At 36.2% G+C, this 72,089-nt stretch overlaps 1 protein-coding gene across 9 annotated transcripts; it reads right to left on the reverse strand.

Moving 5' to 3' along the window:
• Window positions 1-1,005: 1,005 nt before the first annotated feature.
• On the reverse strand, window positions 1,006-52,075 carry TSC22D2 (TSC22 domain family member 2). Of its 9 annotated transcripts, XR_006193217.1 has the most exons (5): window positions 50,007-52,075; window positions 38,348-38,419; window positions 26,443-26,601; window positions 7,213-7,264; window positions 6,194-6,228 (listed from the first exon to the last, which is right to left on the reverse strand). XR_006193217.1 is itself a non-coding variant. In XM_042903802.1 (4 exons), the coding sequence occupies exons 1-4, from the start codon at window positions 51,986-51,988 to the stop codon at window positions 5,968-5,970; spliced, it is 2,367 nt and encodes a 788-aa protein (XP_042759736.1). In that variant the 5' UTR covers window positions 51,989-52,075; the 3' UTR covers window positions 1,006-5,967. The 9 variants fall into 9 exon arrangements, 6 of the variants coding, with proteins under 6 accessions (XP_042759736.1, XP_042759737.1, XP_042759739.1 ...); XM_042903802.1 differs by lacking the exon at window positions 26,443-26,601 and having other exon boundaries at window positions 1,006-6,228; XR_006193219.1 differs by lacking the exon at window positions 38,348-38,419.
• Between the last annotated feature and the right edge of the window lie 20,014 nt (window positions 52,076-72,089).

Here is a 72,089-nt window from a genome sequence, read left to right on the forward strand (position 1 = left end):
ATTATAGAGATAGGAGGCTTTTCACCAAGTCCCCTCTTTCTAAAAGTACTGTTTGATGTTAAAGCTTTTTGGTGATGTAAAGTTGCTTCCTGGCAATGTCATGTGGCAGGGCAATATTATGGTTGATTTACATGAACCTTTCATTCAACAGATTATATGACGTTCACAAACTATGACATACACTTTGAATAAACAATGGCACTTTAGTTTTTACTTCTACATGAACCATAGCTCCTGAAGTGCACAAATCATGTCCCATTTATCTATCTCCAAACATCTATTACAGGGTGCAGCACCTGAATTGAAATAGAACTAAAGTGCATTCCAATGGTGTTTCTATAAAACAAAAAATAAAACCCAAACTTCTCAAAAACAAAACCTTTAGGGGATTGACAAAGTTACACATAGTCCTTTTTTCTGATTAAATTATATGTTATCTATTTTGGTAGAAATACTGGAATAAGACACTGACCTGGTAAATTATTTCACGCCAAGTGTGGGGAAAATATTCCCTTGTTGTCCATGGACTTCCTCAGGTGTGACCTATCTCTAGATGTGTTGCTTGCCTGTGAAATGAGGATAAGAACTGTGATCTGGAAAACAGTTGGATTGCAGTAGGCAAGACTACTTTACAGTTGTTATATAGAAAAATGAAAAGGTAAAAACTTTTTATATGGGCAAGTAGAAGTGTGGCATTTGCCTTGTTTTAAAATTCAGTTATTTTTATGATCTAAGTTACCACACCTCTTTCTTCCTTCTTTCAAAGGGATAACTTTGGCTTCTGTGGGCAATGTCTTAGTCCATAAAGTTAGATGCTGTTTTATAGCTCAATCTATGACAACACATCATGGAAGAATTCTCAAAACTGCCTAATCTATCAGTTTTCCTGGTAAGGAGAAGAAAAAAAAAAAATAAAGCTAACTCATTATGTTGAACAAATTTTATGACCAAGTAGACTGTATCAGTGCAAAATACCAACTTTACTTTTTACTTTTTACTTTTACAACTTTTTACCATTACCAATCCCGAAAGGCTGTCTTACTTTTATTTATGATGATTGTTAAAAAAAAAAAAAAAAAGTCTATGACCTGTAGCTTGCTTTGTGTATGTGCCTCACTTACCATTTTTCATCTGTGAACATAGCATGCCATACCAACTGTAGCCCACTAAGCAAATCATCAAATAGCACTTGTACAGTGATATTCTCCACTGACAAAGGAATACATACATTCAAAGAACAGATCTCGCTATAGAAATTCTGTGACTTGGCATAGAAGTACATGTAACAGAGTTGCATCCTAGAATGTTGAAAGGGTGCAAATATATGTCACTAAATAATAAGCCATTAGGTTAGTATTGCTAGAAAATAGAAACATGGGTTACTAGGCTTGAGGCAGGAAGGGGTGGGAGAAGAGATTATTTTGCTTAGGCAGGGGACTTACAGGGAAGAAAGAAGCCTTCTGAATTGAACTGTGTCAAAGAATAAAAAGGTGAAGCCAACAAAACCTATTTTGACTTGGGTTTCAGTATCTGCAATGGGGCCAAAACTCACATTATCCTTCTTGGGGAAGGATAGCCTTGAGGGACAGGATTTGGACTCATGCTCTGGGACACTCTAATTCTAGTCACCATAAAGGAACTAAATTTGGTTTACCTAGAGGGCTGAATTTACAGAGGCATAAATATGAAGCCAAGGGTCTTCCATTCCCCCTACCCTTTTGCTAAATTCTTGAAATTCCTTTAAACAAAGACTTTCATTTCATTGAAGTATTATGGCTGTTGGAAGGAAGAGTTTGACTAAAACATTCTAAGACATAAGGTTCTCTGATCTTTGTTTGGAAGCAGAAAGAACAGACACCGGATGTTGGGAATGGAATGTTCATTGTAGAGGGGATAATGGTATAGAAAGACCCAAGACAAACTTCCTCATGAGCATCACTAATCTGCCTATCATTTTGTAATTTTGCCTATTCATTTCTGGATTATTGTACCTCCTAAATTACTTCCCCACTTCCAGTTTCAGCCCACCAATTCACCTCCCATTGGTAACTAGAATGATTAATTTTTCTAAACTGCTTATCTGGTCACAATCCCACTGCCTAAAATCATTCGGGAAGTTATTTTTGTTCTAGCTGCCAACCTACTATGGTGAGTCAGACTTTGCCTGAGTCTGTCTCCTGGGAAACAATTCTGTGGCAATTCAAGGAGTTTTGTTTGTGCTCTCCTTTAAACTTTGGAGCACTGTTTCCTTATCAGGTGTCATCTCTGTGAGGGAACCTCCCCTGACAAATCCATCTTTGTATGTTTTCACTATTGCATTGTACATGTTGGTTTGTCTAAGTCCTCAAACTGTGAATCTTTAGACCTGGGCTTTGTCCTTTTAAAAGTATTGAAGAGAATTGAGTCAAGTCACAAGGTGCCTGCACTGAGACTCCTTTAAAAAAATTAGACTTCAGATCATCTGAAAAATTTCCCCCCCCAAATTAGCTGTTATTTTATTTCTAGTTCTACAGAGGTGAATTTCCATCTAAGAACAGGTATTTTAGTTACTCTAATCTTAAGGACTTGCCCCAGCTCTTTTTTAAAAGGTCTAGGAGTGACCAGTTTGAATTTCGAGAAACATCATCATCTCTGACCTGTGATAATTCTTTGTGGATAAAGACAGTTGTGATTACCTATTTCTGGGGACTTGATGGCAAAGCATTCCACCTTAATACTTCTACTTAGCTCAGAACATTTATAATAGAATTGAAATATCCAGCTATTTTGAACATACAACTATGAGTTAAAGTAACCGCATGTTTAACGCCTCATAAGCCTTTTTTTGGGAGGGGGTGTAGCAAGCTGTAAAATCACACTGTTAACTACCTAAAATAAGTTCTCTTTGGGGAAAGTTCGGTTTGTATTGCAGACATATTGCCATTATCAGAAACGAATTCTTCACCTAGGATTTTCTGGTTGGTTAAAGTAAACCAACAGAAAACTTGTGTGGCACTTTGGTCTACAAGAGAAAATTACAGATGGCATTCCTGTAAGACTGTGCCCCCCAAATTGGCATCCCAATAAATATTCCAATTATGTGGACTAAGGGACCTTAAATCTGAGGTCAAACTGAAATTTCCTTAAGATCTAAACAAACCGAACACTTGGGGTAATGTCTCGATGTTGTTCTCAAATACAGTGTATTTTATTCTAAAAAACAGTTAAGCTTTCCCACCTTTAAGTCTGTCCCTGACTTCGGGGTGAGGGCGTGCCTCAAGAGAGTAGGTTTGGATGTAAAGGTTTCCTTTCACAGCTGTTTTGGGGGTTATGTAAGGGGAAGGGGGACCCAATGGGAAGGAGAAGGATGGGAGAGCAAAGGACGAGCACTATTGTAATTTTGCATCTTTTGAACACCGCACCATGAGTTATCTTATGTCATTAAACTGAAAAGTTTATTAATATTTAAGGCTCTTGATACATATTGTCAAATTACTTTCTAGAAGTACACAGGAAAGTTTGCCTTTCTACATTAGGTCCTGCTATTTAAAAGACAAATAACAATTCATTAAATATTAATTTGCATTTCTTAGGTTACTAGAGGCTGAAACTTTAGAAACTGCCATTTATTTCTTCTGTGAACTACCCATATTTTCTACTGTGGTGGTGTTTTTTTTTTTTAATGCAAAAATAGTAATAATTGCTTTTAATTACCATTTTAAATTAACATTATCAATCATTTCCTTTGTGACTATTACTTTATGAAGTGTTTTTCTATCCCAAGAACCAAAATTTGTATTTTCACAAAAATCTCAACCTTTTCTAATACTAGTTTTTATCTGCCAGTTTTAAATATCACACTTTTTTTGGACTTGAGGAGCAGACCTGGTGAGCCTTGTGATTGACATTCCAACACGGAAGTTTCATTTCCTAACGCACTGGTGGTGACTCTACTTAGAATCTTGTTCCACACCTACAGGATTACTTCTCAAGCTTATGTCCTTAGTTCCTTAGTTTTTTCTCATATTATTAACATTAAAATTTTGTTTATATTCAACAATGTATCCTCTAGCACAACTAGAACATAAAATATTTGGTAATCCTACATACACCCCAATTTTACGCATTTCCTTTGTGGCTAAATCTGATGAAGTTTTAATTTTAAATAGACAAAGAACAGTTATTTATCCTCTTTTAACAACGCAGAGAGCTAACTATTGGTTCCCGTTAACTCCTGATTAGCTAGCTGGCTATAGACACACAGCATGTTAAGTTTTCTACAGGCACCTTTCTGAATTCAAGTAAAAGTTTTGGTAGACAAGGATTTCTTACTTAAAGGTCACTGACATAATATGAATCTTGAGTACAAATATTGCTCACCATTCTTGCATTCTTAAATTATTTTACTTTGAAAATTTAAGAACTATCATTAAATCATTAAGAACACAGGTTTTCATTTAAGGAATATCTTGAACTGTGAAAATACAAATCTAATCAAATTAAATTTTGAACACATATAGAGCCAAATATTTCAACAAAACTGCAGTTTAATTTCAGAAAATGTGTTAAAATATATATTTATACATCAATTTCTGACATACACTTAATGTGTTAGTATACACAAAATGATGCTTTCTCTTGAAACTGTATTTATGAAATGTACATTTTAATTTAAATACTCAGTATACACTGCACTTAATCTGCATGTTGCATTTATTAAATACATTAAAATCTGCAATGTAACAAAACGTTTTCTGCATACGAAATTCAAAACACCATTTTAAATGAACAAAAGATGGCTCACTTCATTTTTTTTTTTTTTTTTTTTTTTTTTTACAACTAGTGTATGGTACACTAGCTCAGCTCCACCATACTACCTGTTCGTTCTTTTATTTGACATTGTTCACAGACTAGTACATATTACAATAAGAGTGCTGGATAAAAACATGAGGTACGAAAGTGGTTCAAAGATTATAGGTCATGCAGATCATGCTAGACAGCAAAGAAAATTGTGACCGAGAAAACACTAAATAAAAATACATAAAGAATGTGCATTATAAAAAAAAACTCCATTACACAGCTTTGCTTCTTTGGTTACAAAGTAGGTTGAACAATTTCACAGCTTTTTATTCCCACCCGAAAAAAGAAAGTCATACGAAATGTCAAAAAGCAGAGGAATCGTGGCAATTTCTCTATTAGAAAGTAGAAACAAATGAACAAAGTTTTCTTCATCAAAATAGCCCAATTATTTATTATATCACAATAACTGGTGACTACCTGTACAGTTGCACTATGTTCTTCATACTTACACTATACAAAATTTACATTCAAGCTGGGTCTTTACTACTGAAAATAAATACCGAAGGTAAATTGCCATTAGTGTTAGAAATATGCCAGGATTCTTTTGTTCAATTATTGCCTAAACATTTTATCTATTAAATGCAATCCTGTCTTTCAAATCCTTTACTGATACTTATAATTATTCAAAAAAATTAAAAAAGTTCTGTGACATTGTTCATGTACATTATGAAAATAGCAGCCCTGTAATAAATAAAACACAAATAAATGAAAACTTACGTAGGCAAATGTTACTGATATTGAAAGAAAAGTGGCTCTTTAGATGAACTGTTATTTATAATGTGCGAGGAAGGCTCAGGGTAAATCCACGGGTAATAGGAAACATGGGAGAGCCACCAAAGCTCTGAAAAGACCCCACTCATGCGCACCAGGTAAAATGCAGACTCGGCTTGCTTTAATAAACCCCACCTATTATTCTCCTTGTGTACTGATGACATAAAACTGGACATCAACAGCGCTGCATGACATCTCAAAGAGAGGAAAAGCTCCTGTAGAATGATTGTCTAATACTGAAAAGGCCAAACACACAACCGAAGCATGGCTACTTGCTTTCGTATAAAGTGGAAAGAATACCAGTGGCACACAAGGATAGATTGCTTTCAGTTTTTTTCTTAATGAGGCAAGAAAGCTTTATGCTGAGGAGACATTCGGCTGCTGTGGAGGTTGCGTTGGCTGCGGAGGCTGTGCTATCACTGCTTGTTGTTGAGAAGTGCTACCAGGATTGGCCTGTTGGGCTGGGAGTTGGGATAATTGATCATTGTTTGAAAGAGATTTTAACAGTGCATTTTCTCGTTCAAGTAAAGAGTTTCTTTCAACTAATTCTTTTATTTGTTCCTTTAGAACTTCCACTTCTTCTCTTACTGCATACATCAAATGGCTTTTCACCAGATCCTGTGAAAAACAAAATTAGTAATGTCACAAAGAATATAAGGGAAAGGTGTTGCTATTTGGTTCTGGCCTACCTGGTGCCTTATAAACATGAGGCATTTTTATATTAGTTCTTTTGCTCTTGCTTTTAATGTTTCTACTGTATCTTGACTGGCCCTAAGGGAGATAAGAGTGGAAAAAATCCAGTTTCCAACTAGGCAGCTAGCCCAGGATTTCTTTTCAAATTTTGGAGTGATTTCCAAAAATACTAGGCTCCTTAAATTGTCAATTATAAGCTTAGAATTAAAAAAAAAAAAAAGTTTAAAATCACATGCTTAGATGTTAGACCAAGAGAACAAAGGATATTCAAGTGATATTTAACTAGTTCTAGCACTTCTTTAAGAGACAAGGTGCCTACGATTTCCAACTCTAAAATCTTAAAGAAAAATAGTTTGAGACTAATGGTCCTTATTTATAGTCTATAATTTTAATAACCTTGAATCAAAATATTTTATATACAATATGAGCAGAATATCTTTAAGGGAATAAAAAAATTGATAGTAATAGGAGAAATCAGAAACAGATTCAACATGAACAGGTCTATTCATTAGAGATGAGTAAAACATCATCTATAAATGGATGACAAAGGTTTCTAGCTGAAATTTTCATTTTAGTATTCTTTTGTCAATAAACTATTTTTGATGCTGGAATATTTGAAGGCACATAATGCATTCTGATTATGTATGCCCCTTAAAATGGCCCTGATTTATCAGTGGTAATGCATGAAATGTGAGACGTTCAAATGGGAGAAATAGTAACTCCACTGGTATTTCTAGGCTAAAAATTCTCAATGTTTTTTTTAGCAGTTTCAATTAAATGTCATTATATAAAAATATACTTTGGTCATCTTGGTTTAAAGAATTTAGGTGTTTTTCAGAATTGATAAAAACCAACTGCCTCCTACAACAAACAACCTATAAAATGAGAGCACTATTAACTTTTACTTACCATTGCTTGTTCTATTTTGTTGTCAATGGCTACACCACCTCCCCCAGATGCACTGGAAAAAATCAGAATATTTCATTAAATTATTCTAAAAAATGTAACATCCTTTCCAACTCTTAAAATAATTAAAAACATTTGTTTTACTTAAAACCAAAAATAACTTAAAATAGCTTAAAAGTCTACTCTCAAAATTTCAGTACTCAGAGCTCTCATTTTCAAAATGAGGGATCTCAGTAAGTACAGGACTTCTAGAAATCCTTTGTAGTTCCAACATTTCTAATTTCCCTATGACATACATACGCTACTTTAAAGTAACTCCCTATTCAGGAGTTAACTCTGAACTTTTAAAAGGATAAATTTTGAAATGAGCACTACACTCTCCACATCTTTTAAACTTCATTTACTAACTATATATTCTAATTGACTTTCATGTGGAAATTCCAGTAGTCACTTACTGCATTAAAATTCAGATGATGACTTTTCTTCTAGAGATTTTAATTCTGGCTTAAAAATTTTCAGAACTGGCTTCTAAAGGGCCTTTGGGCTGGTTAACACCGTTCTCAACATTCTGGCAAATCTACATACTTTGATTGTAGGTTACTGGCTGGTAAAAATCACCTACGAACGTATGTGGTTTAGACCAGTTTTTCCTGGAAATAATTTGAAGTAGTCTAGCTGGTAAATATATCCCAAGGTCAACCTTAGCATTTGTATGATAATTACACAGAAGATTCAATAACTGTCCTCTTAACTAGTAAGAACAGTGAAGATCTATATCCTTTTCTTGGTATTTTTGTAAATTTTGAAGAACAGTCATTAGATTTTCATGTAAAGACAAATCTGACACTTTAATCTACTTTAACAATACAAAAAGAGATCTTTAAACAATTTTGATATGAAACTTTGCAAAATTACTCTTCATAAAGTATACCCTAAGAAAATTTAGATGCTAATATATTTGAACACTTTTATTTTAGATGATGTAGACCCTCAATGTTCTATCAGACTGAGGCGCAGAAATATCCCGTCTTATGTAGTGGTGCCTTTTATATTGCAATCCAAGTAGATATGGTTATAATTCTGGTTCTGCTACTCACTACCTATGTGACCATCAGCAAAATCAAGTATTTAACTTCCCTGGACCTCCTTCCTCATCTGTAAAATGAAGGGGTGCTTGTCAATGTCTCAGTGGACTTCCTACTTCTAAATCCTTGAAACTGAATCAGTACATGAAAACATTAAACTTGTTTATCTGAGCATTAACCACATTAATTATAGCATACTCTTCCACTTCTTGCTGCTGCTATTTCTAAGATGAAACAGGCTTTTGTAGACCTAATAACTAGAAACGATATATATAGATTGTTAATAAATAATTATACATGTTAGGCTTTAAATGCTTGTAGAGCTACGCAAAACAAAGTATGGCTATATGTAACTATAAACGATAGAACAACTATATAAACCATAAGGCTTCGGTGTAAAGTTCAGTTCAAAGACCACTTAGATATGGTCACCAAATATTGCCTACAATTTGCAAAGAAGACATTAGCATTACTTCTAGGCATTTAGATTAGAGTCTGACCATCCTAGATTGTACTTTCTATATTGTTTATTTCTATGTCAAGGAAAAACTATATTAGTTTTAGTCAATTCTTGATGTGAATACATGCAAGCCTTTTAACACATCTGTTTTAAACAGAACACCTTCAATGCTAACTTTAACACCAGTTTTACATATTAACAAGCAAGCAAAACAAAACAAAAAATAAACCCTAACCCCTAAAAAGGGTTTATTACTTTTTTTTTTATGATTAAAATAATATTAGTAAGTTTCCAAACCATTCCCTTAGGCTAAGGAATAATTATCATCCTATTCTTTGCTGATATAATAAACTCTAATCCTGACTCAGACCTCTTTTACAGCAATGGAGGAGTAAGTCTGCAAAGTATAAATGGATATGAAGATGTGTGTCCCTTAAAAGGTATTAATATCCCAATTTTGTTAAGCATTGTACTTAAAACAGAATTAAATCAGTCACAGACACAATTACTATCACTACAGCAATCTAGTTTGAAGGCTGTTTTTAAAGAATTCTATAACCCATGGCAGTGGTTCTTAAACTTTAGCACACACCAGTCATCCAGAGGACTTCTTAAAACAGACTGCTGGGCTTCACCTCAGTTACTGATTCAGAAGGTGTAGGGGGGAGCCCAGGAATCTGCATTTCTAACAAGTTTCCCGGCGATGCTGATTCTGCTACCTGACAGAACATACTCTGAGAACCATACTTTGAGAACCAATGGTTTACAAAGATGAAAGTCATAAGAGAAAATAAAAAAACCTAATTCTATTTTTAAAACTTCTTAACCTGAATACAAAACTTCTTACCCTTCATGACTTTGACCCCTGCCTTCTATGGTCTCCTTTCTTCTCACACTCCATCTGGCTGGCCAATTGTGTTATGTCTTACATAACTATTTACAGTCTGTGAAACATATGTTCTCTCAGGTTTCCATGGCTTTGCAGAACTGCTCCCCGAGCTGCAAATGCTCATGCCTCCAATTCATCTGGCTACCTTTTACTTGTTCCTTAAGATGCTCCAGTGCCACTTCTTCTGTAATGCCTTCTGATTTCCTAAGGCAGAACCAATTACTCCATCTCTCTTACGGTTCACCAATCTTCACAAACTTTTTGTACTGCATAACCAGGAAAGCAAAATAGTGAACTCCAGCTCCTCCACACACTCACTGTGTGAATTCTGGGAAATTATTTAACCTTTCTAGAACTCAGGTTTTTTATCTAAAATAAGAATTATATACCTCAATTCATAAAACTCCCGTGAGGATTAAATGAGTTAAATAATACTGCCATTGTTAGCTCCTATCAGACTGAGTTCCTTCAGAGAGGTTCTTTATCTTTCACCTGTATGAAGAAGTAAACTCAGTGCTTGGCACATAGGAACTCAAGTGCATACTGAAAGAGTAAACAGGATAGCAATTAGATTTGAAACAATTACTGGTTTATGTCAGAAAGCCATTAAAATATTTTGAGTTTGAATAAATCAGTAATTCTCAAAGTATGGTCACTGGACCAGCAAAATCAGCATCATCTGGGAACTTGTTAGAAATGTAATAAACACTTGGGTCTACCCCAGACCTACTGAATTATATACTCTTGAGGTGGTACCCAGGAAATCTATTTTAACAACTCCTCCAGTTGACTGATAGAAACTAAAGATTGAGAAACTGATTTATAATAAGGATATCAACATGGCACTCTTAAACAATCAAATAGGAGGGTATTCTATTTAAAAATCCCTGAACATGGTTTAAGACTATTATTTCAACGAGGGTTTTCAATGAGGGTCACAAGTTGTTTTCTACCATATTCAAAGTCAACATAGTGGTTTGGGCTTCACATTCTTAAAAAATGAAACTGGTCAACAAAAGCAGAATGAAAAATTTTCCTTTATTTGCTTCCTTGACCTAATGTTAAAGTATTATGTCTTGTTTTCTTTTTTATAATTGTATTCACCACACTGTAAGTTGATGGTTAACCAGTTTCTGAACTTAAGTTCCCAAGACTTTGTAACTATTCTGGTAAACTATAAGTGCTATAGAAAGGGATAATTTTTAAAAAGAAACTTTGTTTGCTATGGTCACTCTTTTAGAATAAAAACATATCGTGATTAGTATTTACTAGAAGAATTAAAATTTGTGGGTATTGAGGAAATGGACATATAGACATATAAATAATAAAAATATCCTTTATAGGATGATTTTCCCCTAAAACTACAGCACCCCCCCCAAAGAATCAAATGAGCTTGAATTTAGTTTTTTTTTTTAAGATTTCATACATTTTTAAGTAATCCCCACACCTAATGTGGGGCTCAAACTCACAACCCTGAGATCAAGAGTCACAAGCACTACCAACTGAGCCAGCCAGGAGCCCCTAAATTCAATGGTTAAGTAAATTACAATTATATTCACAGGAAAAATAAAACTCAATGTATCAAAGGTACAGCAAGACAGCCCGGTTCAAAACTGTTCATTTTTAAATTCATCCCAATTGGCTCCCCACACCACAGCTTTTCTTCCCGGGCCTCCTTACTCTTATCACAGTAGATTACTTGGCAACCTTACTGAGAAGAGGCCAGATATGAACCTCTGGCTTTGCAAGTTCCCTACATTTTCATCTTTATTAAAAGGCTAACTGCCTCACTCACGCTCTCAGCTCAGTGACTGTACAAATCATCTCCAGTCTCTCCTCTCTAAAAATTAAAATCCATGAAGGCAAGGTTAGGCTAACTGGATCTCACTTTTTAAAAAACTCTTTATGAGAAATCAACTTTTTTCTTTGTCTTTACTAATGTGGACAGAGACATCATGGCTACTTGTTTAAAATAAAAACAGAGCAAATTTCTTCTCTTACATCTTGACTTCTTTGCTCTTTTTCTGTTCTCCCCTCAGCACAAATGCTAAGTAACAGAGCAACAAGGTAGAGACAAAGAACACTTAAATGACTGCCCACTTTTGCAGGCACACATTAACTTTAGTGAGTCCTTACTGCCAAGCTTGAGAAACAATCTCATTTTACAGTTCAGGAAACTGAGGCCAAGTAATTTACTCAAAGATACAATGCTACAGACAGAACTGAAACTAGACAATGTCAAAACACATGCTTTTTCTACCTTGACAGTAAGACGGTGTGAAAGGAATAAGCAACTATTAACCTAAAAGAAATAACAGACTTATGTATATTATAAATGCTTTAACTATGTACCAAATGTCATTTGTGAAAGCATAAGCATGGATCCAAAGATTAAACTATGTGCATAATACTACATTTATCTTATCTAGCACATTCCTAAAAGAAGATGAGCTCTGAGAACAAGGGAGGTAACTTCTTGGAAAAGACTCAGTGATCTTTAGACAGCCAGTATAGCTTACCTATTTACCAAGAACTAAAATGCTCTTTTCCTCTGTTAGAAAGCTGAAGAGATCTTAAGCTCATATGTATCTATATGCAGAAAATTATTTTAAAAATTACCTTTTGCTAAAAGACCCTTCTAACTTTCTGTGTTGAGTCACAATCCCAATTAAAACTCCACTATAGGAATTCCCCAAACTGTAAAATCAAATCTTTTATAAGAACTTCTTTGATTGAGTTGGCAAATCTGATATACTCATGTTCAAGCCCCCTTACCCAAATAAGGTAATGATTCTTCATAAACTCCCAAGTAGAAGCTACAGTCTTTCTTAGAGGTTAGTCCTCAAGAATCATGTACTGTTTCCAGTAAATAATCTACAACCTTCACCCCCCCCTCCCCTGCCAATAAGCTCTAAAATATCATCATTACTACTAAAATGGATTAATTCTAACCTGGGTAACATCTGACCTCTTTTCTAAGAAACAGGTATCTGTATTTTTTAGAAAGAAAACTATCAAATTGCTGATTGCAAAAAATGTATCTAATGAATGTACGCTATGAAAGTTAAAAAAAATTCATCACTCTTCTATAGGAGGAATTTAAAAATATTTACAGCTTAACACTTAAGAGCAAATAACAATTCTCCTTCTGAAAAAGCCAAAATGAGTAAAATTCATGTAAACTTACTCTATGGCCAAATGCAAACTTCTGCAGTCAGGAATAAAACTATCAGACAAAGTTAACAGTAAATTAAGCTAAGAACTAAAAAATTTTACGTATTCTAATTAGCTGACCGTAAGTTCTCTATCAATATAAAAACAAAAATCTATTTAATTTCATTATTAAGTTCACAAAAGGCCCGATGAAGATTTTTATTAATAACACAAAATAAGTGATTTTTGTGCATGATAAAAGCTATTTATTATTCATGCTAAACAAGCAGGTAAAATGACTACTCACAAAACTAAATGTTATTATTTTCTCAAGTAACCAGTCTTACAATGGTGCAAAAGTTTTTATCACAGAACAGTTAAAAACTCAGTTAAATATTTATATAAAGGTATTTGTTTTTAGCATCTACAGAAACCAATTATGTCCTTAGCATATTTTACATTCAGCTAATTAACTTAAGGTCAAACTCCTGGCCCGAAATGAATATTTAAAGAGTAAAAAAGAATACATGCTGTGGATTGTACCAACGTCAATTTCCGGGCTTTGGATGCTATAGTCATGCAAGATGTTACCATTGCAGGAGGGGGGCAAGGAGACAGGACACATACCACTGGGTGAAAGAGTACATGAGACCTCTCTGTCCTTTTTTTTGTTTTTTGGCAGCCTCTTAGGAATCTATATTTATTTCAAAATAAAAGATACATGCACATGGTAAAAAATAAATTCATAAAATTCAAAAAGGTATACAATTAATACAAAGTCTCTCTCCTACCTCAGACCCCCTTTGTCCAGTCAACCATATCATCTGTATACGGTCTTTAAAAAAGCCCATTTAGGAAGAACTTCTGTAATACTTTGGAGTGGGAGAGGCCTAACTAGATGCTTCAAAATATAGAAAAATAAAGAACTCTTTCAATACTTTCACTAAAATATAAAGTACTTCTACAAACCTGTAAGATTAGAATAGAATCCCAATTAGAAAAACTGGGTAGATTTCACATGCACAGTTTAAAAGACATGAAAAAAACTCAAGATGTCATTCATAATAAAAATACAAATTAAAACTATAACATAATACCATTTCCCTAAACAGACTGGCAAACATATTAAAATTTAATACACTGTGAGTGAGGCGGTAGGAAATGGGTCTTCTCGTATAGTGATGTAAGTCATATACTGGCCCTTATAGAGAGCAATTTGCTTATATCACAATTTTATACACACACACACACACACACACACACACACACACACACACACATATTCTCACTCTATTTATTCTTTGAGTCACCCATCCTACATGTGGGAATTTATCCTATAGATATTTTTACATACATAGGAAATAATATATTTACAAGGCTACTCATTATCGCACTGTTTGTAACAGCAAGATTTCTAATTAATAACAGGGAATTAAGATCATGGTATAGCCATCATGGTATAGTATTCAACTGAGTACTACTGATCTATAAAAAAGACCCCATAAAGATGCTTTTCTGTGTACTCAGATGGGAACAACGTACCCTGGAGATCTTTAAAAGTAAAGGTGCAGATGTATGTATATGATCAGTTGTGTGAGGGGGATATGGATATAGATATAGTATTTGCTTGAATGTGCATAAAGAAACTGGAAGTTTGTGCATAGACACAAAGAAAGTGGTTATCTGTCTGGGAAGGCAGGCAGATGGGGGACAGAGATAGAAGATACTTTCATTGCACTTTGGAGAGTACTCAAAAACAAAACAAAGCAAAACAACAACACATTCCAAAATGAAAATGACTCACAGAAGAGTTATTACCCTGTACAACGTGAACTCAAGACATGAACAAATGGCAGACAGGAAACAGAAAAGGGAGAAAGGACGGAAAGAGAGCCAACAACTCTACTTTCTTATGAACCACTTCATTCCAGAAGATAGGTACTATGTTCAACATTCAAAATAACAATCAACATTAAGTCATATTTGTGATTTGTAAAATTTACTTCTTTGGCTTACAATGAATTATAATCACTTAAAAATATCATGTAAATAATGTCTATAACTCCTAGTATAGTTATTTTTGTTCAAAGTGATTCTGGTAAGAAAAAAAATAAGTCTGTGATAAACATTTTTTTGATATAATAGGCTACATAACTTTATATAATAAAAATGTTACTTTAAAAGTACATTCCAGAGAAGGCATAGATAAGAATAATGTAAACTTTACCTTCTTTTTCCAGATCTCTTTACACTTCCAACTAAGGATATCTTGGGGGAATTATTTTAGTATTAAGCATAAAAATTCTGATAACATTTTCTTGTAAAGCCACTCCAACAAAACAATTTAAAAACTAACCAAACTAAAATTCTTTCTCTTAAAACACTTAAAATAGAAGATGTAAAAATTTAGTCTGGAAAAACTGGAGAGTAATACAAAGGTAAAACATGCACAGCAATTTTACCACTATAATCCAAATATTCTAAATAAACTAAGAAAGTTTAATATTCTATTATTTCAAGTTAAATACTTAAATGTAAAATCATATCTACTTAAGATAAATGAGCTTATGCACTAGCTAGTTATTTTTTTATCAGACTAACATTAGGCAAGGTTTGACAGGATGAAAAAGTTATTTTCTTCCTTTGAGTCAGACTGAAATAAGAAAGGGTGTGAGAAAGGGGTAGGAGGAGGGTGGCATTTTCTCTAATGTTGGAGTGCTTACATTTACAGCAGGTTCTCTTGAAAGAGATTTCATTGGCCTATTTACACAGCAGCAATAGGTTATCTGATGACAGCATAATCCATTAGTGCGAAGTGGCTTAAACCCAAATTAAAAATCTGACACTACAGTCCTGGTTACTTTAATTTACTTCCTGAAGACTGGGAAGCCAGTATATGACTGACAATTATCTAGACTGAGATATACACTGGCATGTAGGAGTAAAAAAGGAAAGAGAGATTAGAAAGGATTTCAAATGTTGCCAACTGATGTCTAGCCCAGAATACCTTACAAAAATAATGTGATTATACTGAAAGGGAGTAAAGTAGATGTAGTCCCGTATATTCATTCTAGATATTCTAAAGCCATTCTTTTAGTTGCTAAGATAGAAGCTGATATTTGACCTACTTCTAAAAACATCAGAATTGGTGATTAAAGTAAACCTTAATTTAACAAAAGATCTGTTTTTCAGTGACCTGAAGGATGATCCTTCCTAGAAAGATAGAAAATTTAAACAGAAAAAGAGAGAAAAACTAAAAAATTCGTTATGTGAATGAGGACATTAAAAACACCTAAGAGTGCAAATTACTTCAGCTGTGTTAGGAAAAGGATAGGTTTAGCAATCATTTTGTAGTAAAAATCAATTCTCCTTTAAAAGGTTAACAATAGCATTCCTTCCCTTTGACTATGAACAAATAATAGCCCTTTCAAATACCTAAGGAAATTTTCATGGTGCAAGTGTATGAAAATGAACAAAACTGGAGAAAGAACATGATAGAAAAGAATGTCAAGGGAAATAAAAACAGTAACAACAACAAAAAAACCAACCAAAACACTCAATATTTGTGTTTCATTTCAGAGACCAACAAGCATGCAGTGGACCTATTATAAAAACAATCTTTTTATATAGGTAAATACACCTAACATTTCTAAAAGTAATTCAGAATTCTTCAGCAAGGACAAAAAATGGGTCAAACAAACAAAAAATCAGAACCAGCTTACTATTTCTAATGCTAACATTTACATTATTCCCTCCCATTCCAAATGCCTGCTCAACTTTTAAAGCGGATATCGAAAACTCCTGGAGACTCTCCGTGGTTTATTCTCACACTTTGCTCATACTGTTTCTCATTCTCTAAATACTTCTGTGGAAATTCTACCATTCTTTTATGGCTGTCAGCTCAAATATTTTCTTTTCTGTAAAGGCTAGTTTTCTAACCTTTCTAGAAGTAGTATAGTCAGTCATGTCCCACACTATCCTTATGGCTCTAACCATGTACCTACCATAGACTGTGTTCTAATAGCTCCCACCAGACAAAACTCTATGTGCTATACACAAAACCTACCATGGGCTGTCAGCCATCTACTGAAGAATGCTGTAGAAGCCTGAACTCACAAATTGTATAGTTGGAATTTGAGTCCTAAATATATCATTTACTACTTTACCTCTGGGGCCTCTTTCTTCAGTTCTAACATAAGGTAGCTGTACTAGACCACCTCCAAAGCTATTTCCCATGTTTAACGGCAAAATTGACTTTTCCCAAAAGTAGCCCTTGCCATCTAATGGACATGGTTAATGCTTCATTTTAGCTAAATTCAAAACAAACAATTTGGGAAATATTCCTTAATCTCGTTCCTCATTTTCAGTCTGAAACGAAACTTGCCATATCTTCTTGCTGGCTAATATCTAATTCATACATCTAGGTAATCCAAATTCCTTTAGAGCCAACAGAGCATAATCTTGAACAAACTTTGCCTCTAATTTCCTATGTAGCCAAATCTCAGTAACATTTATCTTTCTAGATGACACTTTTATAAAAAATGATAAATTCTCATGTCTCCTCTGCACACTGCCCAATGCTCAATGAACACTAGTTGGAAGATTATGAAGTTAGATGATGTCCACCAGTGGGAAGATCACTAGATATGGAATTAGCACACACATGCTGCATCTTGGCCTCACCTCGGATTTGCTGTGTCCTGAGGCTAGTTACTCCCACTGGGCTTTCTCCGTCATTTAGTTTCAAAGGTTTTTATGGAACTTAGTGTAACCTTCACATCTGGGGTTTTTTGGTATGTGTGTGAGGTGGGGTTGGTGAGAAGGAAAGATAGTAACGTGGATCTTAAAAAAAAAAAATAAAAGAACTAAGCCAGTAAGGAGGGGGGAGAAGAAATATCAGGATACTGCAAAATGCTTGGTCATAGGTATTAAGCAAGGAAAAAGTGAAACAGTTTTTACAATTGAAGCACAGAGGATCTATGAAAGATCAGAGGGATGATAAAGGAAAGAGATTCACCTATATAACAAAGAAAATGCCATGGATGGCTGGAGTTTCTTTAGCTTGGAAGCAACTAGGAGTAGGGAGATGGTTAATATGTCATGGGAAGATGGCTAGATTTTAGAGGCAGGGGCCAGGGAGTGAGTAAAAGAGGAACCTGAGAATAAAGGTGAGAAAAAGAGAAATTTAAGTTTCACTTGGGACTGGTGAATTTTGAGACCTCTGGGATATAGATTCTGGTGGAGAAATATAGAAAGAACGTTGCTGGAAATAGATATCTAGAACTGTAGAGTAATCTCTGGCCTAGAAGTCTAGATTTGAGAGTTTTTGGAATGTGGTAGGTGGCACAAAACCGTGAGAGGTGAGCTTGCTTATTAAACACTGAAAAGACAAATGGGGCCAAAACAATGGAGAACACTAAGATGAAGAGTTAATGGAAGATGAGCTTGGGAAGAAACTACCCTTCTTCGGAAAGCTAACTATTTCTTTCATTGAATTGAAAGGCCTCACAGTTGCCTTTTCCATCTCCAGCATTCTATATACTATTATTTTTTAAATAGTAAACAATTCTTCCTGAAGCACCTGGGTGGCCCAGTTGGTTAAGTGTCTGACTTTTGATTTTGGCTTAGATCATGATCTCACTATTGTGAGATCCAGCCCTAAGTTGGGCTCCGCAATGGGCTTCGTGAAGCCTGCTTGAAATTCTCTCTCTCCCTCTCCATCTGTCCCTACTCTGCTTGTGCAACAAACACATGCACGCATATGCATGCTCGCTCTCTCTCAAAAAATAACAGATCTTCTTGAAAAAATCCTCTCAATCTCATTTTCTCAATGAGGCCTAACCAAATGAGTGAAAATGAGACAATCCCCCTGAATAGGAAACGCCAAATACCAGTGAAGAGCAACAAAGATAATTTTGTTTATCCAAAGCTAATCTTTTCACTTACGCCCAATTCTTAAAGATACAGAGATGTTATTTATAAAAGCTTTTTAGAAAAAGCATACATAATTGTATGGACAACATACTTGACAAAGTAAAATTCTATCACGCTAGCCCTGAGGATTTTCTGATCAAAACTAGCTTGTGTTTTTAGGTTATTAACTAGTTTTTCTTTGCCACCTTATGTCTCTTCCTAATCTGTCCCAAAGTCCAGGGATAGTAATAAATAAAATGAAGGTTACCAATGCACTGTTTCAAAATAGGGATAAACCCAGAAGAATAAAAGTATCACAAAGTTTTTAAAGAGACAGATGCTTTATTCTAGTTTAGACTAAAGGAACAGTCATCAGCTCTTAACAAAATGAAGAGAATATCTTATCAGGGAAAAACTCTGGTCTATTTTACTTTTAATAAATCAATAAATATTTTCCAATTGGGATATTTAAAAATTTTGGATTGGCTTGGGTGTAAGCAAAAAATTAAATTGCTCACTTTCAACAAATATAAAGTATTGTGAATATATGCCCATAAGAGCTAAAGTTGTCTAGGTCATCAGTTTACCACTTGCTTACTTCTCTTTTGTTCTCTACTTCATTCTGGGGGCAAGACACCTTCTTCTTAGCAGCTGCCTAAGCAAAAGACTAAATTCTCAAAGAATAATAAAGTGGTTTTAAGAGCACAGGATTCAGAAATTAGACAAGCTTGTTTTAAATCCCAATTCCACCACCTTCTAGTGGGGTGATCATAGCAAGTTAACATACTAAAACCAGTTTCCTTGTCTGTAAAATGGGGTTATAGTTGTACCTGCCCTAAAGGATTGTGTGATGATTATGACATTTGTCAACACTAAAAAAATAAACACTAAAAAAATAATTAGTTCCTTCTACCGTTTGGATAAAATTTGGACTGACAGTATATAAGGTTACTATTCCAGTGTATCTTAGATCGTGAATGAAGCAGTGAGGTACAAATAAAAATCAATTATGATTAGTATTACACCTCACCCAAAGAACGAAATAATGCTAGTTATGCCTTAAATTTACTTGATTTCTTTGTAGTCAATGAGTCAAATGTTAAAGATTTAAGGAAGTCACAAAATATATGCTATAATAAAAATTGCTTGAGATTTAAACTTACATCAATATTTATTAAGCACAGCACTCCTGTGGATTGAACAATAACGACTGTTTAGCATAAAAATAATCTTAACTTACTGTGGGAGATATTTCTAAAGTCCACTGATATATAACTGAATTATTTCAACATAAAAATTTCAAAAAAAAAAAAAGTGCTTAACTAAAAATCTCCTGTGCCTTCTTTTAGTGTTACATGATATTTCAACAATTAAATATTACTGAAAACAAATCAGAAGAGTGGGACAAGTACTGCTTTGCTTCTATACATCACTCCAGTTGAGAATCACTGCTTTAAAATTACTTAATTCAAAAAGAGATTCTGACAGGACAATGAAGAAAAGGATAAAGCAGCACTACTATAAAATCTAAAGGGTTGTATGTCCTTGAATTTTTCTCGGTAAATATAATACTGTGATATAGACATGGTAAATGATAGAATTTTACAATCATTTGTATACTTCAAATTGGGTAAAATCATTTATGATGAATTCTAAGAATTATATCATGACCCAAATTTTGTTAAATCAATTTAGATTCTAGCACTAAGACACAGTCATCTGAAATGGAAATGTTTCACCTACATTCTCTTTGCTCTCTTCCTTTCTTGCCAACAGACCCCACCCTTTTCATTCTTCCATAAATAATTGCTTTTGTTGTCTCTATTGAATGTTCATCCTTGAATTAAACTGTAAAGGGAGGAAGTGTGTTCATCTGGAGGGTCTACTAATTATAACACTTTGCATAAAATTGATATTAAACATTTAATTAAAAAAAAAGATGGAATAAAATAGTATTAATATGTTATCTAATTGTATTTTGTAAGTTAGCATGAACTTATGTTATGTGGGCTAATCGTGCCAGGAAAAAGAACTAATAAATTACCCATTAAAATTTTTTTCTTCTTTAATGTTTACTTATTTTTCAGAGAGAGAGACAGAGAGAGAGAGAGAGAGAGAGAGAGAGAGACAGAGCAGGAGTGGGGGAGGGGCAGACAGAGGGGAGACAGAATCTGAAGCAGGCTCCAGGCTCCAAGCTGTCAGCACAGAGCCTGACACAGGGCTCGAACTGACAAACCATGAGATCATGACCTGAGCCAAAGTCGGCCGCTTAACTGACTGAGCCACCCAGGTGCCCCATGAAATTACCCATTTAAATATTAGAAACTAATGAGAAGGATATCCCTAGAGCATAGCAAAAACGGGCATGTCTCCTGAGAAATTTTTTCTCATTGACTAAAACATCTTAAATAAAAGGTCAATAAACCTTTTTTTTTGTGATGTTCCTTGCCTCTGGTTGTTACTCACTGAGGAGGAAGAAAGGGTACTAGTTTCTATTTAATGGCAATTGAAGTAAATAGAAAAATGGTTTAAGTCTGAGGAATAGAATAGCTAGAGTTCTATGTACTTTCAGGTTACTTCTGACAAAATTATGCCAGTGAATCCCAGCAGTTCCATAGAAGTGATCGTGGTAGTGACAAAACTCACAGAAGACTTTGTGGAAAATAAAGTGGACTTTAAAATTCCTAAAGATCTTTTGGATAAAAACCTTGACAAAGATCTTTTACATTAGAATCATGGACTTAGGGAAAATAATTTTGTGAACCTAATGAAAGGCTTAATTGTATAAACATATATCATAAATATCCATGTGTGAGTTCTCTCAATTTGCCAATATCATTCTATACAGATGATTAAAATAGAATCTAAATTTAGAGAAGAAATGAAAAAAAAAAACACAAAAAAACAAAAAAAACCCCAAAAGCTATCTTGAAGGTGGAAAGAGACCACAGGCTTGCTAGTTTGGTTAGATCAGATAAAGAAGACAATTCAAATTGGCATGCCTTTAAGGATGTCTCACAAACAAGTGGAAGTTCTAAGTGAACTAGATCCAGGAGTCTGAAGAAATTCATATGTACAGTACTTTGCTCTTTTTACACACTGGTGGATCAAAGCAGTATAAAGGAGTCCTGTGAAACCTTTGCATCTTTACTAGAATCAGTAATTATGAAGTAGGAAAGCATTCTTGTGATCTCTAAGACGTTAAGCAATGTCTCCTTACCCATTTTTGGAAAAAAAACCTTTAGAAATGCATTTATATTAACACCGATGATTTATGGCTACGAACTGCAATCCATATTCTTAATTATTTCAGCTATGAAAACACTAAATTAGAGAATGTTCTCACTTGAAGGTTTCCACAGAATACGCAATACAGCTTTTATTTTTACATAAACCTAATCTCTTTACTCAACGCTTTCAGTGATGGCAATCATCTGATTTTTCTGCTTCATATTTTAGATTTTCTGATATACAGGAAGAATTTTTACAAGGTTTAAATATGAGCTGTAAAAAGAAAGAAGACCAGGACACCATGATCAACATCACTGGGGGTGTTCAAAGGCTAGACAACAACTAAGAAGGTATGTTATACACAGGAGACAAGTATGAGACAAGTGGTTGGCATAAATGACCACTAAATTCCCTTCCAAGTCAGATTTAGAATTCTAGACTCAGAAGATAAACTCAGAGATGGTAGTGAATAAAAAGGCTTTGGCTCTGGAGTCATACCCAGGTTTGAATCTTAACTCTATCACTTTTATAATATGACTTCACACAAGTTATTTGGCCTCTCCAAAGAATAATGATAGGATCAGACAACAGTATTCGGTGAGATAATGCATTAGTGTCGGGCACATATTAAACGCTTAACATATTAACTATATAATTTGTATGAGTAAGGTAGAGTGGTCAAAATCTAAATATCATAAAATACACAGGGAACACTAACTTAGGAGTGAGACGATGTGGTTTCTACATCTGACTCCTGCCTGTAATGTATAATTTCTAACATTCTTCCCAGTTACTAACTTTTATGATGCTACATTTCAGGGGGATTTTAATGTATTTAAACATTTATCAGATGCTGATTATGGAGACACATTACAGAATAAACATTACCCCCAGAATTTATGAATGTAAGTGTGGGAGATAGACAAGTTAGAGGTATGATAAATGCTATGACAGGGTAAGATTTTAGAGGGTGTTTGGGGAAACATAATCAAGATCTAGGGTCAGGAAAGAATGTTTAGTAAAGGAAGTGCCACAGTTGGGTGGAGAAAAGGACACACAGACAAGTAAAAAGACACAACAGTAGGTACAGTTAGCCATGCTAGAAAACTCAAATAATGAAGACCAGTTAGAAGATTTCTGCATTTCCACGTAAGAAAGGACTGTGTCCCAAATGGGGATGAGAGAGACGGATAGGCTGAAGAAATACTCAGGAGGTAGACGTGGCAGTACTTTGCAATTAACTGGCTATGGGAGAACACAGAAATTTGAATGTTAAGGAGAAATTCCTAGGTACAAGTTTAGAAATGCCACAAGTTTAGTGCCTAGAGCATATAGATGGATTCCTATAATATACAGATGACACTCAGAACCATCTACATGTTCTTAGCATGGTGAAGAATGTGAGAAGAGGGTATTGACAGCACCCTGAGGACACTAATTAATACTTAAAAGGACAAACAGAAAGGCAAAGCCTGCCAAGGGGACTGAGAAGAAACCAGTGAGGTAGAACGAAAAACTAGAAGAGACGGTATCAGAGATATCAAAATTATCAGTCACAAATTTAAAACCTATGACATGCCAGTATCAGCTTTGTACAAATTGGAGAAATTTGTGGAACACTAAAAACTATTTAAAAGCTACATAACTGTGATCGCAATTGTTGATATGCTTGCATATGTACTCAAAGTCTGGAAGGGAATATGCAAACACCGAGACAGTAATTGTGTTCAACACTTGGATTAGGTGCGATGGCTCTTATTCTGTTTCCCAAACATTCTGTGTTTTAATTTTGAAAAGGTGAATATGTTACTACTAAAGAAGCTGGGGTTCAAATATATTACTGAAAAAAAGACTTCTAAATATTCTCATGTTCTGATGACCTATCAAATTGTCGTACACCTTAAACCATGGTCTTGAAGAAATTAAGTTTATACTTGATATGCAGACTAGTTCAACTTAACTGAAGAGTAAACAAATTCTTACAGTTTTACTGGTTTTTGTTTTAAGCAGTACTATTATTGTGGATTTAACTTAAAGTCCTACTTAGAACTTTATTATAAACACTTAGGAAAAGGTTGTAACGTTTGAAGCTCATCTGAAAATAAAATTAAATAGAAAAGGATTTACACAAAGTAGGGACTCAAAATAAAAACCATGTGTCTAAAAAATAAATTTTGCTGCATACATGTTTTAAAAATAAACACTGACGAGGTATCTTAATAGAATTCTTCACAACTAAGGGCAAATGGGAAACTGATATAGCACTTAGTAGAAGGTTTTACATGAGATTCATTCCCTACCCAAAGAAACATTTGCAGTTCAAAGTAGATTTTTAAACTGCTTCCCATTGTTTGCTATTTATAAATCCTAAATATCAAAGGGCGAGTTCCTTAATGGTTACACTTGGTACAATACTAAATACTAAATACTTCTAACACATATATAGTTGCTTAAAATCACAAGCATTAAATTCAAATAGAAGTTATTTTCGAATGCAATACATATTTAAATAGCAACTTATCAAATTAGTTTTTTGGACAAGTGCTTTAAACGATGGTTTTATAATAAAGGACGACCCATTGCTAGTTAGGTTCAAAGGAAATCAAATTTATATATTCACGTCTTCACTCAATATAAAATTCTCCCTTATCCTTTAAGTTCCCCAGGGTTACTCTCTGCATACCGACATACAATTGAGAGTCATAGTTCCAGTTAGAAAGCTAGATTTGAATCCCAGCCCCACTACTTAATGGCTATGTGACATGAACAAGTTACCCAATCTAAGCTTTCAATTTCCTTCTCTGTAAACTGAGGATACTACCTACATAATACAACAGTTGTGAAAATTAAGTAACATGCCAAAAATAGGTAGCGGTAGTGCCTGATACATAGTAACCACTCAGTAGCAAAACTAAATTATCCTGTGGAGAAATCCAATCAACATTTGAGCACAGAGACTGACAGTATGAAATTCCTAAGCTAAAAGTGGGTAGGCTCTGATTTGTTCCATCAGTCTAATGATCACTTATGATAAATCAGCCTTGGATAAAATTCAGTAAGAGTTACAGAATCAGTGTACTCATTAAAAATTTCTTTCCTACACCATGTAGTTAGGTATATTACAAGGCTGTGTCTCTTAAATACATTCACTAACAAATGTTATTCAACTGTCTTTGAAAATCTGACAAATGCTCTGAACCTTTCACCAAAAACTGAACATAAAGTTTCATCCAAAATTTCACAGGGTTCATGATCCCTTGAGGCCCACCCACCCATTGACTACCAAAGATGGATATCCTACACTAAAGAAATTAGAAATTGTTTTCCTAATTACCCAAGGTATATAGAATTATTGTAGTAAAGGAAAAAAATAAAAACTAAAAATCTTATAGAATATGGGACAATTATTAGTTTGTGATATTTCCTTCCAGACTACTACTGATTGTAATTACTGCTTTAAGAAACTTAAGTTTATATAATATGATCAAAGTCATGTAATACAATCAGAAACAATTTAGAATATTATTCAAAAGATAGAATGTATGTAAGGGAGAGACTAACATATCTCTGGTTGAGAATAAAGTTAGACATAGATATGGAAGCCTATTTATATAATTTCAAAAAATCTTTGATACACTTACAGGATATGTACACCATACGTTAATGAACATACTTTTTCTACAACTTTATGACCTTGGACATAAAACTTAACCCAAAATAGCAAAATATGATGATGATCTTTTGAAGACTGAAGATTAAGATCTTATCCTAGTCTAAACTGTATTTTCCTTAAGAGTCTCCTACAAAATACAGCTGTGTAAAACAAAGTGAAATAAGAAGACCTATAAAACGAGTTTAAAGATTTTTGTTTCCCAAGCAGAATACAATGCTGAAAGGAAATGTTTTATTTTCAGGGCATACAAAAAAGTATATTGACTTATAAGTTTATCATTTTCATTTAATATTGGTTCTTAAGACAGAAACTGAGAAAAATTTTCTGGCTTTATTTTTACAGACATCTAGCAGAAAAATGCCTTTTATTAACAAAAAATAAAATCCCAGAAGCAATAAAAGTAATTTAAACTATATTGTATGAAAAAATGGATGTAAGGTGGTTTTTTTTTTTTTTCTAATAAAAGATTAATATATTAGCTCTCAAATCTCTCCTGGGATAATAACTAGAAAGTATTTGGGGGCTCTTAACTACACTGTGAACATCTACAGCAGATGTAATAGCAATATTTAAATAATGTTACTATAGCACAGGATGTCACTTTATTTTTTAAACTGACTATTTATTAAACACCACTGCAAAGATACGGCCTTCAGCCTCATGAAATTTTGAAAGGATTACATACCCCCAAGTATTTAAAATTCCAAGTTTGAACTTATATTTAGTACTATACTCTTAGTTATACAATGTGCTCATTTTGTTCATAAATATTCATCTCAATACAATAACATCAGGTATAATACATAAAATCTAATCCATTAAGTCTTACCAATTTATGACCTGATGAGACACTCTTGTGGACAACATTCAGTCCTTAGAAGCTAGAATAACCCTCCAACCATGTGAGGGCATCACAACTTTTAAACTTTCGGCTTTCGATCATTATTATGTCACATTCCTCCTCCGATGCTGAATTCTAAAAAAAATTCTAGCAAAGAGTTTAAGTAAATAAGTGTTTTAATCAAATAGCCTTTAAAAATCTTTTATAGCAAAGTTTTATGTTTTACCATGATTACACAACTGATATTTTGTACTTAAAATTTTTTTAATGTAAAATAATTTCATATTTAATCTGGATACTTCAAACTTTAAATTTCAACATGGACTTTCAGGCCATCATGAATACTTGTTAGTAAAGAGTCAAGGAGAAATGGAAACCAATTAAAGGTTTAAGATCATGATCCAGAAATTATGATGTAACACCATTAACTTGCTACAGACAGTTTTGTAGTCCTGTAGAATGGCACTTGAATCTATTATCTGGTTCACATCCACATGATTTTCTAGACTTACATACAGCACACGTGGCTGGATCAGTAATAATCCATACCGATCATTTAAATGCTCAAGACAGCATTCAATTTTTATACCTAAATCCTAATCTGTCTCTACCATCTCCAACTTAAAAATTAGACAACATGATAGAATAAAATTTTATTATGCATTTTATATAACAGACATAACAATGTATCCTGTTCAGAAGTGGTCCTACAGCTCATCTGTGTGTGGGCACAGAATGAAATTAGGGGTAGGAATATTTAATAAATGATAAAAAATTACTTAAGAATAATCTTGAATTTATTAAATTTTACAAGAAAGCTTTCAATTGGGCATCTATTTTAATTGTTGAAGGGTAATATTTGTAACATTTTCTATCTAGTGTGAATACTCATTTCTGTTTTTAGTTGCCAGTAATCCACAGAAAAGGCAGCCCACACATTCATGGGCACATTTTTGCCAATTTCAATTATCCCTCTAAATAAAAAGACATAACAGGGCAAGGGAAAGGGGGGAAAGGAAGCCATTACTGAGGAAGATCAATATATGCAAAGCCACAGAAAACTCAAAGACAGCATTGTAAAGGAAACTCTGCAGCAATCTCCAGAAATATTCGACCCAAATGTAGAGGGTTGGAGTTATGCTGTTACAGATTTTAACTTTTAGTGGATTTTTTTCTATCACACACAGTCTTTAAAAGTCTCCTACACAATCTGAAGAACTATTAGAATTTTTCCAATTTATAAATATCTTTCCAAATGTAATCTCACAACACATTTGACTTCAATAAAATCATACAACTTTACTATCTTTTGTCAAAGTACAGCCTTATAATGTAATCACCTGGTGAAGGCAAAAACCCATAACGATGAGGTAAGTAGTAGTTTAAAGTCATGGTCATTTCATTAACATATTATCAAAACATTTTAAGCAACTCTTGTCTCCTATCAACCACAATACTACCATGATTTTAAAAAGTCCTTTTTGATGATGTACTCTTTTATGGGACAAGTCCCATGAGAAGACACAATACCCAGACATATGTAGCAGAGTAAATGCTTCCTGAAATATATGTACCTGTAATGCTGGTAATTTGCTTGTCTGTAAAGGCTCTGATGGACTGGCCATTTAAAAGCCACACTACCTGGCCCTCTGTTAAAGGGCCTGCCAACAATAAGCACTGTTAACGATAAATGCCTGGAAAGATTCTGGAGTAAAGAATCACACCAGTCATATAAAGCAAACTTAGTTATTTTATTATGAAGCTTATAGAAAAAAAAACTTTAAGGAGTGTGTGCATTACACGAATGTATGGTAAATTTAGGACTTAAGAGCTATATTACATTCAAAAATACAAAATTTTCCTTATCAGATTTTTCCCCCAGCATGTATTTTCAAAATTAGCTGCTACCAAGTACAGGGGTCACATTTGAAGGGTTTCAATGACTAAATTCCAAAATGTAGGAAATCCTTATTAAAAATGTGAAATAAAATTGGGTAACTAAATCGCTTGTAGATGAACATAGTTAAGACTAATTAGATATTCTTTTTAAAATTAGAATTCTCCCCAAAATGAATATTTATTTAGAAAGTTGTTCTAATAGATCAATCATAATCTTGAATCTCTGGCAAGATTGCTATCAAAAACAAATTCTGAACATTTGCTATATTTATCATTTCCTTCTTTTTCAATTTGTGAGAAGGAAAAATCCCATTTAACCAAGTATGTGCTATTGAAAGTTCTTATGGTATAGTCCAGGAAGAACTAGGCTTAGGTTTACCATGATTTAGCTAATTTTATGGCAAATTTATATTGATAGAACAATGTAGAGAGCACAGGGGCAAGAAAGTGGATGATCTACAACTTCCAAGTCATCTGAAAACCGATACGCAAAATCAAACAAATCTGCAAGAGTTCCTAAAGGAACTTGCTATTTGAATAAATGTGCTTAGGTTTGGTCTGATATAAAATTTCACTTTCACGTGTAAACCACATCCTTAAAAACTTCACTACATTGTTTGGAGAAATCCTAGACATGATAAATCAATGCTTGCTTTTCTAAAGATCAGAAATGCTTGTTTTTTAAATGGAAAAAAGGGGGGAATGGGACAACTCTGTATGCTCCCAATAAATTAAGTATAGTCTTTCCACAGATGACGTATTGGGGAAAGGAAGCTAAGAATATCAAAGATACACTTACGGAAAAGTTTTAGTCCAAACGTACCTAACAGAATAAGAACACTGGAAAGACAGTGTGTTCTAAGAAACTTACATATAAAAAGACATACACAGTAAAGGAAACCTATATCTGTGGATGAGCCAAGGTAAAATTTAAGATGATTAGCTATGTTAAAAATATTAAAGAAGGTGTTTAGCATGCTGTGCACTATATCCAATCCACCTTTTGGTGAAAGAAACACAAAATATATGGCTTAAAAATTTCATTCATACGGCTCTGAAAAATACCTCTAACACAATAGGTTATTGATGTTTTTAATAGATCATGTTCATTCATAAGTGATTTACACTCCTCATTCTTTCAAAAGGAGTAGAAACAGCTTATAGAGGATTAAAATAAATTAATTGGGAGTTGGAAGAGAAAATAAAAATGGAAAGCAGAGTAGGTAGAAGCCAATTATATGTTATTTAAATACATATGTGATAAGGAATGGCAGGCTTTGTTAACAGAAGGCAGGATATCTGACTCAGCTTTTATTAATAACAGCTAACATAAGGAAATATAACTGCTCTTAAAATTTAAGAGAGCATCACATATTATGCTTTTAAGAGTTAATATCTCCTTCTTGAAACATAATATAACCATCCCAAACATACATTTAGCAACATTTTCTGAACTAAGTTAGTAATACCTAAAACAGAAACAGGTGCTGCAAATAAATTTTCTGAAGCTCAATGGTTAATAGTCACTCTGAACAGAAGGAGTGGGATTAATCAGACAATACAACTCTTCCGGAACTCCTTGTTACCTTCAAATAGTGGGTAGACCCCAGGGCAAGAATACTTTCTTTACCCTGACATTACCCACAGGGAGATATACAGTAAGACACACTTTTGGCTTCCAAGACACTGGTTATATATACCACTGTTTCTGGGTCAAATATCAAATTAAAAACTGAAAAAAAAATAACAACCAGCACCTTCCAAATCTTTTGGTATTTATAATCAAGGATCTTTAAACCTTGAAAACAACCAGGAAACAAAATTGCATAAAAATGCTATTTATTAAGGATATATATCAAAACATATTCTAAATTATTACCACCTATTTAAATTTATTTCTGTCAAATATGAAAAATGTTTTAAAAGTATTCAACTGAAACCTAAACACAGAAGATAATTTTTGGTACACTAACACATTTAAGTGCTTTATATCCATCACAAAAATCTAATATATTTCCTGATTTGAGTAATTTATTTATTTTTTTCAATATATGAAATTTATTGTCAAATTGGTTTCCATACAAAACCCAGCGCTCATCCCAAAAGGTGCCCTCCTCAATACCCATCACCCACCCTCCCCTCCCTCCCACCCCCAATCAACCCTCAGTTTGATTTGAGTAATTTAGAATATTAGTACGAGTATGCGTGTGCACACATAAATAAATAAAGAAAATGCCAACTAGAATATAGTCAGTCATTTCATCTAACTACGTACCAACCCAAATTAAGGAAACAAAAATATAAAGTAACTCCACTTGGTATTTGTTTCTTCCTAAAAGGCTGCCAAACTATCTGGAAGTTTAAATACACTGAGTGAAGTGTGAGCTTAAAATTTTAAATTGTTTAAGACTAGAAAGAAAACAAAACAGATGCTATATATATTTGTTCTGGCTCAACAACTTCAGGCTATATTTAAATATCCTCATCCGAACAAATTCAGTAAAAGTTTTTCTTAAAAAGCTTTGTTAGAATTCTAGATTCCATAGAAAAAATAAATTGGGTTTAGCAAATTAGTTTACACACTAATACACACATACAAGTTTCTGTTCTATTCAAAGGTTTGGTTTACTTAAAACTATTCTGGTGAAAAGAAATAAATTAACAATAATAAGACCTTACCAACTATTTCCACTTATTTCAACTGTTTCTCAAATTTTACCCTGAAAGTAATTACCATGACCTCTCAGAGTAGGCTTTGGTGACTTATGTTAAGAAAATTTACTAACTAAAGAAGAAGGTGGTAAACACATGAGCAGAAGCATATAATAATGGATAAGCTGTTAATAATTTATCATCATCAATTCTGAAGTCTGGTCATGTGATGAAAATAATGTCAGTAAGTCAGGTGTCCCATTTCAGCCGGCCATAGAAAAGCTAAGAGAGGAAAAGAAATGCTTAGAATCCACCAAACATCACATCAAACAATGAGACGCAGATCTATGGTTAAAAATCTGGTAGCAGATAATTCACCTTACACAACTATCAGAATAAAATTAGGAGGATACAACAGAATATAAAGGATAGCAATTACATAATTTGTAACCCCAACAGGTGAGTAAAAAGGTCTTCAAATTACACTACTTTTTCCAATTCCAGATTAGAATCCCAACTTAATATGTATGTATAAAAATCACCTAACAGAAAAAATTGGTACATGAATACACTTGCATTTCTGTTCTAAGGGACACACCCACATTAATATCCACAGGTTCTTCTGTTGCCATTACCCACCCCGCAAGTTTTTTTTTCCAGCCCCAAGAGTTGTTTCAGCTGGATTTTAGGCATCTTGCCTATCTCCTCTCCCCAACCCTGACAATACAGACTAACTAGGCAGATGTGTTTTACCTTATCATTTTATCCAGAATACTAGCACTCCTTTTTTTGTGGTGAATATTTAAACTTTTAACAATCCTAGAGAAGACTAATACAAGAGAAGTATTTAATTACATAAGAAGGAGGAAAAAAGACAGGTGTTTGATAATTAAATGTGATCTATGATCTTGTATTGGCTCTTGGATCAGGTAAAAAATGGTAATGAAAGACACTACTGGGACAACTGCAAAATCTGAATATAAACTGTGTATTAGATAATAGTATATTAAACTTGAATTTGCTAATTATACTGTTGTTAGATAATAGAATCTTCTTATGCTAAAAGTATTTTTGGGTCAAATGCACAGGATGTCTGCAACTTATTCTTAAATGGTTCCTAAATAATATGTAAAGGTCATAAAAGCAAGTATGACAAAATGTTAATGAATGCTTAATCTTGCTAAGATTATTGGAGCTTTTTATTATTCTTGTAATTTTTCTGTAAATTTGAAATTTTTTCAAAATTCAAACATGTTCCCTTCTTTTTTAGTTAGTAAATGATATTCCCAGAATCTATCTTCTACTTTCCAAGATCACTTACCCTCTTCAGAGCTTTTCCTGTTCTCTAAAAGTAGATAATGTTTCCCAAGGTTATGGCTTGACCCTTTTACCCTACTCTGCTCACTCCTTGGCAAACTCAGCTTTCCCTAAAGCTTGAACTCTATATGCATATATACATACATAAAACAAACAAATGGTTCTTAAATCTCATCTAGCCTTGGCTTCTCTACCAAGCGGCAAGTCTGCAGCTCCAGTTGTACCCTGAGTATTTCCACCTTGACTTTCCAGCAGCTCCACACATCCCAAAGTAGCTAAAACCAGAATCTCATTACTATTTTCTCCTTCCCAAACCAATTCTTTTACTAATTCTTCCTATTGGTACCACCATTCTCTCAGTCAATTAGGTTCTAGACTCTGGAGTCAAATATCCAGTAAGTTATAACATCGTGTAATTCCTACCTTCTGATAACTATTCTTTTCTCATCTCCATTGCCTAATTCAGGCCTTCATTACCTTTCTATTCTCTGTGGTCTCTGTCTAACCCAATATCTCTTCTCTGGTGTCTTCAAATGTTTTGTGCAACAAATTTAACCATCCTTACCACATATGCTCTATACTTACACAGTTGCTCACTATATTACTCTAACTGGAATTCTCCCTTTCCCTCAGTTCTTCAACCCTGTATGAGCAAATTCTATCCACCTTTCAGGTTCCAACTCAAAAAGCCTCTTCCTAAAAAAGCCTTGCCCAGTACCTCCAGCTGTACTTGAGACATTCAAATGCTTGAATTTTAAATGACAGTTATCACTTTCAATCATGTGATGATTTTCTCACTTATCTTTTTCCATGTTAAGACCCAGCTCACTGGTTTCCCTATTGTGACCAACACTTAAATGCCTCTGGTACAGGATTCTTTTCTAAGAGTTTGCTAGTCTTCCATTCCTTAAGCAAATACACAGTTCTATGAGGTTTTCTGATAATCATGGCCAACAATGATAAAACAGAAATAGCACAATTCCAACGCCTTTCTTATCTCTTCTTTTCCATTTAGAACTAAGTGCGGGGAATAAAACTCCACAGAACAGGGATTTTAGAAGTAATTGGCTTTAAACCTCAAAGTCAACATTCCTGACATAAGCAGGAAGACAGCTGTTAACTGTATTAATATTAATTTGTAGTGATGGAAAGACTTTTTTTTACAGAGCATGTGTCTACTTTAAGAAAGTAAGCTCAAGCCTCTCTGTTCAAACACCCACCTAACTGGGTAGAGTATAAAGAAAGTAGTTTTTAGCTACCTTTGTATTTAAAGTAACTATCTTATAGAAATGGAGTATACTAAGTCTGTCACCATCTTTTCCTGTTTCTTTGAGATCTAAAAAGATTGTCTAAAATTACATTGGCTTTTGTGACAGGACTGTCACTTGCTGATCAATACCATAAAATGCCGGCAACTAAATACATCTAGGGATTTTTTACTCTACCTATTTAACCTAAGTTTCAACTTTCCTGAATTTACACACAAGTTCAATTTCTCATTTTCTACACATGCTTCAGACTGTTAAACTTATAAATGCTATCATGTGATAATACCTATAACTTCCTACTTTATTGTCTAAACATTTTATAAACATGTCTTTAGGTTTTTCTCTAAATCTGAGATCCAGTCCTAAAAGGTGACAGGTTACTAAAACTTTGTCCTCTAATTTTGTGTCTTTGATTATCCTCTACTGGATATCCTTAACTGGAATATGTCAAAATGTAATCACATAATAAATTACATAAGTACTATATAGAAATTATTAGAAAATATATCTGGGGTGCTTACAAAACAATTCAGGTTCATATCCTCAAGGTACTTCTAGTAAGTACAGAACATCTCCTAATAAGGAAAGAATATTTAACTAGTAACAATTTCCAACAACTCATTATGGTGATTCTTGAAAATTATGTACTGCTGACCCTTTAACAACATGGGTTTGAACTGCACACGTCCTACTTATATGTGGATTTTATTTATAGTTGACATGTTATATTAGTTTCATGCGTATAGCATAGTAATTCAACGTACCTTAATTTTTTATAGTACTATAAATGTATTTTCTCTTCCTTATGATTTTCTTAATAACATTTTCTTTTCTGTAGCTTAATTTGCAAGGATACCTTATTTAATACATATAACGTACAAAATATGTATTAATCAATTGTTTATATTATCAGTAAGTTACACTTGGATTTTCAACTGCGTCCAGGGGAGGGAGAGAAAAGGGCCAGTGCCCTTAATCGCTGCATTATTTAAGGGTCAACTGTAGTTCAGATCTACAACTGTGCAGAACCACATAGATAAATCTCAAACATTGGGTGAAAGAAGACAGACACAAAATAAGGAACTACAATTTTGTGTCTTAATCTGGGTGCTGGTTACAAAAGTATGTTCAGTTGAACTGTACATTTATGAATGGTGTACTTTTCTGATAAAAATTATACTTCAATAAGAAGATTTTTTTTAAAGTCCTATCACTAAAGCATTCACAAAAACTAGATTAGCCAAGTTCTAAAACCTGAGGTTTACCATCTGGGTTAGTAAGTACTAGGGCGTGTTAATGATGTACCCAAGCTTCTTGGAGGATGAGTAAAACAAAACAAATTATCTTATACAAGAAGCTTATTTCTGATTTACTCCTAACTTCAAAAATGAAATCTCATAGGAACAAAACAAAGCAATTTAAATGAAATCAGGTATCTAGTATAAAGACCAAAAATTTAGACACTCTTTAACTTAACTCATGTGTGCTAGTTTCTTTATTTATTTCTCTTTAAATACTGGTGCTATCATAAGGAAGGACAAGCCAACTCAAGGGGATAGTGCACCTGGCAACTGTTACTCTCATTTGTTAACCACATTTATGCATTTTCTTCATTAAGGCAGAAATACTGCAAGCGTTTATCAATGAAGTCTAAATCCTTACAAGCTACCTAATTTCTTCCTTTAGTCTACCTGAGCAAAAGTTTCTTCCTCCCTACTCTTTTACCTTACTGACCCGATATATACAAGAGGGTAAATTTGTTTGCTATAAATCCTTACCCTCAGCTTTTTTGCAAAGGACTCAACAACAGCCTGTTCCCCAGTGATCGTTAAAATAGGTTTCTAAACTAATTTGTTACCTACCATTGCACTGGTAACAAAGCAATGCCAATAATTAAGTCTGGAAAGCTGTTCTTTACAGAGAAATAGAAAGTCAAATTTTAAAGTTACTATTCTAAAATGCCAATAAGCTAGGATATCACTAATTATAACTATAGTAAAATAATCTCCAGAAAGCTAATTATGGAAGCTTAATAAATAGTCAATGCAAACACTCTGGGCTTCCTAAGAAAGGGATGTATTATTTTTAAAGTATCAGTATCAATTGTCCTTAAATTTGGCAATGGTTTCAGCTGATTGATTCCCTGAGTGCTCTGTAAATGACAGGAAGATAGAAAACAATGATGGCACCTACAGGTAGGTGCTTAAACTTTAGTATAATAACTAAATAAAGTGCTGGCTATCAGTAGAAAAACAATCTCTAAATACAGGTAGAGGCAGATGGGTGAAAATCTTCTCAATTTGCTAATTCTAATTTAAAGAGAGAAAGAAACAAAGGGGCCATTAGGGAACTCTGAGTCAATGTGAGGAAATGTATATTAATTACTTATGTTTTGATTAAAAGATACTCTGCTAAAAGAATCCGGGGGGGGTGGGGGGAGGAGGGAAGATTCCAGTCTTTCAAATAAGGCAAACCAAGGATCTTCAGCTATTCAGGGCAGGTTTAAGGAAAATTGGCACAGGGTTTAAAAGCTACCTCTACAGAATAGGAGTTCCAAGATTTCATAAATAAGAGCCTGAAATGTACTTATCAATACTGATAAGCAAATTTATACCTCAAACTTAGATACTGTAAAGGATTTATAGTCCCTTCAACTCCTGAATGGTTCTATTCAATAAAATCATCCCCTGCAAAATACTTATTTGCCAAATTAGTGTAATTAAAAAAAAAAATCCTTAATTTATAATGGTAAAAAAATGAATATGGCAATTTGGTGAGATTAACACGACCATGGTTAGGATAAGTGTATTTAATATGTTTTAAAGCTTAACACACACAAATCTTCAACCCCTTGTCTGCAATGAAAAAAAACAAATAGTCCCACAATACTTTATTTGCTAATATACCTATTAAAAAGTCTGTAGCTATTTACCAACTGAACTCGTATAGTTAGAACTAATAAAGCTAGCCACTATTGCTCTCAACTGAAAATCTAGTAAGTTAGTTGAAAGGTTCAAAGGAAGCCACTAGTTCGTTTCTATGGAGTTGGACTTGTCACTTTAGTACCAAAGTGAAGAATGGCTGATCTATAAGTTTGGTGTCAACACACTACAGACAAGTATCTATTAACATCTTTGGCTCTGGACAACAGGCTTCAGGGAGAAGAGAAAATACTTTCAAACCATGAGAAACTACAGATACAGCAACTTGCCTCATTTCTGATACCTTAAACATTTCTGTATCTAAAAAAGGAAAACAGATAAGGAGTATTTAGCTATAACAACAAATGATGAGCAGGCAACTTCTGTGGTTGTTTTATAATGGAACAAAAGAAAACTTTTGATATTAGGTCAAAATTATAAAAAATAAAGCTCAAACCTTTCTACATTGTTTTGATGAACAGCTCTTAATCATATTGATATCATGGTAGCTTACAAAATCTAGCTATTTGAAATAAATTACCATTCAACTAAAACTTCTCTTATTATACATTTCTAAATAGAGTGCCATTTTTCCTTTTTCTAATACAAAAGTATAAAGTACAACCCAAGCTACTCATCCTGGCTACATGTGATAAGCCATTTGAATGACTGAGCATCCATGCTTGTTTTATGCCACAATTTACACTTATGTCTTACTTTATATTGATATGGCTGTATAATTTCAAAGTTGAAATTATAAACATTGTACTATAAATTTTAAAACTTCTTGTTCTACAAGTAACTATTTTAAAACATTTTCAGTTAAGGAACAGATCACCAAAAAGATACTTTGTTAGACAATTTCTTCAGAGTGACACACAGCAAATCAAGTCTAAGAATTAAAAGACTGTTACCATTTGTAGGCAATGTAAACCATGTCTTAACATGACATGTACATGCACTTAGCAATACTCTTTTCTAATGAAAGAGATGAAGTTAAGTCCATGAGTGTTATCCAAACTATGCCAGAGGACACAAATGCGTTGCCAGGCAGAGTTAAAAGAATCTAGCAAAGCTTTGTGTGAATTTTTAAAACAGCATTTGTGCTCATTCTATTAATTAAACACAGAATGGAGTGCTAATAAATATTCAGCCAAATAACTGAACAGAGCATATACTAAAACTATGTAATAAGCAGAAAGATAAACCAAATTATCTTTTGCCATAAATGAACTCTTAAGACTTCACTCTGTATTTTAAAAAGTTAAAAATGAAATTTATATAACATTTCTATGAGAAAAGCTGTTTTAGGAGTTTATATAACAGTAATGCAGGTCTAGGGAATTCGAGCAAACAAGCTTGATGTTAAAGTTTTGCAGCAAGAATTAAACAGTGACTATTACTTTAATACCTTGGTCTCGTCCCTTCTCCAATTTCTTAATAAGTAACATTTCGCTTTGAGTCACTAAGGCGTTTACAGAGAAATATAAAATAGGAAAAAGTAAAATAATAGTAGTTTATTTTACAGAATATATTTTTACATTGAAATATAAAGGGTAAGTGGATATTTCATATAGCAAAATTCAATAGAATATGTAAATCCTTCAAAAAAGTAAATATACTTAAAAAATAAGTAAAAACAAAAGTATGCTTATATTTAAAATATAGATTGTCCTTTTGGTTTATTTTGCTGCTTTGTCCCATGCTAGATACCACATGATTCCCCCCCTAAAATGACATATAAAGTTTAGTTTTAATGATGTGATACCAGTACAGTGCAAAGCAATTCATGCATACACTTTTGCATGTATGCATTCCATATGTAAGTATTCATACCTATCCCAGAGGTTCTTTGATTCCTGAAACGTGTTCAAATGGAACGCTTGGTAGAAAGCAGTTGAAGGATTCCTGCGAGATCCAAGAATCAAATGGAAATGAGGTTGAGAAAGTACAGTCAAATCACTATTTTTCAAAAAAAGATGGAAGATCTTAGATTTCTAATATAGTATAAAGCTTTAAAAGAAAAAAAAAAACACTACATAAGCTTGCTTAAAAACATTTTGAAAGAAATTAAAAAACTGGATGAAATCCAGCAGACCCTGACAATTCAGGATCACAGTTATAAAAGAAAGGAGTAATACAGATAAAATAGCACCCAATTATGTGTGTGTGTGTATGTCTACACAAACATGAATCAGTTCACAGCCTAATCAACATTAGTCTGTATCAGATGCCTTTATAAATCTCTAAACACTTAGCAGTTCAGCAAAGCTATTCTCAGGTACAGTTTTCATATACAATAAATTAGGCTACACCTTCGTAATATAAAAATCTTAACAGGATCTATTTAATAGGGTTTGATGACGACCAACGAGTCCTTTTCTGGGTTGGACTTGACATGATTTCTTCTACCTTCAGAACCCATTTATTTGTGTTTTCTCTGGGTTAGGGCAAAAAACGGTGCAGCAATTGTATGGCAGCTTTCTAATTTCTGGCATTAGTACAGTGCCCCTTTGAGGGGTAAGAGCTTATACACCTTAATCACCATCCATTTCTACCATTCCCTGGTGACACATTCCCTAGGGCTATAACCACAGAATCTTACCTGATGGGCTCATCAAGGCAAGCTCCCAGCCTGCATGATTCATCTCACATCCCTGGATTTCCTAAGACACTACTAAAATTTGACTACTAAACCTGCTCTCTAATAGTTCCCCCTTTACCTAAGCATATTTCCATAGTTTTCCCAACTTCAATCTGTATGTTAGGGAGCTAACAAAAACTTGTCACATTACTTCTAAAATCCTTGATCCCCGCTGTGGCAAGGGTCTTAACAGCAAGAACATAAGTGCTTATTAAATACCAGACACTATTCTGGGTTTGTCTGTTTATTTATGTATATTAACTGAATTCTACAACAGCCCCAAAAGTAGGTATTATTATTAGTTCTACCTCACCAAAAGGAAAACACCTAACATCACAGAGCTAGTAGGTAGCAATCTGGTCCTACAGTTTATGCTCTTAAACTACTATGCTAAACATAGAGTTAAATTTTAACCTCTCTAGGTCTGGGTCTTTATTATTAGTACAATAAGAAAACTATTTCCAAATTCTACTGGAAGAGCGATGAATTACCGATGATCAACAATCAAACAAATACTCAACAGAATTCCAGGATTTCAAAATTCTGATTAAGACTCATTGTATTATCTATTAAATTTTTTAAAAAAATATTTTTTAAAGGCTATTTTTTTTATTTTAACCACTAGGATACCTCTTAGATGATCTAAAACTAGGAAAGGCAGACAGACACTAGATGCCAGAGTGTCACCAAAGCAACTGTTTGATTAATTGGCATTTTCAGCATATGTACTTCTCTTTGCCTGCCCTACTTACTTTAACTCTTTCTTATGCTTTTAACCCTTTCTCTGTTTTTCTCTAGACCAGGCCTCAGGTAATCAAACTGTTTAGACCTAATATCAAGGATTCAGAGCCTGCTAACTACCGTTTATTTAATAGCTTGTACCCTCTCAAGATAGATCTGTCAGGCCATTTTTTTTTTTTTTTTTTTTTTTTTTTTTTTTACTGTAACTGGAAATCGGTCTACCAAATTAAACGAAAGTGAACTGAACCAACTGAAAACTCAATTGGCTTTTACCAGGCTTACTCAGGACCATATGGGGACAAGTTTGCTATTCACATAGGTCTGTTTGGAGACCCTGGATTTAAAACAGAGTGACTCAAAGAGGAAAGCAGTAAATATGAGAGGATAACAAAGAGTAAACGTGGAGGCTATTCTGCAAGGCTGGAATTTAAAATTCATTAAAGACTATTTACAATATATTTATAAGGATGACATTCTTTAAAAAAACTTCAGATCCCCTGACCTTGAAAACATACATACATATATATTTAACTTGAATCAAATTCATATGCCAAATAAATTGGTTTTAAATGAAGTCATATGACTTGAGTTATGAGATTCCAGCATTTTTACAGCATAGACTCTAATAATGAAATGTTTCTCATAAGTTAAATGTAGAAGTGAAAAAAGAATGTATCTGCAGTTAGTCGTGGATCTTGGGGCAAAAAAGGAACCAATGAAATAAAATACTATAAATGGGCCTAAAGTCTTCGGAACATGTCAGAACAAATACTCAGGTTGCAAAAGCTGGCAGTGAATCACTTTTTACATACATTCAAAATGAAGAAGCCATATGGAGTTATACAATCTATGTACTCTAGAAAAATTCAAAATAGTCTAGATTGCAAGGATAAACATTTGGTTTCTGGAATACTTCAGCAGGGTGTTTTCCATAAACAGAGGAATTTTTTGCAAATAGCAACAATTAGTCTCAAAACATTGATTAACAGGCATAGATTAAAGGAGTCAAGTCTGTTAAACCTAGCTGATCAGAACTTCAAAAGAGCCATTTGTAAATACTGAAGGGCTTGATCATCAAAGACTTCTGTTTTGGAATGGCATAAAATTGAGGAAATTAAGAGCCCAAGGAAAATGCTGTTAATGGGGATCATTTCAAGGTTATAGTCTATGTAATCTGAAGGCACCACGAGGCAACTGACGTTATTAAAAATTTATTGGAAAGAAATACTGAATTTTATGCAATTTTGGTCATAAATTCTCTTCTGCCCAAGAAATAAAATTTGAAACCAGTTTTCTAATAACAAATAACATATTTGATGTCAATGCTAACTATTAGTCTAAATATAAAGCCAACAAAGCACTTCTTAGGGAGACTGAGGTGTGGTTTATTCTGAATTTATTTTAGCCACCTAACTTAAAATGCTGTTTCCCCATTTGTAGACATTGTTCAAAACCAATGAACGAATATATCTTTTTCTCTGACTTTATACACTAAATAGCCTGTCCTGTTAATATCTAAGTACATGAGAGTAGTACATCACAATGTGACTCAAACATGACATATACCTACCTGCTTTGTTAAGACACTATCTTTGTAGGGTAACTGTAACAGAGAGGAAAATATAGATATATACTACACCTCAAAATTAAGCTACCAAAATTGTTGAAGCTTAAAGTATGAGGTACATGAGCCCTAAACTTAGCAAATACCTTCTTCCCTTATGTCAAAACTCAACTTCAGAGATCTCTAAATAGAAACCAGGGAAATACAATAAGCAGAGGAACAAGGGCCACCTCCAACATTATTATCTAAGGATTTAAAATAATTAAAACTATTCTTTAGGTAAAGGGTTACAACACAACAGATTAGTGGCTAGAGTAGCTTTTTCTTCCTCTATACTATAGTCAGCAAAGTAATAGAACAAAACTAACTTTGGAAAAATCCAAGAGCACTGGCTTTGGAGTCAGAAGGCCTAAGTCTGAATCCATGCTTTGTCACTTAATAACTATGTATTCAAATCCTATAAGTCTGTTTTCTTAATCATAAAAAGGGGAGGAACACTTCCTCATAGTTGCTGAAAAGTTCAAATGATATTATGCATAAATAAGGCCACAGATATAATTAAGCTTGATTTGTGTTTAAAACAGGATTACAGTTTCCAAATCATGCTATATAAAAATCAAGTTTTGGTAGAGAATCTTAACATATACCAAATATTTCATCATTACTAAGGTAATATTGAGGCAAACAAAATACTTAAACTTAGAGCTACGTATACCAAGCTATTTTGTACATTCCATTGGGTAAGAATCCTGACTTCTGGGACTGAGAGCTCCCCCAGGATTTCCTTATACACTTTATTGCAAGATTTTAATTAAAAGTACAATAATCACTGAAAAGGGTACTGAAATGGTTCCAAGATACACACTATTTTAACAATAAAAGCTTCAAGAAACACCTTTAACAGCAACCATAAACTTCTGATAAAAAAAAAATTCAATTTCTCACTGTAACATTTAAATCCTTCACTCTAGTTCCTGTCAAATTAACTACATTTCTCAAATCTGACATCTCACTCTTCCATTGTCACACAAACTGCCATCTCTCTCTACTTGGAAAATCATCCGCTTTGCTTATCAACTGACCTAACCTAAATGGCCCTTTTAAGATTCATTTCGAGAGTTGAAGAATGCACAAGTAACAATGGGTTGATTCTGAGGACAGAAACTGGGTGGCTGGAGGATAGAGGTATCAGAGAGGCTTACAATTTATACTCTTGTATATTTTGAACTGTACAAAAGGTATTACCTATGCAGATAATAAATTATTTTAAACAGAGGTCTACCAAATCTGGCGTTAGGCCCTAAACTATTCCCATTAGTACCTTATATTTATTCCATCACAGCCTATAATGTATATGAAAGCTTACATTTGATAATTATTTTCATATAGCCTGAGATCTTGAGAGGGCAGGATAGTCTTATTTCTGTACACCAGTACTTACTCTTAAGGGAACACAAAGAAAGTTTAAATGACTGACATTGTTACTTTAAATGTTTTCTTGGGCTTCCAACCTACTTGATGAGTATCTGTGAGCTTAATTTTTTTTTCTTTCTTTTTTTGGTCACATGATAGTCTGGTGGCAAGAAGGCTTAAGTTGGCAGACATATATATATGTCTAAATATACAGAGTCACATACAAGAAACTTTAAAATCTAACCAAGTCTCAAACTCCTTCTTTACCAATGAGGAAAACTGAGAGAAGTTAAAAAAACTTAACCAAAGAACCTGGCTAAGTGGTAGAAAAGTCACGACCAGAACATAACTATTATACATCTTATAACATCATGACTTTTCTGGCTTAAAACAATGTCTCCCTTTCTCTTAACATCTATACCATGGAATTACATTTTCAGATCAGAAGACTCTTGGTATGACTCACCAAGAGGTGATCAAGAGAGCAGTTTGGACAATGAAATACTAACATTTCTGTGATGTATGCTTGCCATACATACTGTATTATGTATGGATTATTTACAAATTATTTGTATACCTCATTTAATCCTCTCAAACTCTTCAACACAGATATTATCCTCATTTTTCGTATGGGGAAACAGGAGGCTTAGAAAGCTAAATAACCAGCTCAAGGTCAAAATGCCTCAGGTATGTAGCACAGCTGGGTTTTCAGCCCAGGCATGTCTGACTCCACTATCTGTAAATGGCCATTCATATGACATGCTAATACATAATTAAACATACTACTGATTTTACTTGACCAAGAGCCTTCCTCTCCTTGTTTTTGCTTTGTTTTCAAAGGCAAGGGAGACCGAATACAAGTCAAGCAAGGATAGGTTTTGGTTTAACTTACAAAACTATTTAGTTCTCTACTTAATTCTAATTCTACTTTAGAAACTAGTTGGTTTTAAACTTTGCTTTGGGTATCCTTCATTCACAGATTAAACAATCTACTTGTGTAATAATGAAGAGGGATACCCTAAAACATTAAAAGTAACATTTAAAATACACCAGCATTATTTATAATAATTTACATATTAATCAGTTTCTATATATTAATATTCTTTCATCAGATTTTATTTTTTTTTAATTTTTAACATTTATTTATTTGGGGGGGGGGGCAGGAAGAGAGAGAGAGGGACACAAAATCTGAAGCCATTCCTCTGAGCTGTCAGCACAGAGCCTGATGCAGGGCTCAAACTCAAGAATACAAGATTATGACCTGAGCTGAAGTCGGACGCTCAACGGACTGAGCCACCCAGGTGCCCCTGTTTCACCAAATTTTAGTGAAAGCTTATGGGAAAAGAGGCTTTAAGTAATTTAACATTCAGACTTCACTTGTTTGTCTTGCCTACTCTAATTAGCAAGGCACTTATTAATAGTCTATGTCCTAGGTGAACACACTATTAAAATTATTAACTCAGTGATCTGCAGAAATTTCACATAACTATCACATATAATGTATGACTTAATAAGACTTCATTCTTTTTAACAAATGTAAGCTTGGGTACAAAGAAATAAAACTAAATACTTAAATCTAATTTGGGGCTTTAAATTTGAGAAGCAATCCAGAAAAGCATGGATGCAATTTAATTCACCTGGTTTAAAAGCAGAACTTATAAACATAATTTTTAAAGATAAAAGCAGATAATACCTTAAATACCAGTCAAATCTGAAGTGTATATATTAAAATATATTATGAAAGTCACATAATGATGTATGGGAATGATATGAATTGGTTATTGTTCCTAAATCTTTATGGAGAAGTTTTTGCCCTGAACAATACTAGCTTAAGAATGTAACAAATATTGAGTAATTTGGTATGTTCAAGAAATGCTGTGGGAAAGACCCAAATTATACCAATGACTCAGGTATGCACATTCTTTGTGGATGTAGTAATTTGTTTTATACCATCTAAAACAGCAGCTTCAAATCACAAGTCCACTTGGTTTAGTATAAAGAAAAAACTAACTTAAGGGATTTATTTCAATTCAGGAATTTTGCTATACCTACCCCTTAAATACTGTCAATTAATAAGATTTCTTCTTAAAACCTGCTCTTCGGGGCGCCTGGGTGGCTCAGTCGGTTGAGCGTCCGACTTCGGCTCAGGTCACGATCTCACGGTCCCGTGAGTTCGAGCCCCGCATCGGGCTCTGTGCTGACCGCTCAGAGCCTGGAGCCTGTTTCAGATTCTGTGTCTCCCTCTCTCTCTGACCCTCCCCTGTTCATGCTCTGTCTCTCTCTGTCTCAAAAATAAATAAACGTTAAAAAATTAAAAAAACAAAAAACCTGCTCTTCCCATTAATAAGAAATTAATAAGAAACATCATCATTCAGGCTACATTTATCCAGACAGACCTGTTTTTATAAACCCTTTCTTCCTCATACTTAAAGAGTATTTAAATTGCAATGCAATTAAGAAATAAACAGTATCTGTTCAGAAAAGGAAATACATATTGGTCTAAAACAATTATTAAGAAAAGAAATTAGATGGCTTTTTCTCACTAGTAACAAGTGTTGCTGTTCCTTCTGAGACCGTATTTCATGTCATTTCGCTCTATTTTCTTCTGTCTTGGTTATGTGCCATCACTCTCTAACTCCCCCTGCCCCAACTTCTGCTATTTTAGGAAAGAAAAGTCAAGACCTTTTTATATTCCCCTATCAACCATTCTTCAGTAAAGAGACTCATTTTGGTTTCTTTACCATCTGATTGTTGGGGTGCTCTTTGTTACTAGGACACTAGAGAGCAGGACTGCTTCCAATCTCATCTGGTGCACAGGAAGACTAAACTCTATTCCAAATGACCAAGTACCAGATCCATAAATCCAGTATCATGTTTTACGATTTCCAAATTAGTGCTATCAGAATTCTCAACAAATTAATATTACATTTATTCTCAGGAAGTAGAAAACATTTATACCACACTACCAGTACTGTTAAAAAAAAAAAAAAAAAAACTTCCAATAGAAGCAATTTAGTTTAACATACCCTACTTCCTCCACAGGGAAAAAATAGTGTTACCAAAATAGTTACTTAGAGTGTGTCTTACCCACACACATATAAGCCATTATGTTTTCTAATGGTTATCCAATGTTTAGCCTATAGAATTTAGTTCATATAAAAATTTAAATATATATGTCTCTGTTTAAAAAAAAAGTCATACTCCTGATAAAACTCAGTTTTGGGAATTTTGGGTACTTTTGGACCATCAATCTTTCCGGAAATCTATGATAATTTCCTTTACTTAAAGCCATGTTTATAACCAAAGTATATTTTAGTAATCAGTGTGGCACTCTGATGGATCCACCATTTATCAGTTTTCATACTAAATAATGTCACTCACACGCAGGATTTTACACTGATTACAAAATCCTTGGTAAGAGTACGTAAGATAATATCTAGTGTGTGTGACTTAAACATCAACTGTAAATCTAGTAGGGCAAAATTATCTCTACAACTCAATATAGATAAAGAAACAAAAGCTCCCAAGAAATACAGATTCAGCTAAGGACCTTTCATTTGTAAAGACTAAATGTAGTGAGACTTTTTGAGCTCTAAGAAGTATCTATAGATTTTATGATAAAGGTTAAGAGTTACAATCTCTTGATATACATTTGCATAATCTTCTCACTTAAACAGCAAGTTAAAAAGCTCTGTTAAAAGTGTGTGTGTATATGAGATATATGTATAACTGTAGCAACAAAATTTGTATATATAGCACATGTCAGGATACACCACTTAACATTCACAATTTATAATACTTAATCAGTAGTCATTAGCAAACTACACAAATAAAACCATTAACAAGATATAGAGATATTGGCCACTAAGGGATCCTTACAATCAGGTTTTCAACAATCTTTTGGTTGTAGTTGACAGTTCACAATTGCATCCATTCATAAGAGTTCCTGGAATGTGGCCTACAGAGTTCACATTGGTCAGCTGTCTGTGGAAAACGATCTGCGCTGTGCTCCCTTTCCAAAAGGGAATATTTTGCACTCCTCCCCATTTACAGAAAAGGAGTCTGTTAAGGGTACAGGTAATTTAAACAAATGTTGTAACTTCCACTGTAAAAGTGGCTGTTTTTTTTATGAACTATATTTTCAACCATTATTATATCCTCCAGTTTACACAAAATCAGTTTGAAGAATCAACAACTGACATAAGCCTTTACAATGAGAAAGGCTAGAATAATATGTAAATTTTATGGTAACTGATAATAAAGAGTCAAAAGGCAATGTTAACTAAGAACTTTAAAACATCTTCTTGCTTTCTATATACAACCATCAGCCCTCTTAAAGGTATATTATTAAAATGTATTATTAGAAGATCCTCTTCTTCAAAATGAATGGTCACAAAACGAAGCCTTCCTTTAGATAATGGAACCAAAATAACAAGATAAAGTTTTCAATATATCAAACCAAAGAATCATTGGTCTGGTCAGTCATTTTTGTTAATCTTCCATTTTCCTTCCTTTTCTCAAAGGACTAAGCTATGTTTACTGATATCTTCTTTAAAAAAAAAAAAAAGCAAATATTTATAAATTTTTAGGATCTGAAATTTGTCAACCTATTCACAAAGTTAAAGTCATAATTACTCAATATCTCCCACTCTAATATGTTTTATTTTGCATTCAAATGACTGCAACTAAAATTGTATGCAGATTTTAACTTAAGAAGGCAACCCCAAATCACCATATTAAAATTATGATTTTGTTAGTACAGTTTCCTCAAAAATAGTCATCTCAGTAATTTAAACATACACCTAGAAAAACTGTGTCATTTAATTTCAAGCATACAACTTTAAAATGCCCTCTCTTTTACAAAGCCTTTCCATTAAAAACAAAAGCAAAACAAAAAAACTATTTCTACTTAATGGATTTATTCCTTCACCAGGTGTGTTGGTCCAGTGACAAAATAGTCAAATGTGTAAGATTACATCTTGAAAACTAGCATGTTAAATTAAAAACCAATGAAAAACTACAACAAAAGTAAGAAATGCACATTTGATAAACAATGCAGATTTTAAAAGACTGGGAGGGGAAGGGAAGTACCACATTTAATACAGGACTGCACACATATCAAAACCTCTGCACTGGATTAACTGTTGCAGTAAGAACAGATACGGTAGTATCTGTGGTTCAAACATTCACACTGGGAAATAAGATTCTTAAAATTATCAACTTTTTTAATAAAATAAGAGGATAAATAATTTCATCTTTGAGGTCATACCCTAAAGAATACATCCCAGAGTTTCCATTTGTCAACAGATCTCTCTGCTTCATGCCATATCATCATATTCAAGTCCTGAAGAATGTAATTACATATGCTGTAAACTGAGAAAGGTGTGAGGAGGAGAGAAAATACATTCTTCATTCATAGATGTGCATGTGCTTTGCAAGGAGAGGGTGTGGTTTGGGAAACCAGTCATTTCTTGAGGAGATATGGGGACAATGTACAACAGGAACAGAGAGGCAAGCAAATGGTTATTTACCAACCCATCAGAAAAAAATGGCTTCTGGTAGCTAGAAAAGGGAAGATACCTGTTGCCTCTTACCAAAGGTAAACAAACAAACTCAATCTGCACTTCAAGTGTACCCCTATGTGTGAAAAGTGAAATATGGGAGGAGATGTAAAGAGATTTTTCTGAATGGCTTGTGGAATCAGTTTCTTTACTTGGTAGTCCCATCCATATAAAATTTCTCAATGACTAGCTAGCTGAGCTCACTTATGGACACGTGGTATTCTCTAAGAGTTCTCAAATGGAAGAAAGACTCCCAACAAGCAAGTCACCTACAAAAAAAGATGAACTTTGAATTACAAAAAGCAGAGAAGATGAATTTCAGTGAGCAATTTTCAAACCAACAAAAGTATATAACAAAAATACAAGGCTAATTAGAAATGAAAAGTTAAGAAAAGAATGTGAAGGAACTCAGAAGACACAGAGGAAGAAAAAGCTTTAACAGATCTCATTGTCCTACATACCAATTATTCTAGAAATCCATAAAGATATCTTTTAATCTTTTAAAATTAACCTCTCTCAAAACAAAAATCCCAGCAAATAAATGCCTAACTGTAAAGTACCTGGAACTTTCTCTGTAATTTTAAAATGTAATTTTAAAGCTTTGTAACAAGTCGGTTTTTAAAAATTTGCAATATATGTCAAATTTCCCTGTGACATTTCCTCAAAACCACTTAAAATCCTCAATGAACCATAACCAAACATCAACTATTATAGAATTGGTATGGCAATACACCAACTTTCAGTTAAACCATTAAAAAAGCATCCCTTAAATAGAGGGAGCCAATTGTTGACACGAATACTTTTACTAATCATATTACTCTAATTTCAAGAACTGTAGCTTTTACTACTGTCAAAGAATCTTATTTCATACCTCCCTTTCCTGTAGCTAAAAGAAAAAGAAAAACTAATGGAAGAGAGTATCTTTCAAACACATTTGCTTTAAAAAACAAAACAAAAAAAGGACCTTAATGAAGTCACTGGGAAGCCTCCTGACCTTATTTCTATCTCCTTTTATTAAAAAGGCTGGAGGACAATATGATCTTCAAAGCCGGGCTTGACATTTCACCATTCTCTCTCCAGCCTCTCCGGATACACTGGAAGAGATACCTTACATGGATCTTTCCCCATTAGAGGACCTCTGGTTTTCCAGAATGGAAAAATTCAAATTTTATGTCTTTGTATCAAAACTCACACTGACAGAACTCTCTTGCCGTAAGTGTTCAAGTGTGACTGTTGCCTAAGAAAAGAACAATCCAATAGGGCATAGTCTAGTTACCACCTGTAAATGTACAGAATTAAGCTTAAATCCACCTTTATGAATAAACAAATGTTGTGCCTTATCCACGTCAGTGCTTTTAAACAACAAGACCAATTTTCTCATTACACACCGTTACATTAGCAATCTAAAACCAATGCCCTTTCAAGAACTGACAAATCTTAATAAACACAAAGAAATTTTTGTATTTAAAAATGCTAAGGGCCTCAAGTTGAAAAAAAGAACTCAAGCTGCATTCTAAACTGCAATGTTTGGTCAAGCATTTCTAACAAATATTTTAAATAAGATTTCCATACCTGTCTTCATCACCATCAACAGGAATAGCTATGCTGAATACAGAGGTGGCCAAACTGTTCATAGGTGTTAACTGAAGGGGGTTTGCCAGGGCATCTGCAACAGGAGGCTTCACAACAGGCTTATTTTCAGCAATGAGAGAAAGTGGTGGTTGAGGTAGGGGTTCTGATTTTCTTCTAGTATCGTCAACTTGCCCGACTAAAGGTTGGGTCTGAGTCTGAAACTGGCTTAAGTCAGACTGTGGTAGACTTGTTGGTACACTGGGTGTGCCTTGCGCTAAGGGCAGCCCAACATGCTGGATTACGCTGCCGCTCCTGCTGACTGGCGTATGGCTGCTCAGCTGCTGCGACTGGACCAGAGGCGCGGGTACATTTGGCATAGTAACAGAGGTGGTAGACACACTAGGCACGCTTGGAGCGGGCACGGCTGCAGGCACGTTTGGAACTCCGGGCAGCACGGCGTGGGGGCCGCCAGGCACGGCCGACGGCGCACCACTGCCGCCCATCTGCGGCGGAGGCACGGACTGGGGCTGCCCGGTCCCAGGGGGAACCAGGCCCGGCTGCACCGCGCATCCTACAGCGGCCAGGGGCACTCCAGCCGGTTGACCAGGCGCGGCCTGCCCGCCCTGCGCGGGTCCCGGCCCCGGAGCCACGGCTTCACCGGGCAGGGAAGACGCGCCTATTATCTGCGCACCCACCGTGGAGGCATTCTGGCCGGTGCCCACCGGCAGGCTGGCAGGCGTGGCGAGGCTCGCTCCGGCGCCGGTGGACGAGGGCTGAGCAGGGCTTGGCGGCTGCAGGCCGGCCACGTGCGGCTGTAGGTACTCACTCTGCCCCGTGGGCTGGATGGGCAGCAAATGCCCGGGCGGGAGCGGAGGCTGGGGGTACGCGAACTGCGGAGGCTGCTGCGTCGCTGGCGCTGCGAGGGTCGGAACGGGCTGCGGCGGCAGGGGCACGCCGGGCTGCGTCAGGGTTACATTCGTCAGCGGCAGACCCTGTCCGTTGGGCCCCTGCGGGAGGACGCCGGGGCCGGCTCCCTGGGGCTGGCTGGGCTGCGGGGCTGCCATCATCTGCTGCGGCCCGGCCGCGGCTCCCGGGAACGGCGGCACTGGAGCCGCGCTTTGAACCACAGCCCCACCTACGGGCGGCGGTGGCTGTGGCTGCCCAACGCCAAAACTCTGCGGCTGGGCCGGGGCGGGCTGGCTCATTTTCTCCGACGGGGGTAGCTGTGACACAGCAGTCAAGGAACTGTCAGTTCCCGAGTCGGGCCCGTGCGCCCCCGGCATGGAGGCCACCACCACCACCACCGACCCTCCGGTGGCGCCCAGGCCGCTGTCCCGCTCCGCAGTCTGGTCAAAAGTACTGCTGTGTCTAATGCAATCCCCAGACCTGGTCAGGACGCTGCTGTCCGAATCCCGCTCATAGTATTCCATACACGTCCATCGGCCGCGGCGGTAGGGCTCCCCGCTCCCGTGGTCCAGCTTGATCACGCGAAATCGGGAACTGCAAGTGGTGGGGGGCTGCGATGGGGCCGCAGTCCCTGGCCCGGCAGACGAGCCCGCGACCGGGGGACCGCCGGGTGCCCCCGCGGAGGGGGCCGAGGTGGCGGCCGCCGCCGCCGCCGCGGTACTGGCCAGCGCCCCAGCCACGCTCCGGGCCGAAACGGCTCCTCCTCCGTTGGCGGGAGCAGCCGCCGCGGCCGCCAGCTGCCCGTCCAGGAGGAGGTTTGGGGAGACGGTCCCGGGAGTCTCCGCATCCCCAACATTGTTGAGCGTCTCTTCCGAGGAGCTGCGCTCACAGACCTCCTCAGGGCCATAATCCGTGGCCCGAGAGACGTCGAATATCTCGGAGGAGACGTCCTCCGTACGTGACTCGTCCGGGTCGTCCAGGCTCTCGGTGTCCTCGGTGATGCTAGTGGCCACCTGGGCCGTGGTGACACTAGTGATCTGGAAGCAGCTCTTCTTCTTGGCCGGCATCTTGGACATGGTGAGGAAGGCTGGAGGGCAGAGAGGCACGCCGGCTCCTCTGCGATCTTGCCGGAAACCAGGAAGGGCAGAGCAGGGGCGCCCAAAGACAAAGTCCGCGTCCGCGCTGGGGTCTGAGGCCCGCCGCTGTGAAAAGTCACTGGCTGATCCGGACGCTGGCCGCCCTGCGAGACATCCTCCTCCCCGTTTCCTTCAGTGTCGGTCTCTCCGGCTCTGCCCCCGTCGCACTCGCGCGGCGGCTCCTCCTTCCTTTTCGCCTCCCGCAGTCGCGGCGCCTCGATTCAATCCCCTCAGCGGCGGCGCGAGCGCGATCCCAGGGGCGGGCCGGCTGCTTCCTCCTCCCGTCTCCGGGGCCGCCGTGGTCAGTCCAGCTCGACGCTCGGCGCGGTCAGCAGGCCGGGCTGGGGGTGGGAGTGGGAGGGCGAAGGGGAGGAGGAGGCGGCGGCGTGAGGGGCGGTGCTGCCCCGCTCGGGCTCCTCAGGCCAGTGCCGGCGTCAGCTCTGGGCTCTCTCGGACGCTGAGGGAAGGGGAAGGAGTGGCGAGTCTGGAGCCGGGGATTCCTAATTCAGCCAGGAGCGGCGGGCCGGGGCTGGCTGAAGGTCCGCGGGCGGGCGGCGGAGCTTCGGCGCGGGCGGGCGGCCCCCTCCCCGGCTTTAGCCGGAGCTCAGCCCCAGGGACATGTCGACTGTCTCTGGCGGAAACCCGCTCCGGGGGAGGGGAAAGCAAGCTCGGTCCTCCCCTTACAGGGGAGCCACCCCCGCGGGCGGGCGGCGGCGGTCTCGGCCTCCCCTCGCGGCTCCTGAGAGAGTGAGGGGCGGCGGTGGCGGTGGTGGTGGCGGCGGCGGCCCGCTGGCCGGCGAGCGGAGGCGCTCCGGCTGTGTGAGGTAGCGGTGGTAGCTTCTTCGGCTCCTCCTCGATGCGCCCGGCTCGCAAACCCCGGAGAAACTGAAATTCAAACTGCTGAAGCGGCGGCTGCAGCTCCCTCCCCTCCGCCAAGATGGGGCTGAAATGGCCGCGCCAGGGATGCTGGGAGGAGCAGCAGCCCGGCTGCCGCCGCCGCTGTCGACTAAAATGCCGCCGCTGCCGCAGCCACCGCCAGCGCCGCAGCCGCCGCCGTTCCGTGACGCGCCGGCGTCGTGACGTCACCGCCCCGCCCCCTCCGGTTTCCTGCAGTTTCGCGTGGAGGCTGGAGGGGGGGGAGGCGGTGGGCGGGACTAAAGGTTAAAAAAGGGGAGCGGTTTTTTTTCTTTAATTTAAAATTTTTTAAATTTAAAATTTAGGCCGTAGGTCTTTAAGAGTTGAAGAGCTAAAGACTCTTGAATGCCAAGCCTGGAGGAGCTTACAACCGCGCCAGTTTTGTTCCGAGGCACTGGAAGACTGGATGGAGGTCATGTGCTGTGTCTAATGTTTAGCAGAATCTTACAGAAACAAGGGCAATAGAAATGAGAGTTAGGGAGATTTAGCCAGGATAAAGAGGGAAACCGCTGGAGGAACCGAATCACTTGAAAAAGTCTTTTCTGAAAATAAATGTTCACCACTGTAGTCAGAAGAGTGAAATGTCGAGAGAAATGGGGATGATTAACCAAGAATAGCAAGCCAGATTGAGTCAGAAAACTGATCTTTCAGCCAGAAATTCTGTCTCCAACAATGGCATCAGGAGATGGTTACTTGCCCAGGGTGAGGTCAGTTTAAAAAAAGATTAGAGGTTACCAACATATTCCTGATTTTCCTGAATTTGCTGTAATTCCAGGGTCGAAGAGTTCATTTAAACTCTTGAGACTGTTTTTACTTTCAGCACGAAATCAGCTTATGGGCTCCATAAATGTAGAACCTACTGTGTTAAATAGTTACGGTTCTTTCTTTTGTTTATTCTGAAACTCTTAGTTGGAGCCAGAGTGTTAACATGGTTTGAATTGGGCCATGAACAACCAGAACAAGTCAGAGAGCACCCTTTCCTCTCCCAGTACAGAGAGCAGTTACCAAAGTACTGGAGACTTGATTATCTTTTAGCTACTTCCTGGCAAAAGCAAATGGTAAGGCCATTCTCTTAAACAGTTAAACAAAATGGGGAACGTGGCTCTTGAACTTTGACACACTAATATATCACTTAGGTAAAATCCAAGAAATCTGGAAATCAAGATTTCATATCACAGTTTTAGCAGTCATATCATGATGACTTACATAAATCAGTTAACCATTATGCTCAGTTCTCTAATCTTTGAAGAGTAGAAATACTTTTTATCCCCAAAGATGTTTCAATAATGACAATTTACTAGTAATTTTTAGGTCCTTAGTTGTAAATATAATATACAGACATATGTCTTTTAACCTTAGTCGAAACCATGTCCTCCAAACCCAAGTGCATGAGGTCAGGATGTGAAATAAGACCAGATAATAACATCCCTGTTTGTTAAGAAGATGGGAGAGAGTAAAGGAACAAAGGGTAACGTTATGCTGCTATTGTGGCAGAGATAGCTGATGGAATATTTCATTTCTAAATCTCTAATTTCAGTAATTGTTAGAGATTGTTCTATTAATAAGTTAGATCAACTGGTTAAATCCAATATAAACTTAACAAAAGCTTAATTTAATTTTGCATTTACTTGCCGTATTATTAAAAATGGTGATCAATTGGGGCGCCTGGGTGGCTCAGTCGGTTAAGCGTCCGACTTTGGCTCAGGTCATGATCTCTCAGTTTGTGAGTTCCAGCCCTGCCTTGGGCTCTGTGCTGACAGCTGGGAGCCTGGAGCCTGCTTCAGATTCTGTGTCTCCCTCTCACTCTGCCCCTCCCCTGCTTGTGCTCTGTCTCTCACAAATGAATAAACGTAAAAAAAAATTTTTTTTTAAATGAAAAAAATGGTGATCAATTTTGGAAAAATAAGTACCAGATGCCTGCTTATCCCATTACATTATCTTATTACATAAACTTCCTGATTACTTGTTATGATACTCTTAAATCACACACTTAAAGGAAAAGCCTTAAGTAATCTGTAAGATCATTTCTCCTTAAAGAACATGTAAAGGATTATGAAATGACAATGGTGATAAAGATAATTTAGAAGAGATCTGCAAGTGGGCTATATTTTTGATAAGAATGGGGTTAAGGATGTTAAAAGACATCTTAGCAAAAAATAAGATGTATAAAGTTAAAATGTTTTATTTATATGCTTAAAGATTTTTGTGTGTTTAAGACAATAAAATAGTTCTCTTGAAAGTAAGTTTTCCAAAAGTCTTAAAGGCCCTAGCTTCTTTTATACATTCGCTCCTTAGAGATGTAGAGAATTTATTGCATAAAACTGCTATGAAGAAATGGTAAAAATTCTGGTTGTTAAAAATAGATTTGAAAGCATTTTACAGAGGAAAAAAAAATCATAATTGTCATCAAACAATGCACAACTATGTAATGCATGGTTCACCCACAAAGGATTAAAATCCTCCACATAACTAATTAAAGTGATAGGAAGCCAGATGTACCAGCCAGGATATACACTCTGTGTGAGGAGAGCTGATAATAAGTAAAATGGTAGCCTAAGTCACTGAAACTGGGGAGACCTCTGGAGTCCCAAACCTCAAGACTAAGGGTTTTAATACAACTATGCTGGCTCCATGCTTACACCAGAAACTACATGTGGAAGCTGTGGGAGTCCTTGATGACTGCTCCAGAGCACCCAATTTGAGTGTCCTACATCTTATACTTCCCTCAAAGACTTACTTTAAAGCCACGTATGGGAGGTAGGTTTAGGAAGAACAATGCAGGGGGGAAAGAAAAAAAAAAAAAAACAATTGCCAACAACTTAGAAACTAAGGACTGTTTCCACTGATGGTCAGAAAAAACAAAACCAAACTGAACCAAACACTACAACCACAATAGCAAGATTCCTTTGTTTGAGAGTATCATACTCCAAATTCTGCTAGGTTATTATCTAACCATATCAGTACCAGATGGTAAATTGTTTCATAGTCACAGGATCCTGGAATGTGCACTACAGATACTCAAGAAAACCTTATTTTTTTCAACAAATACATATTACATTTAAAATAGTAATAGTATATTAAATACTCTGGGATAGAGAAAAAGACTCATACTTTCAGGAGAAATTAAGCAACTGCCTAGACTAAGAGAAGTAACATTCGGAATTAATGCTATCGGTCAGTGACATTTATTGAGCACTCCCTGTGTGCATTAAGAATTGGACAGCTTGTGTCCTCGCCAACAACTTTTTCTGGGATTTAGAAATAGCTTGTGTTTACTTTCTAAATTTTTATTACCAACATGCTGGAAAATACAAAATGGAGGACTACTTTTCAGGTTTCAAAAAGCATTTGTTAGAAATAAATATCAGTTGTCTGAACAAGTAGTCCTCATTTATTACTATGGTTTTCCTGGGGTTCTATTTCTGGGACAATATCTTACTAATAACCACTTGCACTGAGGCCATTGTATAATATTGTCTGAAAATCAAACAACAACAACAACAACAACAACAAAACAATGCTGCAATGAAAGAAGACTAAGCATAGTGAAATTCCATAAATACTTTTATAAAAGAAAACATAATCTGATTGAGATACACAATCTTTTCATCACTTGAGAGCAAATGAAGTGTGTAAAAATTTCAAATTTAAGAAAAGTTCTATTAGATAGTCTTCTGAAGTTTGATATACTATGAAACAATAGTGTCTTTTTTAATAGGGAAGATTCCTTTGAGTCCCAGTGATCTTTGAAGTTCAGGCAAAATATAGCAATTTGGTGGGAGGAAATGGTGCATTTTGAATAATAAATATAGTGTCCTATTAAAGCATGTTTTCTTCTATTATGGCACTTAACTTAGAATCTAAAATATTAATTATGTAGTTCTGAAATCTATCTTAATGCTGCAATGTAGGGCAACTTCAACAGAAAATCTATTAGTGACTATATTACCTTTAAATACACACACACACACACACACACACGCTACTTATGACCACTTGGGATACAATTAAAGAAATCTACATCACCTAATTTGAGAAAACTTGAGATCAAGAGTAAGCTTCAGTTTTATTTTAAACTTGTCTTGCAACTGTTGACAAATCCATTAATCCCTCAGTCTCCCATTACTAAAAAAAAGCAACATTGTGGTGAAGAGGCATTAAAACCACCATTCCCACTGAAAGAATAGATGGAAAAAGATAACACACGTGGCAGTGTTTTGGTGTCTTTGGAAGAAAAGATGGCAACTCACTGTGATATTATTGACAGTCACATTTTCAATGCAATTTGTCAATTAAAAAAGAAAGTTACTTGGGCCACCTGGCTGGCTCAGTGGGTAGAGCATACAACTCTTGATCTCAGGGTTGTGAGTTCAAGCCCCACGATGAATGCAGATATTACTTAGAAATAAATAAATAAAAACCTTTAAAAAAGGTTACTAGATTACATGATTTTATGAAGAAGCCATATTCTGTCATAGATGAGCTAGTTATTTAAAGACATTTAATGGAAAATCTTTTGGTAAGGTGAATCGTCACCATCTATTCTGTCTTTCTTGTGTATGTGAATTTGGTGTATGCATGTGTAATTATGTTATTACTTCAAGTGGTAGTATACCTGTAATTTTAAGTTGTAACGTTAATACTCACAAAAGAACACTGAAAGATATTGCCAATTCTAGACTTCTAGGTTATAGTTCTTCTGTATGTTACTATTATCAGCTTATGAAGTTCAAAAAAATATGTTTTAGTGTAGAAACTTGTATAAACTGGATCGAGACATGAGGGATGGTCTAAGTGTTGACTGATAATCTGAAGGTCATTCTAACTTGGCTGATTGGACTACTTTCAGTTCATAGTAAACAGTGGTTGAAAGGCACAAATAGAATCTTGACTACTTTGTATTAGCAGTTGTGTTTTAATTCCAAAATAACTATCTCTTTAGTCGTTGGAAACAAAACACTTTTAACATTTAACTTTAGAATACTTGAAATCCTACTTTGACAGCATTCATACTCATTAAAAGCTCAACCCATGACCCATGTTTGCACAAGGATTTGGGTGTTACTTAAAATGGTTATGTAATGAGCTGCTCCTCTATAAATTAATTTTCACTCCTCTCCCCCATCTTTCACCTGATATCTTTGGAGAAGAAGGAGGCTAGCAAGAAATAAGGAAATAGGAAAATGCAAAATCAAGGTGAAATGCTAACCATAGGCTTGTTGCAGTTTTGGCCATCAAATATCTAATGAATAACTATAACTATTACTGTGACCCTCATTTTGTGATATTCACCTATTTTTTTTAACTAAATTGACTAGATGCAAATATATTTTCATGTTCAAAGATTTAGAATAGTTTCTCCATCTTCACCCCATTTCTTCTGGATTGTGGTACTAATCGTTTTTGCATATTGCATCTGTTTGTTCAATAGCTGATTTACTTCTAGATTTTCAGTTTATAACTATTTCATTTATATTCGTTTGATAGGTTCTCCATCAATACAATGGTTCTACCCTTTCAGGAAAAAAAAGATCAACCCTTTCACAAAAATGCATATTTTAAAGAAAGATAAATTATGTGATAATGGTTCATTCATTTTCCATGTATTCTCCCCAAGTATTGCTTTAAGCAACTACTGAATTGCTTTAAGCTTAACTACTGCGTTTAAAATAATTTTGCTTATTAATGTTTTATTTGAAATATTTTATGTTGATGGAAAAAAATCAAGCTTATATTTTGAACAAACAGCTCTGAATATCTCCTTATTTACTCATCTAATATATATTTAGAAGACTACTATGTGCTGGTCTCTTTGCTAGACTTGGGGAACAGCTGTGAACTAGACAAGAAAAGGAAAGTCTTTGTTCTAATAGGTCTTATATTTTAGAACAGGAACCGATGCCAAAGAAATCAATGAATAATGCGGTAATTTCAAAGATTCATAAGTGTGAAGAAGAAACAAACAACAGTGGAAGGTGGGGGCAAAGGCATCTTAGGTGTCTGGCTGGTGGGCTTTTTGTCAAAAGCCAGCATTTAAGAAAGAGAGGCAGACACAGCACAATGGCACTGTGGTAGAAATCAGTGTGTCGCAGGGGCATCTGAGAAGTAGGCAGGCACCAGATCTTAGGGACCTCGTTGGCCCAGTGAAAGAATTTGTATTTTACTTTAGATGTAATGAGAAGCCACAGGAGGGTTACAGGCACATGATTAACACGCTATGATTTACATTTAAAAAGAAACCTCTCTGTTTTCCTAACTTCTCATAGTTTAGAGTATGTGGTGTATTATATTCAGAAAGATCTGTTAAAAGAGTCAATGATACATTTCTTTTCATATGGTTATAATACTTGTCTCATACCAAAATGGTAGAAATATTTAACAATCTCTATGACATTTTTTATACAGAGATTTAATAACTTTATAGCACAACAACTGATTAAATACCTGTGAGAGACAAGTCTTTTTCTCAGTGAAACCCTAACTAATTTAATGTCAGTGATTTCGATTACTCAAGAACTTGAAATGCCCCACCTAAAAAAACCCAAAAAACAAAAACCAAACAACCCAACTCTGAACTACAGAGAAAAAGAAGGCATTTTGTTTAAAGGCAATTATTAGATAAGTGTGATAGAACCACCTGACAAGGAGAACTTCTAACAAGTAGAGCTAATTTTAGGGAGGCTCGGTGCTGAGCCTCATCTTTCCCATGAGATAAAAATATACATAGATAAATCTAGGGAGGATGGGAGATATTCAGTTAGTCATAAAAGAGCCACAAAGAAGGGACCCTTATGGAAAAGGTCGAAGGCAAGGCCATACAGTTCAGTATCGGTGGATTGCCTTTTCTTTCTTGTCCAGGTACAACTGAACAGTGGATAATTTTCACTCTGATTCATGCGCTCTCTCTTAGCAAGAGAATGCTAGAGTAGCCTTGTTTTTAATGAAGCTACACTCGTGTTCTGGTGGCGACAGCTGGCCTCGCCACTTTCCTCACTCCTTCCTTTGTCTTCTCCCAGTTCCAGGTTTATGTGTATGAATGTTAAATTTATTCTTACCATCGTAAACTCCAAAGCAGGGCCAACATGTCTGGGAGCTTCAGCAGAGATAGATGGGTAAGCCATCCTTTTCTCTGAAGCACACAAAGTTATTTTCCCAGTGGAACATGGGAGAAGAAGCACCTACATGTTTTGTGCTACAGACCCCAGTGTAAATGTAAATGGGCTGCTATAAGTTCCAAACAAAGAAAGAAGTCTTGCTTCCCTTATCTAATACTTTTGAAATAGATTGTTTATTATTTGATGAAATTTGGTGTTTGTATGATTATAAAGCATTAAGACTTTATCCTCTTTAACAAGGGTACACGTGTTCCCATATTGCATTTTTGTTAACTACCATTCCAAAACTCTTAAATTATTTTACAGCTTAATTATGAAGCTTACACATATTGATCATATTGCTTTATAATTGTATCTTGTTGTGGGTAGGAAAATATTACTTTAAACCAACTGTATAGTCCACCTGATTAATGAACTTTACATGTAGTTGACTTCTATTTTCAAAAAAATCAAACCATTTTAAAGATGAACATTTGTTATCATCTGATGATTTTTAAAAAATGATGAATGTGGTAGAATATTGAGTTAAAAAACATTAAACAAAATTGTATCTCACCTTTGAAAGAAGGTTACATGTATGCATAGGAAAAAAACTGAGGGGAAAATACATCAAAATTTAAATAGTAGTTATCTCTGGGTGATGAGGTTATTGGCCTTTTTTGTTTCATTTTAAAAAATATTTTCCAAATTTTCTACAACAATCACATACAATTTTTATCTGAGTGTGTTACTTTTATATTAAAAAATGTACGTTTCCATACCACCTAAATTAAAAGTAGCTTTGTAAAGGTGTAACAACAGATGAAATGACAATTTTAGTCATGTGATAAATAACACTTTGTAATTTCTATCAAAAGATAAACTGCCCCTCAGTTTTGTTGAATTCCATCAAAAGGTAACATTAGGAATGAATAGTGCTTTTTCAGTTGAATCAAATTAATGCAAAAATGCTTTAAAGAGTTAATTTATGAAGTTAAAAAGGAATTTAAAAAGAAATTAAAAAGACATAAAGGACAGAAGTGTAATTGAAATATAAGAAATAAAGTTGAATGAAAATGGGGTGTTGGGAAACCTTTGTTCTATTGTAGGCTCTGCAGAATTCAATGTAGCTGTGTGTCTTTGACCTCTCTGGGTGTCATATTCTTTATCTGTAAAATAAGGAGGTTGACTGAGAGCATTACTATTTTTGGTTCTAATATTTTATGAATCTAGAGTCCCAAAGGACAAATTTGGAGTCTTGGTTTTGCATGTGACAGCCAACATATAAATAGGTCCACAAAACATTTTTGCTTTAGCTTTGGTAGTACTCAAATATGCTAATTATTGCCTGATTCCCCAAGGTACCCGCCTGCCTCAGGACCTTTGCATTTCCTGTACTTTCTGCTTATTGCCTGAAATATTTGCATGTCTAATTCCTTCACCTCCTTCAAGTCTTTGCTCAAATGTCACCTTTTCAGTGAGGCCTACCCTGACTACACTATTTAAAACTGCAAGCCTCTCCCGCTCCCAGCTCCTATCCTCTTTCCTGCTTTATTTTTTTGCTGTTGCACTTGATACCTTTTCTTAAAAAAAAATGTTTTATTTATTTTGGGGAGAGAGAGAGAGAGAGAGAGAGAGAGCCCGGGAAGGGCAGAGATAGAGGGAGACACAGAATCTGAAGCAGGCTCCAGGCTCTTAACTGTCAGCACAGAGCCCGATGTGGGGCTCGAACCCACCATCCGTGAGATCATGAACTGAGCCAAGGTCGGATGCTAAACAGACTGAGCCACGGGGGGCCCCGCACTTAATACCTTTTAATACATTATGTCATTTCCTTATTTTGTTTGTTGTCTATCTTCCCATGCTAAAATGGATTGCCAAGGAGAGCAAGGGCTTTCATCTGTCTTGTTCATTCTTGCATTTTTTTTTTTGTTTTTAGTATGTATGTATTTTTATTCTAGACAGAGAGAGAGAGAGAGATCCAGGGAGAGGGGCAGAGGGTGGGAGAGGGAGAGAGAGGGAGAGAGAGAGAGGGAATCTTAAGCAGGCTCCACACTCAGCATGGAGACTGACACAGGGCTCAATCCAACCACCCTGGGATCATGACATGAGTCAAAATCAAAAGTACAATGCTCAACCCACTGAGCCACTCAGGAGCCCCAATTCTTGCATTCTGAAGGTGGTAGAGCCAGACACATATTAGATTTTTTAATAAATACTGTATAAATGAACTTTCCATGTTTATAATACCCTACAACATTTTCATTCACCATTATGAAAGTAAAGCAATAAATATGTCTAAAATCATGGAAGATTGGCACAGGGGAAATTCCCTGCAAAAAATAGGTACTTCATGTATCTTTAAGAGGAAATAAAAAAGAGGGGCGCCTGGGTGGTACTGTAGGTTGATCATTCGACGCTTGATTTTGGCTCAGGTCATAATCTCACAATTTGTGAGTTCGGGCCCCATGTCAGGCTCTGCAATGGGAGAGCTGAGCCTGCTTGGGATTCTCTCCCTCTCCTTTTCTCTCTGCAACCCCCCCCCCCAACTGTCTCTCTGAAAATAAATAAACCTAAAAAGAGAGGAATTAAAAAAGAAATCATTTTAATTATTAGACATTTTTTAAAACTTGTTATTGAATCAATTTTAATCTTTGCAGAAACTTAAGAAAATATGCGAGCTATACATTGGATCATATGCAGAAGCCCTCGAGAATACAGCATCTTTAGTATCCCGTAGAAAGCGCAGATTGGTATTTTGATCACGAATACGCATTCCTTTGACACCACCATTTTTAATCATATTCATTTAAGGCATATTAAAATGCATTTAATATTTGGTATTATAGTCTCACATTTCCTTTCATAGGAAGATTTAATAAATAGATCTACTCTATGGGTAAAAAGTTCTTCCCATATAGTTTTTTAAATGTAGGTCTATAGATATGTCACTACAGTAACAAACTTGGAAAGGAGGCTCTATTTTTAACTCAGAGAATCTAAATGCTATGGGTTAATGAATACCTAGGCTAAAAAAATGTCTTTTATAGACTCCTTGGGCTTTGTTTTCTTCATCTGTTTAGTTTGGCTGCTCTCATTTACATACTTGTTCTCATTAGGGTTTGAATTTCAGAGCTGGCCTCACTCTGCAATGGGAACAAATGTCTTGCCATGTGATACTAACTTTCCATTACATCCTGAAGTATTTGCAGTCCCAGAGGCAAAGAATTTATGGTTGGTACATAAGAGATGGAACCATCACACAAAAGAGGCCAAATTTGAAAACATATATTTTTTTTGGTGCTAATATAGTTTCAAGATAATGAGAACTTAGAATAATCAGCTAACGACCAAAAATGAATCATTGTTAAAACACTGGTTTTTTGGCATAAAATAGCTAATGTTTCTAGTTGGTTGATAATTTTCATAGCAACCGTGGTATCTGGCACGTCCTAAACACCTTTCATTAGGGCCTTCAGACCCTTTTGAAGCAGCTCATTATACTCTGAAATAGTTCTGAGAATAAGGAAAAATAATACACACATTTTGCTGATATTCTGTAGCTGTGTAGAGGGCATCATGTAGCAAGTACTTAGGATGCATTATGAGATTTCCCAATAATTCTCCAGCCAAGTAGGAAATTGAGTAGATGTAGCAAGAGATCTGAAGTATTGAAAGTCAATCCCCAAGTTAGAGTTTGGTCAGAATTCTAAACTTAATTATTTTATTCTTTAAAAAATAAATAAATGAATCTTGGAGGCTATTTCCACAGCAGGGTCACTATTACTATCCATAAAAATAACATGGCACCATATTTTCAAGGAGTTCTGTATATTTCCCAGCTTCTTCTTACTCTTTGCTATGCTCTATGAGATGTTTTGGTGGTAAGTTTTATTTTAGTGTTGGCCAGAAAGTCAAGGGAAAAGAGTGTTAAGAACAGTAGTCAGTAACTGTGAGAATTCATCACAGATCTATTCATATTTCTGGTCATACCATGAATTTGTGTAGTACTTTATGGTTTTCACGTGTCATATCATTTGATTGTTATGATGCTATGTCTTTGTGACCTTGGGCAAGTCATTCAGCCATGACTGTGGTCCCCTTTAGGTAAGCTGCATTTAATAGATACCTTCTACTAAGCCCAAGGAACGCTTCGGAATTAATAACAAAGTATTTGAACACATTACAAAGTCTTTAAAAGAAAGGTAGTATTGTAAATATAAGGTATTTTTAACCATCTAACTTGGGAAATTGAAATTTAGAGAGGTCGAGTGAGCTGGCCCTAAGTATTTAACCATGTTAGTTCAAAGAAACATATAGAACCATGGGTTAAAATGTTTATATTTTATAGCTAGATTAAAAGTGGCAAGAGATTTTTATCATAAAGGGCAAAATATTGTCTCAAGTGGAAAATAGCACTTTCTAAAAAATATAAACAAATATTCATTCTGAACTATGAGCTCACTAATTTTACTTAAATGCATCAAACTGAATATGATTTCATCAGTTGTTGATCAGCATTCAGGCTACATATGACAAACTGATAAAACAAATTTTTTGTAAAAGATACCCAGTTTGGTAGTTAATCCCATAATGACTATGAATTACATGAACTGAAAGCAGAAATAGGAAATATTTTTGATAAAAATAGTGTTTTCCAAATAGATATACAATCAGAATGGTACTTCATAAGCAACAGTTAAGGTGGTCAGCTGCTGTTCAAGCATGTTGTATAGCTTATTTATCAGAATAAAACCTCCTTAAGAACACTGGCTATTATATAAGATGTCTCAATGTGCATAAAATGACAATCTCTAGCTTCTAAATTATTGTTTTTTAGAAATATATTATCCAAATCTGCATGATTGAAAGATTATTTGTATTTATTAAACATTGCTAGCATCTCAAAATGATCATTTTAAATTATTTTATCTTGAAATTTTTTATAATGAAAGATTCCAAATATATAGAAGAGTAGAATCATACAACAAATGACAATACTTGCATATTCAACAGGGTTCCTAGAAAATGGAGAAAAAGGGAGCAGCAGAGAGAGAACAGAAAAGAATAAGTGCTTAGTGTGTGCCAGGCAGTGTGGTAGACACTTAAAATGTGTCTTCATTTAATCTTTTTTTTTTTAATGTTTACTTATTTTTGAGAGGAGGAGAGGGGCAGAGCGAGAGGGGGGACAGAGGATCTGATGCGGGTTCTGCACTGGCAGCAGCGAGTCCAACGCGGGGCTATGAACTCACAAACTATGAGATCATGACCTGAATTGAAGTCAGATGCTCAACCAACTGAGTCACCCAGGTGCCCCTTTATTTAATCTTTACAGCAACTCTATGGGATAAACATTAGCATCTCTAGAGATGAAGAGATTGAACCTCAGAGAGATTGAGGACTTCGTCAAGAGTTTAGAATCAGAACCATATTTGAACTGGTCTGCCTGCTCTCTTTGTCCCATGTTCTCTCCATTACTCCATTTTACAATTATAATTTATGAACTAGCAGATTAGATTTTCCCAAACTTGTGAAGAGAAACTACTTTCTGACTTTTTGTTTTGTTTTGTGAACTCATCATGTTGGAAGGAAAGGCCAGAAGAAAGGGGTTGAACCTGTTCTGGATGAATTTGAGGGATAGAGCTGATAATGAGGTCCTTGATTGGGGAAGGAAGTGGGCAGGAGGTTGTTACTTGCCATGTGAAAGAAGCAATGGGCCAGTGCAGGCTTTGGGGTATAGCAGCTAATTAGGCTGGTGTGTTGGGAACCACTACTGTGGTTGGGTCAGGTTCTCTAGAGGGCTTTCTGTTTACTTCTGTTAAGGAGTAGAGCTTTTATAGTAGGAGATAAAGCATTTCATTTTTCTATTCCTAAAAACAAAAAAACCAACTGGAGGTGTTGGTCTGCCATTCTATTTCAATTAAAATGAAGTTGTGTCTTTAGCTGGAATGTATGTGTAACTGTCTTGGAATTAGACTCTCCAAGGTCAGACTATCTCCACACAGCAGACAAGCAAATTCCCGGGATACAAGGCAATGTTTTCAGCAGGCTGCTGCTGCTTCCTGTCCCAGAGAAGAGGAGACGTTGGTTCTCATCCCAGCTCTGCAACTGGCAAATCATCTCACCTCTCTAGGCCTCTGTTTTTCCTCCTCTGAAAAATAAGGAGGCTAAAGTGGACAATTCCTAGACTCCCTTCCAGCCCTTCCGGTCTCTGGTTTTATGAGAACAGAAATCACAGCTATTCCTTAGGCCCTCTGGGGGGAAATAAAACCAAAACAATTACCTTCCATGGTAAAACTCTGTCTGCTGTACAAATTTTAGTGTCCAAAGATTTAAAGTCCATTTATCCGATAGACTTGCTGGGAAGCAGGTCAGTTGACATTTTCATACACTTATTTGAAGGTGTTTTAGCATTGTTAGAAAACTTTTCTGTAGGCTGAAACTTTTTTGAGCGTTAATTCAATTTTTTTTAACATCTCATTTTGAAATTCAAAGCAATTGACTTGTTTTGGGTGTCCTATTTAGGTGCTTTCCATATCTCAAATAATTTTGTCAAACACTTCAAAAGTTACACTCTGTCCTCTGAAATTGTCTTAGGGACAATTGCTTGTTATGTAAAATGGGATAGATGAAAGCTTAAATGTTATATTTCACTTATTCAAACATACACACCTTAATGACGAATGCCTACTAAAAGGAAGTGTCTTAGTAAAGTATGACTTTGTGCTTTTTAATTGCATAAGGTTCATTTGTTCATGAATGGGTGGATAATCTTGGTGGGAAAATGAGAAGACTTTTACATGTATGAAAATACAGACTCCTTTTGGAGTTGTTGCTTGTTCAGCACACACGAGTTGACTTTCCATGTACTTGACAAGCACTGATTACTTGCTGAAGTTACACATGGGAGAAAGGTATGCTCCCTGCTTCTGGAACAACCAAAGCTAGTAGAAGGTGCTTGTAGTTTGTATGGAAAAGAAAAAGAGAGAGAGAGAGACAGAGAGAGAGAGTTGATAAAGTTTCTCTGCTATATGACCTCATTGCAACACATGGAGTGATATTATTATTTTATTATACTCACAAGGAAACTGAGTCTCATAAAGGTTAGGTTATTGTCATGGTCAACTTGTTATTACTTGCTCAGTGTCTGTTGTCCTATTTAACAAGGCCTGGGACCATGTCTGTCTTTTTCACTCCGTAGCCTCAGTACCTAGTGTGATACCCGGAACCCAGTAGGTGTTCAATACGTATTTGATCGATTACTAAATATTGGATTAGTAGCACATCCGAGTAATAGTAGCTCAAATATTAGCATTAGTAACATTAATCTTCTCACTCTTCAAGCAAGTGTTCTTTCACTATGCCGTGCTGCCTCTTTAATTATGTATCTGTTTAGTATTAACAGAATGGAAGCTTGAGGTCTGGAAAAAGAATTATGTACTACCTAATTTTTTAAATAAGGAAAGAGATGGCCTTTGAAAGGCAGAAGCTGAACACCTTTGCAAATCACCAGGATAAATCCCCCAGAACTGGGACCTTGAAACTCGACTGTCAGAGTACTATTTTCCTAATAAAGTTAAACAATTATGGCATATGTTTCAAGGTTTCCGATTGTTTAATGATTTGAAATAATTTTGCATTGGCCATTAAGAGACATGGCAGCAAGTTTCAGAGTCTAGAAGAACCTGTGTGCTGTATTAGTAATTTGATATTTTATGAAGCTCAGTTTATGGTGGATGCTAAGATACAGAGTTATTAACACTTTTGAATACAAGGATGGAATTTGAAATGACCTTGGCAAAACCGAGAGTGGTTAATCCTAAATAGGAACATGTGTAGGCAGGAGAGGCAAAGGTACGATAACTGCAACATGTGACTGTGGCAGAACTGAATTTAGAGTACCAAATTCAGTTATCACAAAGTAATTCTTGTATTGCATTCTTCAGACTGTTACTAGAATACTCTGGCGAGTTGTGGGCCTACCCGTTTAAGAGATTTGTAACAAACTGTATGACATTCAGAGGACCTAGAAAATCATTGAGGGTTGGAGATTTGGGAATGTGAAACCATAGAAAATAAGTTGAATTTCAGTCGTGTAAGGCTTCAAAAACTTTTACGTGTCATATGCCCATTCTCAGAAGCTACTTTAGGATGTGCTCCACCAAAATGAGGGAATGAGGCAAGACAGAGGAAGACAATGGAGACAGGATACAGGCCAAGGAGGTTCCAGGAGATAGGGAAGGGAAAGCCTGGGTGACAAGTGTGCCTCTGGTGTCCAGGACCATCCATCTGGTGGTCAATACAAGGCTCCTTACAAGGCTCAAGGAGGGACTTCTTTAAGAAGATGAAATTAAAAGAATCCGGATGTGTTTGAGCATTTTTTAAAAAAGGTCAAATAATGGATGGAGAATTCAATTAGTGGTAATACATAGAATACTTGATAAAACAAACAAAAAATAACCCCAGGGAAACAAAAGTATGAGCCAAAAAGAATAGGAGAAACATAGTATTTATATGACAGAGCTTAGGTATAAGTAACATTGATATGCCTACTATAATATAAACACTAACTATTAATAGAACCAAGGGGCACCTGGGTGGTTGAGCGACCGACTTTGGCTCAGGTCATGATCTCACTGCTCATGGGTTTGAGCCTCATGTTGGGCTCTGTGCTAACAGCTCAGAGCTTGGAACCTGCTTGGGATTCTGTGTCTCCCTCTATCTCTGCCCCTCCCCCGCTCACACTCTGTTTCTCTCTCTCTCTCAAAAATGAACATACATTAAAGGAAAAATTTTAACAACCAAAATTGTGATCTAATGATATTGAGTGCATGAAGAGGTGAGAAGGGGAGATGTGTGTGATGGGGAGGCAGAGGGCAATGAAGGAAGGCTATGTCCTTATCTTCCATAGTGAGGAGTTGTGGGGAAGGCCTATACTTTAAAAATCAGGGGCACTTGGGTGGCTCTGTCGGTTAAGCTTCTGACTCTTGGTTTCCCCTCAGGTCACGATCTTGCAGTTTGTGAGATCAAGCCCCATGTCAGACTCTGCACTGACAGCACAGAGCCTGCTTGGGATTCTCTCTCTCTCTCTCTCTCTCTCTCTCTCTCTCTCTCTCCTCTGCCACTCCTAGCCTGCACTGTTTCTCTCTTAAAATAAGTACATAAACATTAAAAAATTAAATTAAATTAACAATGTAAACAAATACACGTACAATTGTGGAAGTTAACACCAACAACATCAACCAACCAATTAATGAGACAAACAAAACAAAATAGCTAAAAATGTTGGCTATAGTTGCCTTTCGAGTGGGGAGAAAAGTGAGGCATGAGGACGGTTATTTTTCACGATAGACCATATAAATTCCATCGTTTAAACTATGCGCATGTATGGCTTTGATTAAAACAATAAAAAAATCAAATTATTTAACTACCTAAAAATATATATAAGCGGACACCTAATAATATCCGAACGTGCAGAAATTGATCTTTTCTCAGGGTGATAGCTAACTGCTTGCGGTATTTGTGAAGTCAAGATACTGCTTGATGCTATGTCTGGTGAAGTTTCTATAGGAGTTTCTAAACCGATGAGGCATTTCCTTTCCCGGAGTTGTGTGGCACTGACAGTCCACACTCAACAGTCTGGCATGTCTTGTTTATATGCAGTTATGGAGTAAGGCCTGAGTGCATTTCCCTGGCTGATCTTCTGGGTTCCTTATAACTCTGTAGGCCTCCGGCGGCAGTGGGGTGTGAGGGACAGAGCGCTGGCTTTGTAGATACACAGACCTGAGGTCAAACTCCAGCTTAATCATATGCTATTCTTACGACCTCAGAAAAGTTACCTAACCTTTCTGCACCATAATTTCCTCACCTGTAAAATGGGGCTATGTGATAACCTACCTCATTGCCATGTTGAAGTATTAAGATGAAATTATAAAGCCCTTGGCAGGTGCTCGAAAAATGTCAATTTCCTTACCTCTGAGATAGTAATCTCACGGGTGCAGGGAAGTAATCATTTGAATCCCATTATGACGGTGTCTATTTAACCTAAAACAATAAGGTAGAAAAATTTAAATATATATTTAAATATATGCTTGTTTTTACCTTTTACACGAGGCAAAACAACCAGTTCTCCCATCCTGGATGGATACGCTTTAAAGATAATTGATTTGCTCAAATTAGATAGCTATTTTGATGTCTTGTAGATACACTTTGAGTGTTTAGGTGTTACATGTGGTCTTGCTCTCATGCTACTACATGAGAGGACTCCAAAAATGCTCAAGGCCTATAGATGATGAAGTAGTCAAAACATGCCCATCCAACCAGTCTCCCAAATTGCTACATAACCCCTTGAGACCCTGTGAATCATAGTTTATAAACAACTATTCATGGATCCAGGTATTTCCCCTAGGGTATTATTTATGTGGGGCTGCTAAAGAGCAATTTTGGGGGGGCATGGTGGGGGGGGGCTTGCTAAGTATTAACTCTAGTGCCTGGCTCACAAAGGCAAAAGGATGGGAAGGTGGAGAAGAATCCATTTAAGAAGAGCCAAAGAGACTCCTTGCAGGGAGAGGATGACCAAAAAAAAAAAAAAAAAAAAAAAAAAGCGCCTTTGTTTTTGTTTTTTTAATTTTTTAATGTTTATTTATTTTGAGAGAGAGAGAGACAGAGAGTGCACACATGAGCGAGTGGGCAGAGAGGGGGGGGGAGAGAGAATGGCAGGGCAGAGAGAGATGGAGACACAGAATCCGAAGCAGGCTCCAGGCTCTGAGCTGTCAGCACAGAGCCCGATGCGGGGCTCGAACTCACGAACCATGAGATCATGATCTGAGCCGAAGTGGGATGCTTAACCGACTGAGATCATGACCTGAGCTGAAGTCAGTTGCTTAACTGACTGAGCCACCCGGGCGCCCCAGCTTTTGAAGAAGTCTTCCTAAGAACAAGGACCATGTGGTCCTATGGTCCTCCATAATCCAGATGTCAAGAATAAATAAATGATCCTGGTTGATGAAGAGCAAACTGCCACTCACCCAACTTTGTAGTTCTGCCCAAAATGGATTTCCAGATGAAAGATTAAAAAAAAAAAAAATCTCGGGGGGAGCCTTGGGTGGCTCAGTTGGTTAAGCATCGGCTTCTTGATTTTGGCTCAGGTCATGATCTCCAGTTCTTGGGAAATAAATAAATAAGCTTAAAAAAATCTCTATGTTGCTGCCTCTCAAATCTGCACAGATATTGACAGTTCAGTGCATATTTTCCACATTAAGTTTCTGTCATCTGAAAAAAAAATTTTCATCTTATATATTTTTAAAAAACACAACCAGTAACCATTTTTCTTTTTCCAGAATTCGCTCACAATTAAGCAGACTTCTCAGTGTTGACCTAGATGAAAGAGCACTGAGTTCCTACTTTGTATTATTCCATTTCATCTACCTCGAATAGGAACAAAAATCCTTTCAATCATTCAGCAATTGAATCAGTTCCTTGAATTGAGCAGCTGCTGGACTCCGGGGATACTAAATGACTGTGACAGAGTGACTGGTTGGGAGGAGCTCATTTTCTTTTCTTTTTTTAAAAGGATTTATTTGAGAGAAAGAGAGAGAGAGAGAACAAGCAGGGGAGGGACAGAGAGAGGGGGAGAGAGAGAATCCCAAGTGGGCTCCACACAGTCAGTGCAGAGCCCAAACGTGGGGCTCGAACTCACAAGCTGTGAGATCATGACCTGAGCCGAGATCAAGTCAGATGTTTAACTGACCGAGCTACCCAGGTGCCCCAAGGGAGGAGCTCATTTTCTATTTAGGGATGATGGTGGGGGGAGAAGAACCTAGGTTTGGAAATAGACGGTGACGCTAAGATGACAATAAGAGTGTGTACCCAGGTTAAGATGGCATAAAAGCCAATAAGACCAGCCCTGGGGTTTTCCAGAAAGGCTTCCACAGATGAGGTAAAGTTTTGGCTTGGTCAGAAGCCAAGTCAAGAATTTGCCAGTCAGGCAAAGGGAAATTGAGGACGTTTGTGAAAAAAAAGGAAAGGAATGG

This window comes from Panthera leo, chromosome C2, assembly GCF_018350215.1.
Source record: "Panthera leo isolate Ple1 chromosome C2, P.leo_Ple1_pat1.1, whole genome shotgun sequence".
In the NCBI taxonomy this organism is placed as follows: Eukaryota; Metazoa; Chordata; class Mammalia; order Carnivora; family Felidae; genus Panthera; species Panthera leo.

Excerpts from the sequence above, each read along its gene's own strand:
- TSC22D2 (XM_042903802.1), bottom strand. The coding sequence starts at position 51,988 with ATGTCCAAGATGCCGGCCAAGAAGAAGAGCTGCTTCCAGATCACTAGT. Across the intron at positions 38,420-50,006 it reads GTTGATGGTGATGAAGACAG|GAATCCTTCAACTGCTTTCT; the intron begins GTATGGAAATCT and ends TGGATCTCGCAG. Across the intron at positions 7,265-38,347 it reads TCAAAGAACCTCTGGGATAG|TGCATCTGGGGGAGGTGGTG; the intron begins GTATGAATACTT and ends GATTTTTTCCAG.